Source organism: Adiantum capillus-veneris, chromosome 20 (assembly GCF_014529385.1).
Source record: "Adiantum capillus-veneris isolate H3 chromosome 20, ASM1452938v2, whole genome shotgun sequence".
NCBI classification, from domain to species: domain Eukaryota; kingdom Viridiplantae; phylum Streptophyta; class Polypodiopsida; order Polypodiales; family Pteridaceae; genus Adiantum; species Adiantum capillus-veneris.
Genome location: NC_140950.1, coordinates 128022315 through 128094403, shown reverse-complemented (window position 1 = coordinate 128094403; position 72089 = coordinate 128022315). Strand labels below are relative to the sequence as shown.

The 72089-nt window shown below is 40.2% G+C and overlaps 3 pseudogenes; 1 reads left to right on the top strand and 2 right to left on the bottom strand.

The window, feature by feature from the left end:
* Positions 1-44760: 44760 nt before the first annotated feature.
* On the bottom strand, positions 44761-46268 carry LOC147433218 (putative polygalacturonase pseudogene; annotated as a pseudogene).
* Positions 46269-50402: 4134 nt separating this feature from the next.
* On the top strand, positions 50403-51776 carry LOC147433217 (plasma membrane ATPase 2-like; annotated as a pseudogene).
* A 2260-nt stretch (positions 51777-54036) lies between these two features.
* LOC147433216 (flavonoid 3'-monooxygenase-like) lies at positions 54037-56098 on the bottom strand (annotated as a pseudogene).
* Positions 56099-72089: the final 15991 nt, after the last annotated feature.

The window sequence follows — 72089 nt, the reverse complement described above, 5'->3', positions numbered from 1 at the left end:
CAACCGCAGACTTCGACATCTGACGAGATAGTTGACTATCAAATAGTCTTGCCAGCGACACCAGGGAAAGACTTCGACACGACAAGTAAGTCATCTTCTTCTTCGCCTATTTCATCGTCATCGACGTCACAGTATATGGGTAGAAAGAAACGCTCAGAGAAGATGCAGGAGTCTCTTGAGGAAACCCAGGCTATAGTTGCTGAGGCAAAGGCAAGCCTTTTCATTTTTCCATACAGTAAAATCCAGCGTTATGTATTTATTGATCAAGCAATGACTCTCCTACAACTCTGGAATCTTCTAGTTGTGTTGCAAGCTACAAAGATTTCTTTTGATGCAGACATCATCAAGCAAGTTCTTGATTTCTTCGATGCTGAGAATAGCTGCCATGGTAAATGGAAGGAAGGTGTCAGTATCAGCAGAAGCCATAGCATTTGCATTCCGGATGTCCAATGAGCCTAAACCTTCTGTGGCGACTGTGCAGCAAATCAGTATAGCACTAAAGGAGGATGAAACGGCTAGACGGAAGCGCAAGGCAAGTGCTCAAGCAGTTCCTGTAGCCGTACTGGAAGCTTCCACTGCTTACAGGTTTGTAGCTGAAGCAGTAAGTCTTAAGAACAACCCAACGTATGTGTCAAAAAAATTGTTTGCTATGATGTTGGCCAAGATACTGGATCCACAAGTCCATATCAACCTTTGTTAAATTCTCTCACATAATGTACTCTAGCAGACTGCCAAGCTAAAATCTCAAATTGTTTTCAAGGCCTGGTATGTTTGGCAATTCCTGTATTGGGCTACTGCTGTAGATGTTAATGAGCAGGTAAAGCAGGCTTGGAGTGAAAATCCAATTTTTGAACCAAAGAAAATTGAATTGTCCTCATACGACAAGGAAACAGACAGTCAAACCATTTCAACCGACCTGAAAAGGAAAGCAACTGCAGAAGAAGCCAACAATTCAAAGAAGCCAAAAATTACATTGACAAAAAGCAGTGAATTTTTGAAGCAGATAGAAAGCCAGGTCAAGGCAGTCACCATTGAGAAAGCTGTAGTGAGTTAGAATGAGCAACAATCTGCTCAAAAGACTATGCTTGACCAGTCACTTGTAAAGAATACAGTTGCTACTGGGTCTGGGAAAGATCATGGCAAGCCAGTCACTGTGGAGAAGATAGCAGACCAGCCAGGGGACAAAGGCAAGAGTCAACTGGACAAAGGGAAAGGTCCAAAGTTCTCGACTTTTCCTGGTGGAGTTCTTACAAATATTGGAAACCTTCTTCAACTGGTAAAGCGGGATAAGCTGTAGCAAATGTAGACTCGGCCATTGAAAGGGCATCTTCTGCTCAGCAAAGCTGATTATGCAACTCTACCCTAGGTGTCTCCAATGGCAATATATGAGCCTATTGATTCTGATCCAACCACAGTCAAAGACAAATGTTCAGTCCTTATACAGTCTTCTTGGAATACCATTGTCAATTGTATGGGACAACTGATGGAGGCTACTGGATCAAAAGAAGAAGTCAAAAAGCTCAAAGATGACTTGGCAGATGCACAACATCAGATTGAAATGCTCCAGAAAGCCTAGGAAGTGCGGAACATACAGCACAGGGTATTGGAAGCTCAATCAGAAAGGACTAATGAGTTGTTAAAAAAGATAGCTAAGACTGAATCTGAAATCATGTTCATCAAGATTCAAAGGAATGAAGCACTGAGAGCTACCGAGCGAGCTGAAACAATACTCAAGATGAAGCAGGCGGAATTCAAAAAACTACTACTGCACCATACAGCTCTGAAGGCTTCTCTAACTGAAAGATACATCTACAATAGCTTGTCTGAAATTTTAAACCCATCAGGCAATGTTGTTTTCAATTTGAAGAATTTAAAGTCCTTAATGGAAAGTATGCAAAGCGATTTGCAGGACAAGGTGAGTGAGTTCAATAATGCTCTGATGAACCAAGCTAATGGATTATATTGAGCAGCAGACTTCCCCGGATGAGGAAGAAGAAGACAAAGAAGATGAAGTTGATCAGGAGGAGGATGATCAAGAAGCTGGGCATACAAAGGATGATGATGATGCCCCACCACCATCTCCACCTCCAGGACCTGGTACTGGTGGGACAGGGCCAAATGAAGGAGGCCAGTCTCACAGCCAGACCAATCGGACCAGAATGAGGGCCAACAGGAAGAACATGACAAAGAGCACCTGTCGGGTAATGAGCAGACTGAAGAGCAGCAACCCACTAACACTGGGAATCATCCAACCGATCAGTCCCATCTCAGCAGAGATCATCAGCATTCACTGCAGCTCATTACCTTGAATAGGCAACTGAGACATCAACAGGCCTCCATCACCAGACAGTATCTGGAGGATGACGATCTATGGACTGACTTAGAAAGATTTCATTAAAGACTATATGTGGGAGCCAGGGAAATGGTAGAACATTGTAAATCAAGAGCTTTCCATGATAAAGAAGCTTGTCGACTGCCTGCGCATCCCACTACAGTCCAGTTGTTGGAATGAGTTCCTGAATGGATACTCAATGCTGATGAGAGAGTGGTAAACCCGCACTGGCAAAGGCAGTCTACTGCAGATTTTTGCTCCCTAGCTCTGAAACTGGAACTTCTGTTGGGTAACAAATTAACTTACCGTTGTATGAAGGATGTTAGGGTACAACTCAAGGAAGTTTTGGTGCAAATGCAAATTGCCAGAGGTGTTTTGGATCAGAGATTCAAAGCCATTCTTGAGGACCAGACAGCCACTAGTAGAGGACCTCAGACACGAATGTCAGTCGGAGCACAGGCAACTGCTCTCCGGACACTGTTTCAGCTAGTGAGAATCACCAGAAAGATGATGCAGCAAGAGAACCAAGCTGTTGTCAGTTTGTTAGAATTTGTGTCTGATTCTCTAGTTCTCTTGTATGCTGTTCCATCAAGAGAAACCGAGCTGCCAAGATTCTTTCCAGCACTGTATCCTCAACATCAAGAACCAGTTGATCGTCTCACATACTTCAAAATTACTGATGAGATTCAGGATTGGTATGAGCGGTCAACTGTGGAATTGAAGACTTGGCTGACGTTGTTCAATGATGCTCTCCAAATCAATGACATTAGGGCACTAAAAGAGGAGATGCAATGGATCCAGTTGTGTATGGGCCAGTGGAAGATTCAAGTCAGCGGACTGACCAGGATTACTAATCAGTTGCTACAACTTACGGTCGAATCTTCCAAATTACCAGAAAAAGACATTGCAGCAAAGCCGGGTCTAGCACCACAGTACAGGGAGATGGCTGAGATTCTTTTCAAAGCTCGAGTCAAAACTAATCAGCCTCTTTCATAAGGATGGATCCATACTGCTTCGCATTGTCATAAGCTGGCCAGAACCAGACTGAGTAAGGACAGGCGTACACTCTATGATCCCGACACCAAAACCTATCATTCTCTCACGCCTTATGAAGAAGAGATGACCACCGCCCGACGGGATGAACTTGAGCAGGAGGCCATTTACCGACTGATTCAAAAGGAGAATGCTGGTACTGGGACTTCTCAGGCACCGTCCCGGTCAAAAGGCAAAGACAAACGGAAGACGGTCAAATGGAAGGATACTGGGTAGTTCCATCTCAGAAGTCAGTGGCGATTTTTCTTCTTAGCAGGCAGGGAGAGATGACAGCTCCACCTTGGCCTTTTCCGCTACCTCTCGCAATCCCTGGTCCTTCTTGAACTCCTACTCGTAATCTTTGAATGGCCAGTCTATCAGTGGTCAAGCCGGCATCCCAACACCAGAACTAGACGATGGATTTTTCAGTCTCACATCAGATTCAAACAAGGGAATTTTTTTTTCAAAAATTTTGGAATCTTGCCAAAATTCAAGAAAGAAAGGAAGGATGTAGACGGCCGGATAGTCACTATGTGGGAACGTCTTCTTAAAAGGGTAGCGAATTACTTAGTAAGTACTAGAGTAATTACTACAGTAAACCCGAAAGTGCATAAATAGGACCCATTACATTGTAATCGGGTTGGCAATTGTTATCACTTGGGTTAGCGCTTTGACAATAATTGTACTTGAGAATCATTGGCAGTATTGTCGGCTGTACTTTCTCTCTATAATCATATACGCTGTAATTTTGATCTGTAATCCCAATAATGGCATATATTTCAGTTATACTTACTTCTCGTCGAATCTTCTGAATCTGAACCTTATTCCAGTACCTAAGTCTGATTCTTATTTCAGTATCCACATTCCAGTTTAGTCTCTGATTCCTGTTCAGTCTGCAGTCTGAAATCTTCACATACTAGTAGCTGAAATCTTTCAACACTGGAATTAGCTGTCTCAAGAGATCAGCTCCAATTCCATTTTCTCAAGGCACATAAATTATCCTCACCAAGCCTTGAGGAATAGCGTTTGGATATGTAAGTTTGGAGGGCCAGGTGAGAGATATTGCCGGAACCCACTTGGCTTTTAGAATTGAGTTTCGAAATGCAAGTCTCTTGGGTCTGGTGAGAGATCTTATAGGGGGATGAGCAAATATAGGGGGTTTGGAAACGCTAGTTCGGAGTGGTAGGTGAGAGATCTTTCAAAGATCGTGTGATCAGGATGAAGGTCTCCCATGAATGGGTATCAGAGAGAGAGAGAGAGATGGGATATTGTTATGGTGTGAGAATCAAAGCCATGGACACTTGGGCCAGTTGAGTGCTTGCTTCACTCCTCTCGTGCAAGCAGCTTGCCACCAAGGCTGCCAGGAAGTAGGCCCTGCCATTGGCGGTGTCAAGAAGCCCCATCGCTTCAGGCCCAGCACCGTTGCAGAGAGCACCGTTGCTCTGCTTGAGATTCGCAAGTATCGGAAAAGCACAGAGCTCCTCATTTGCAAGCTTCCCTTCCAAAGGCTTGTGCTTGAAATCACCCAAGATTTCAAGAGCGACCTGCGCTTGCAAAGCTCTGTTGTTCTCGCTCTGGAAGAAGCAACTGAAACCTATCTTGTTGGGCTGTTTGAGGATACTAACCTTTGCGCTATTCACGCCTATAGATATTCAGCTTGCTCGTCATATCCGCGGTGAGCGAGCTTAGATACCCATCATCTCTCTTCAATGATGTATTTCTGCACCAACATACTCTCTGATTTTATCTTGCTCTTGATACTTCTGATTTGGCTCTCTTTCTTTGCGATCGTTTCTCTTACTCTCTCTCTCTCTCTCTCTCTCTCTCTCTCTCTCACACACCCACACACACGCTAAGGTAGTTTTGTGTGGCTTCATGTTGGATGCCACTTATAACATTGCGGCATCACTTCCGTTTTTCTGGCTATCGTGATTAGCGCTTCTCAGCTCAACAACGTCGTGGCCTTCAATTAGTAAGTGCTGCAGTTGTGGCCTGCATAGTGTGCATGCGCCTGTGACATGTAAGCTGCCCTCGTCGCAAGTAAATACTGCCCTCGACCTGCATGGTCTACGGAAACCAGCACACGACCCCAAGTAAGAGTGCTCTAACAAGAGATTCAATATTGGCGAGTATGACCGGCCATGAGGGAAGCCTAACTGATGCCTGTACTAACCAAGAATTCCTTATTCTTTTCAAGCCGTAAAAAATCAGAGGATGCAGACATCCATGCTGCTCAATTAGAGCAATACTGAACAGTGGCAAATCCTCGTAATGTAGCCATAAATCCAGATCTGTTGACTGAGACAAAAAGGGATGCTTTCATCAACAACTTATGTAAAAGATCCTCGAAATGGAACTGAAGGTATTCGCTGAGGCACAAAGATATGGATGTGGAGGCATGCGCAACAAAAATGCTAAGCATGAGACAGAGGACAAAAGAAACACTTCCACCCTCAGTAAGGCAGGTTTCTTAGTGGTTCATCCGGGGCCTCCACCCAGAGTCTCATGTAGCATCAAGCACCAAAAGGGTGGATAATCAAGAGCAATTCAAGGAACTCATTGAAGAGGAAAAGATTGCAGAACGAAGAGCCGTGGAAAGAACGAAAAGAAAAACAAGGAAAGCGTCTCCAGATAGCAAAGTAGACTCAAGCCCAAGAAGGAGGCACCTCAACAAGAGGAAGGGGAAAACAAAAGGGACATAGGTCTATTTGTGACCCTCTCATTGTCTCTCTTAATTTCATTGGCATCATCCACCATAGCAAGGATATTTTGAGATTATTCCTTTCAATGTGGTAAATTTTCTAAGAAAGACAAAGGAGTAAAGAAAGTGAGATTTTTCCTTTAGATGCTAACAAAGACAAAGAAATCTTTGTGAATGTAAAAGCAATGCATAAGGAACCCTTGAAACAATCTATTTTAGTTGTTTTATACCAAAATTGGGTTGTTACTATGACACCTAAAGTGCTACAACTTGGGCTATCAGCATGTGCTTTTTAAAGCATTTCTTTTTCATAATTTTATAGTCTTTGCAAGGGACAAAGACATATTAGAAAACCTTGCAAGAAAGTAAGAAGATGTCTCATGGGATTGAAATAGAGAAGTGAGGTAGTGGCATTTTAGTACATTAAGTAGCTTTTTTTATTTCTAAAGGCACTAAAGGATCATAAATATTTAGGATCATACTTGACTCTTACCCTTCGCTCGCTTTAAGTAGCTCGTTCTTTGCTCGTTAAATGATGGCACCCTATGAGACATAAGCGGAGATGTATGCGTGATGCAGATATAACTTTGACACATGTTAGAGAAGCAATTATAGTGGTGATCTATGCTAGTGACAGTGATGTCACGCTTGTCTCTAGTGTACCTCTTGTAGATTTGTCTATGGATAGAACGCTTTCTCCATAGTGGCTACTACATAGAGACGTTGTTTTCCATGTCACACCATGTCATGAGTGGTTTAGCACATTTGCTAGTGGGAGACTTGGATGTGTGCACTTGGCCGATGGTTCAATGTTTTAGAGGATGCAGGAGACTTTCTCCATAGTGGCTATTAGATAGCGATGTTGTTTTTCATGTCACACCATGTCATGAGTGGTTTAGCACATTTTCTAATGAGAGATTTGGATGTGTGCACTTGGCCGATGGTTCGATGTTTAGAGGGTGTAGGAGACGTTTGTTTGTCTTTGCCTAGTGATGTGTCATACACACTGAGACAGGGTGTACGTTCCTCATCTGAGATAGAGCTTGATCTCAGTGAGATAGTCAGTAGACTTTGGTTTCAGATACTACTTAGAGAGCAGTCTTTCGTGATGCATTGTGTTTCACTAGTGATTTTCAGAGGAGCTCGTAGTGGCTTGGTATATCCTATGCATGTGTCTAAGGTTTGAGATGACGTAGTCTTGGTTTTGTTGATGGCTTGCTTTGAGCAAGAGACAAGACGTGTCTCCTTCACGACTGAGCTCTACGATGCTCATGAGAGAAAGCATTTAGCTCTGTAGGACATGCCAATAGATTCTGTAGAGAGAGAGAGAGATAGAGCATCAGTGCTCTAGTGAGACACAACATGTGTTGTAATACTTTGTGTAGGTAGAGGTAGAGCAGGTATGCTCCCTAGAGACACATGCAAAGTTGACAGACATGGAGTTCTTTGATATGCTCATATTAGAGGCTGATGAGTTGGTGCCAAGACGCACATCTTTGCCTATGGGTGAGAGGGACATAGCTATCCCAGTGTCGGCGTTGACACATCCATACACGGTGGGTAGTCCTGATGATATAGTACATGTAGATAACACATGGGCGAGTACACCCATGTTTGGACAAATTTTGTCAATATTCGGACGCCTCATGTTAGACTTGTTAGTGTCGAGGCCCGACCTAAGACCTACAGTGGGAGCATTTGTAGTAGGGATTGTCAATCGTGTAGTGACTAACACTAGCATGACGCTTTGTGGAGCTTTGCAGACCATATAGAGTTGTTTGCAAGATTTACATGCAGGCTCTAGTATGGGTACACATGCTCGCCTACAACCAGAGCCAATACAACTGTGTGTAGATCGACAGAATGAGCCAGTGGACATAGGTTGAGAGAGTCTCTCACCTAATTTCTTGTATATACTAGTAGTTTAACTAGTCGGTCTCACTTATCGGCACATCGCCTTTAAGTGGAAGTTTTTTGGGATAAAGGCGGTGTGCCTCTTACCTCTGTTGGACACGTCAGAGACGTCCAATTGTCCATTACTTGTACACACCTTATTATTTACTAAATAGAAGAATAAGGGGATCTCTTACACACATAGTGTTGAGGTTGCTCCACCCACATCTTGTGCTCTTTCCCTTCCACGTGCGCACCGCACTGCGTACGCATGCACGCATCCATGAACACGTGTACTCACAACTTGTGGCATGCACTATATAGTGGACATATGGTGGATCTTGAGAACTATGAGTCCATAATACTAGAGATAATAGATTGACGATAGGATAGAATCTTGTGGCCATGAATGTGTCTACCTTTGTTTCATTGTAGCTTAGCTTGAGAAAGTAGTGTACTTTTCATCAATTCTCCATGCCTAGTTTGGACAAATGGTGGACCTTTAATCTTTCTATGTTTCATTGAAGCTTAGCCTCATACCTTTTTTATCTCTAGGCTTCAATAAAATTGAAATTCTGCATGTGGATGATATTGTGCATCTTGAAACCCTTAGCTTGGTACACTTCATTGATTCTTGCATGATCACCTTTTTGGCAATTTTCCTCCAAAAGGAATTCAAGGATTCTCCTCCAAGCTTTCAGAGCCAAGGGAACAATTAGAAGAACTTTGGACTCACTTTTGGTCTCTTTAGTTCTAAAGAGAGAGTGGCTCTCGACCAATGAGGAAGAGGCTAGTGTTACGTTGAAAATTGGTATTTTAGAGTGAAACTCGTTGAGAAAATAAGGGGGGAAAAAATTCTATTCAAATTATACAATGTCACACTTTCAAAGTGTAAATGCCGTGAACCGTACTAACTTTGTACCGAATAATTTCAGAACTTGCATTGAAGTCTCGATCCAGTATCTATGGTCCCGCCCAAATGCGACTTTGAGTAACTATACTTCGCTCTCAAAATTGTCTTCCCTTTTTCATATTTTTGTTAACTCTACTATCTGTTCTAGTGCACACCATGACTACCCTCAAAGACCTAGCACTACAATTGACTGTGTTACCATTTTTAATAGTTATACTACAGATGATCAGTCATGGATACCATCTAGAATAACTATCAAGAGTTGGGTACTATTGCAGACGAGGAGGAGGAAGAGGAGGCAATGCAATAATTTTGTGGAGGCTTTCAAAGGTCAAGTTAAAGAGTTTAAAGTGTGTGCACAAAGAAAGTGGGTGAAAGAGGTACTCATACAACATGCTCTCCAACATGCAGACTTAAGGCTGCAAACATCTCCTCTTACTTTTCCACGGAATCAACCCAACTATATGGTATTTTGAGCATATATCTCATTCAAAGCATGTTTATTTTTGAAGGATTATGGTTGATATCATGTTTGGTGCAGATTTTTATCCGTCAAATAGAATGGACTGGCAACCAATTGAGAGCATAGTTGGGATTTTTTATGCTTTCCATGCATTTTATTGGTGAGCAAATGTATCGAGGAAGATTACACGAGGAGATTGCAGATAATGGACTATTCTTAACACTAGGTTGGTAATGGGACACTTTTATGTCTTGGGACATTTTTATGTCCTGTTAAGTGACCATTTACCTTGAATTATGTCGAAAGTTTCAAAATGGATTTTGAGGTGCTATATATCTAGAAAGTTGTCTCATGAGCTGAAAAAAACTTGACATTTTTTTGAAATATCAATTCCATCTTTAACCTTGTCCTTGCACAACATTTCAGAACCTAAACTGTGTGAAAAAACGGGTCCTATTTTTCAACTTTTTGCAACTATACCACTCTAGAATTCATGTTTGTGAGGTTTATAATGCTAGAGAAGTATCTTTAGTAGTCCTCAACATGTCCTGATGCTTCTAGGGAGAAATAAATGTTAAAGTTGTAAGTTATGAGCAAATTACAAAAATTATCAAATCCTGTTTTTTGGCCAATTTTGGCTCTTCTATGATTTTTTTGGTGGCTTTTATGATATCCAAATGCACTTTTGATTTTCTATGTCGCATATTCTAACATAAACTAATATTCCTTGAGTTTTGGGGCATCTAATACCCTATTTTGCATAGTACACGACAATGGTTGATTTTTTCAGTTATAAAAGAAAACGAAACATTCTTGTCATGCCAAGGGTAGGACTAGACGGGCACGGCCCGGGCAATGTGCCGGACACACATGCAGTAAAGGGGTCTATATATGGAAGAGGGCCAGGGGCCTATATATAGGATGGTTGGGAGGTTATTCGGATGTTTGTCTACCCGCTGGTCCAACATTGGTATCAGAGCAAGGTGGAGAGGAGGAGGTAGGGTGGAGCCATGACAGGGAGGAAGCATGGTTTTCGTCTCTCTCTCTCTCTCTCTCTCTCTCTCTCTCTCTCTCTCTCTCTCTCTCTCTCTCTCTCTCTCTCTCTCGGCATGTCTTGAAAAATTATCGTGCTATGCCTAGGTCGGATGTTTTCAGTCAATCCGAATTTGCATATACCTTTCCCATGCTTCCCTGGTCAGCTTGAATCAAGCATGGCTTGAGTATGACATGGTTCTGATGTTTCTAACAGCAAGGCTGTGTATTGCTTAGGAAACTCGAATCAAGCACGGCTTGAATCCCAACCACTTGGCTCCGAAGCACGGCTTCTCAGTGGTTGACTTTGATGCAAAATCATAGCAAATTCGCGATGCTTTAGAATCTCAAGGAGATTGGCACATCCTACTGCTCGACTTGATGCGGGGGGGCATGTTGCTCGGCATGGCCGACTTCGTGTCACTGTTTCTCGAAGCAGACAGAGGATGTTTGCCACACAAGACTGGTTACTTTCAGTTGAAATCACTCGACAAGGTCGATGCTTTTTGTCATGATATTTGTGTCTCAACAGCCGACTTCGTCGTCTAGTATCACAACATTCTCTTTATGTGAAGCAAGGCTTCAAGCCAGGTATATTGCATGGAAAATTCCCACGTTCGGCTTATGCTATGAGCATACAAACTTGGGAAGGATTTGGAAAAATGCTTCCAGCTTATTTCATTACGTGACAGACGAGCGTATATGATACAAGCAATGTATATTTACATCCAACAACTCCCATCTGTGCAGCAGATATGGCTACGAGCCATTTTAAGCGAGTTTTGTTCCAGGGACTTTTGAGTCAACTGGTGACCGCAACGACTAGGTTAGCCAATTTTATGTTCTTATTATTTTTCCATGTTTACACTTTACTTCGCAATTACTGTCATTGTGAAAAGCAAAGTGCTTTGGCAATTTTACATGAATCACGGCTTCTCCCTTGTGCCAAGGAACTGCCCAATGACTTGTCATCAAGGGCCGTGGCACACAAGTTTGCAAAAATTGGCAAAATAGGGAATATCACCTCATAGAATTCCTACCAGTTTAGATTGTGCAAGGCACTTATGGTTTTGGTTCTCACGCTTGAGACCGTTATAGTAGCCAAGGGCTTACGTTTTTGCATGCAAGGCATGCTAAGCAGGTGGCATGGATTCCACCACTTTATGCATTATGCTTCCGCTATCACACTCACAACTCTGTCAAGGACAGACTAAGTGATGGATTGTTGAACCTGATGGTTGGTTGCTATTAACACCCAACAACACTAAAAGGAACCTAAATCTAGGACTTATTTCACAGGCAAAGTGCCAATGCTAAGTCATTTTCATAAAATCATGACCCTGCAAGGCAGGTAGATCAAGATGTGGTTGTGTTTTTCTATTACCTCTCTCAAAGAGAGAGTCATAGCAGAAACTTGCTGCATGCTTATAGAATATGCTGCACGTTAGGCATAAGATGCACACGAGCATGGAAATCAGCTATACACGTCATAGTCGTTCAAGGAAAGTTCCACAACCCAGCATGGTTAAGATGCTACTCAAATTAGTCTTTATCGGTTCGTCCATTGAACACTCATTTGCACAAGGGCTATGAGCCACACAGGCTACGAGCAATTGTCATGCCAAGGGTAAGACCCAACTATTGGCATTCTTTGGGTGATTGTTTTCAAGAGTAAACAGATCTACCCAAGGAAGTATACATCGACGTTAATGGACGAGCAAGGGTCTTGTCATTCAGGATGTTTACAGTGTCATTTTTGCACTACATAGTAGCTGATCTCTACAAGGAAGTATAGATGCAGCAATCAGTTGAGACAGCATGGCTGTCCACAAGAGCTAGACAGTTCACTTGTGTGGATTTCTTGCTCTCTCTATAGCACTACGGAGTGTCTATGGACAAACTGTTTTGGGGTAAGACCCGACAGGTGATTGCTACATCACCCAACAGTATTAAGGATCACAGTTTGATTTGCATTGAGGATCACAGTTGATCTCTCCCAGTTATACTTTCAAGGAAAGAATTCCACAATCTACCACACGGTAGCAAACGAATTCAACTTTTCGAGTTGATTCCAATCATTATTACACGGTTAACTATGTTGGTTACCGTTGCCTGCTAGTTGAGCAGTTTCTACAGACGGTCTTACCAAGGGGTTTGACTACGTAGATGTTAAACAAAGGAGTTGGATTGCGCAGGCAACACCCACGGTTTCCAGTGCAAGTTGTATAAATACGCTTGAATTTTTCAAAGCCATGCCAAGGGCATGTTGGAACATAGTATTTTGGACCGTAGCGTCTACTATACCTTATGCTGTTACGAACCTAGTTGTAGGGTTCGATTTGGCACATGTTGTCACATGGGATACAACATGGTTTAGGAACTCAAGGAGTTCAGTTTAGCCAGTGTGGAGCATGATAATGAGGGTCCCTCTCACTCTTGTCGCGGAGTGTTTGCAGTTACCTCCACACACAAGTACCAGCTCGTACTTTATGGATGTCGCTTTTCTTGATATCCTTGTTTGAGACATATTCCACATGTGGAGAATATGAGTCTCTTGGACTGACACTAGCGCCAACTTTTACCAATGTGTCGCGACGAAGTCCCTAGGTGCTGGTCGCATCCATTGGTTCGACCATTTTAAGCACACAGTATCAGGAGAAATTTCAGTTGGCCAAAAATTGGCGGGTACTAAGTACAAACTTGTTACGATTACAATTGCTGTGAAACCACCTTAACGGAGGGTCGTTTCTACATAAAGCTAAGTATGCTATATACATGAGAATGTCTCATAGTTGGTACCTAGGTGTGACTCAGTTGTCACATTCTGTTACGGTCCAACTTTTGTTGAAAAATATGCTATATTCATGAGAATGGCTCATGGTTGGTACGTAGGTGTGATCGGGTTGTCACATTCTATTATGGTTCAAATTTTTTTGCAAGACTTTTACGTACGTACCGTGGAAAGTCTCGTCATGGAATTGCGGTTCGGATATGTTTGTGTTAAATGCATGCACACTAGGTGTTATGGGCCCTAGTGTTTAACACAAATTTATTCGGAGCGGCATGCAAATTCATGGACATTATTGTTTCTGCAAATTTTTGCATTGAAACTCCAATCTGCTTTCAACCTAGTTGGTTGTCTCCATTCCATATCGCGTATATGGCTGGATAATCAATGATTGAGTCATAGTTTGTCGCCAGCGTGGGCGACTGTTTGTAAGTGGTTGGGGGAAAGCACCTCACTCTTACTGTTGCTATTCATCCCGCGTAGGATGGGTAGCTTACAAGCATTCTATTTAGTACTAAAGGATATGCAAAGTGCATACGTTAGTAAAGCACACTAAAGGATATGCTAAGTGCATACGTTAGCAAGAAGCGAAACAACTAGATCGGTTACCTTTCTGGTTTGGAGTTGCTTCATATGATGAAAGGCATGTTACGGCTAGTTCTAGTCTCTGCCTGTTATTCTCAAGTTATCAACCTTAAACATCAGTTTGGATGAGGCTGACTATTGGCAAGAAACCACCGCAAGTCAAGGACTTGGTTGCTGTTGATGAGTATGTCAGCATAGTACTTTCATGGAAAGATGTGCCGAGGTTATATTGCACATTCTTGTACCTTCAGAAAGTTTGAAACCTGGGTATACATTTAAACACCTCGACATTGTGATAACTCGTTTAGCATTCTCAAGTGAGTTCTAAATGGAGCCTTCACGCTCTTTTGATTATGAGTCGGTTAACCAAGACGGTTGCACAGGGACAACAATGTAGAAAATCAAGATGTTACTCTTGATTTCATTGAACCTCCCAATGAACCGGGTTCCGATTCAACTAACCGTTGGATCCATGAGGGATGCCACGGTGGAAAACATTAGTGTTTTTATGAAGATACCACCACTTGTGTTTTCGAGGACGAAAACGCTTCTCCAAAGGGGGGAGTAATGTCATGCCAAGGGTAGGACTAGATAGGCACGGCCCGGGCAATGTGCCGAACACAGATGCAAAAAAGGGGTCTATATATGGAAGAGGGCCAGGGGCCTATATATAGGATGGTTGGGAGGTTATTCGGATGTCTGTCTACCCGCTGGTCCAACAATTCTAGTATATCAAGTATAGCTTTTTCAATATTGCTAGTTTCTTGTGACAACTATATGCATTTTGTAGGTAGTAACGATATCTAGTCATAAGCATCAAATTTGGCTAGATATTGAATAATTTCTATGGGACTCTACAACTCATAATGTTGAACCCAGTTTTTTCATGTTTGGTGTATTTAGCACTTCATCTTTGTCCCCAAGATTCCCCTCGAAAAGAGATGTATTATTCTTTTGACATGCTCCTTGGCTCCTTATGAGCCTAAAGGACAACAGGGAACTAAGAAAACATGCACATATTATTTGTATTGAGCGTGTCTATACAAACTTTGATGATAGGTTTGCAGAATGGTAGAAATTCAACTTTTTGGTACCTATTTCTTTTGGCAAAACAAAAAATAGTGAGTGAGAAGCAATCATATGTTCTGATTACCAACCCATTGAAGTTAACCAGGGAGTTTATCTCAAGTCCTACAAAAATCCCTAATCTTATTTTCATGCAACAAAACGTAAGAAATGACTGTTTTGATGAAAATGTACTGGTCCATCAACTTTGGAGGCTTGGTGTGACCAAAAGATGAGAAATTTTACAAGTTTATTATTTTTTCCATGTGTAGTAGGCCTTGAACTATAACCTCATGAAAGGATTTTACAAAATGAGTGGATCTACTATGGTTTTGGAGGTTTTTTTCAAAACCCTGAAAGGACACTTTTATGTCCTGTTAGGTTACCAACCTAGTGTTAATAATATGTCATATTTGGAACCCCAAATATCGTTTTCCTTGAGTCGTCTGACTCATTTTCCACTTTCATCATTTGACATCAAGGATTGGTCTTTTCCAGCATCCCAAACTAGTGAAAGCTTCAAGAATAGGTTGTTTCAGAATATACAAAAGTCTCTCAAGTATTCAATTGCTACAAAGATTGTTAAGCTCACTCTATTTATGCCTATTGAAGTGTTTGTAGATTTTTTATTTGATGAGAAAATAAGAACTACCACAACAATGTTCATGTGCAAGTCTGAGAGCTGTTTGGATTTTTTAGATGATAATTGGGATAGGAAACAATTGGAGTCAAAATCTGTATTTTGCAAAAGAAGTCTATAATTTGCAAGTACATTATAAGCTCTCTAAATTTCATAGTGTCATTTTATTATTTTAAATACCATCTTCTTAGTGGGAAGCTTATTTCACTCGACCAAGATATAGAGTCTAACTCTGAGAACAAACCTTTAGCAATGGAGATCTACTTTCAAGAGAGCCTAGTTACTGTAATGGACACAATGTCAAGTACAACTCTTGCACAGCTAAGGGCAGAACTTACATATAAAGACCTGCCATTGCTGCCACAAGTGTATGCATTGAGTCTCAACAATAGAAAGGTACTAACTAAGTGGAACAAATTCACTTGTCTTCAATGCCTTAAGTTTATAGATACTAACACTTTTTTTTCCTCAGATTCCAAGACGCAAGGAGAAAACAAAATTGTGCAAGGAGTCCCTCTCAAATACACTTAATTGATTGCTTCAACCGGAGGCTAGGTCACAAACCCTATGCACGCAATGAGTGCACCAAAGATGTACACCTCAAAATGATTACTACAAAGACATTTTGTGTCGTTCATACATTGTCTCAAAATCACAAACTTCCTATTGTCTCAAGGCTTTATAGATTGTAATTTTTTATTCAAAATTTATACAAAGGGGTGATGATTATTGCCTCTTGCCCGTGTTGCTACCATTGCTCCCCTGCCCCCTGCCTTGGTTGCTACCACTGCTCGCGTGCCCCCTGCCTTTGTTGCTACTAGTGCTCCCCTGTCCTCTCCCTCGGTTGGTGCTCCTTCTCCCTCGGGGGACACTAGCCTTGAGTGGCCTTTTGTGTCTCTCAAATGCTTGGGCTTCAACCATGGCTTCCCATGAATCTTGAACCTGTGAATCTTCACTTAGTTCTCTCTCTTGACATTGATGTGTAACCCAATCCTCTACTTCTGTGGAGTCTGCAAATATTGATTGATTGCTTCTTGCATGTCTCAAACCACCTCTTCAGTCTGGTGGTACCTCTGCGTGATTTCTTCAATGCGGGCTTGTTCAAACTCCTCAGCTCGTGAACTTTCCTCTCTTGATTGACTATGCACCAAAAATATAATATGCTAATAAATAGCCATTACAAAAAAATTGTGCACATCATAGGGGTTGTAGTTATGTAATTCAAGGTCCTATAGATGCGTAATAGTAAGAAAGTAAGCAAAGAAGTTAATTGGCACTAGAAAATCAACATATGCGTCCATTAATTTGGTATCTGAAACCCTTGATACAAATCGGTTGCTTATGGTGTCGTCGTGCCTACTGATTTGCAAACCCATGTTCAAATAATCCAACCCTGGTAAAAACAATTCACAATTTCCAGGTAAAATTTCACCCAACGCAACACCAGAGGCCTATCAAATTTTAGAGAAAATAATTCCCTTCCACATGTGCTCGGTTGAGTTTGATCTTCCCTGTATTGATTTGCCCGTCTCTTCTCTCCTCAAGGTTGAGAGAGAGATCCTGCACCCTTCCTTTATTTTCTCGCTTATGCTTGTGCTTCTCCTCTCCAAGATTTTGAGAGAGAAAGTGCCCGATGTCAAGTTGGTGCGAGAGAAAGCGAGAGTGTATGACCTTCCTCTTTCCTCTGCCCCTCCCCCCCCCCCCCCCCCCCCCCCCCCCCCCTCCCCCAACCCCCTTCTCGCCCTTGTCCTTCTTCTTTTCAACTTACACCTCAAGCCACCTTTTGTGTGTTGCTTCCACCATCAAGGGATCTCAAAGCTCTTGCTCCTCTTTGGAGCTCTCTTATGTTGCCAATCCTTGGCTCCCCTTTCCCTTCGACTCTAAGCTCTTCAAAAGAGAGAGAAAGAGAACCTTCCTTTGCCGAAGTCAAGTCTGAGAGAGAGTGTGAGCTTTTCCCTCCCCTCTTGTTTCCCCTATATCCTCCGTCCATGCCCTCCCTTCTCCCTTCTCCCTTCAACTCCTTACTCTCTATTCCCTCCAGTACACCTCGTTTTCTTCCCCTTTCTTAGTTTTCCCTCGTTGCCCTTTTTATTTTTAGGTTACTATCTCTTTTGTTGTCACGCTATCGTGGCAAGGAGCGTGAATCCCATCTAGTGATGTGGAAGCCCAGCATGAGACCTGCTCGGATTCTAGCATTGCTAATGCTGAATAGGGTTGCCCCGCCCTACTCTTCCACTTTTGTTTCACGCCCGACGGCATCTGAGCCTCAGATCAGGTCCTGCGAGCCCCATTTTCCCTCTCAGTGCTCTCTACTCACTGTCAACCGCCTTCTCCTTCCTATTTTCCCTTCCCATTCACCCATACATTGGGTGTTTTGTTTCCTAAATGGTCGGTCATAAACCCCTTTCACTTGGGAGGCCTATGCCCTCATTTCCAAACCCTTATGGGCAACATCCTGGGGTAGTCAACCCCGAGGCCACTTGCCTTCAAGTTGTAAGCATAGGTGAATACATTGGGTGGGATCAATTTGAAGCTTCCCCAACACAACTTTTCCATGCAATATTGCAATCAAAATACTCTCAAGCACCTTTTTTTTTTTTGCTCTCTTCTCTGGATAGAATCACATTCAGCATGTGTATCGGCCAAGGCATTGCCCAATACAGAATTTAGCATGCACATCGAACAAAGCATTGCCTAGCATCACATTCAAGACACAAAACTCGTCAAGAACTTGAGGTGCTTTCATAAATGAGCCACTTTTGCCATATATATTTCCCAAAGCATTTCCGAGCAGAACGTATTCCTCCAATAACCATATTGATCAACCATTAGTTAGCAAAACATTTTTTTCACAAACACTATCAACCAAGAACTGCAAAATCACCACATCAGATATATATCACGACCTCGGTAGTGCCGAGGCACAGGTCCACCAGCATACCCTGCTATCAACGCATTGCAAGAGATAACATTCCAAACAAGATGCTCCTCACGCACTTATTGCACCATATTCCAGAACCTTGTTGAAGCTCAAAAACTCACAAATGATGACCTATCCAAGACAACCAAAGTGGTACGTAACTCACCCTCGATGGAACCAGCCCCATGCATTCCTATCAACTTTGACCCTTCATCAGCAACTGCCCAATCCATCTCAGATCTGCAAACCATCTCAATTTCAAACTACCATAACTTCCTTATCGTAGCTCCAATTGACGACTTGTAAAGGCAAGCATCAAGAGCACGTCAAAACTACAAATTTGGCTTATAAAATCACATTTTGGGAGTATCACTACAACTCGTCTTGCAGGCAGCAACTCCATTTCTAGGCACGAAAACCCACATTTAGCATACATCTCAATCCTCTTGCTGACATAATAGCTACTGTAAAACCTCAAATATGTATGCAGATTTGCATCTTTCACCCCATGCTCGGAAAGCGGCACGACAATGCCCATGGAATCCCCTGCTTTGCCTAGATTTTTTGTAGTAGACGACCTTCGCTCCAATGTCAAATAAAACCAGACTCCAATGTTCACTACACAAAAAGAAAACATTAATACTATCAACGATGAGAAATATTAAGACCCTAAATCCAACATAGCTTTGCATACCGACACAAATTAACTCACCTTTGATTGTAGGCAATGACCAAAAAGAACGCTAGATCTCAGTTTACTCTGCTGAACCAACCCAACAACGTCAAAAATGACATTCCATTGTTTTGAAGAATAGGCGATATAAGGGGATCTATTACATAAGTTTTGTCTTGCACATTCGCAAGCAGAAGCAAGATAGCGTGCCTGACATGAAAAAAAACTAGCCTTTAGAATGGTTATTGGATATATAGATATAGGTCAGAACAAAGCGAATATAGATCTTGAAATGGTCATATAAGTCCCTAATTTCTTGGTTCAGAGCTGGGCCTTAAAGATTTCCAAGTGTCTCTATTCGCTTGGTACTAACCTCAAACTAAAGTCAATACTGAGCGAATAGCAACCTTGTAAATTTTTAAGGATCCCTATTCGCTTGGTATTGACCTCGATAGAATCACATAATCAACCTTATCTTTACCGCATAGCAGCATGGACCATTGTATCTGCTACATTGGTATTGGAGAAATTGTGCATGCAGAGAAAATCTTGTCGATCAAGGTTGATAACGGAGGCCACCTCTGATCATCCAAGAAGAGGAATATGTGCTTGAAGAGGTGTTCAATTGACAAGTATTTGTAGTTCCTCTTTATTTTCTTCGTTGATCTGATCTACAATACGCCAGTCTTCTTGCACATGTTCTTGTTGTTCACTAGCTTGTTGTTGCTCTACATAGTCTGGCCCTTGTGAAGAGGTACTTGCTTGTTGCTTCTCTTGAGCAGACTTGGGCCCTACCTCATCAGGATCTTCTCTTACCGGCTCAGGGTCTAAATTGGTGGGCTTCTCCCTGGTGGACTCTGGCTAAAGGGTTGTGGGATCCTCTCTTTTTTCCTTGTTGGGCTCTACTTCTACCTCTGTGGGTTCCTCTCTCATTGGCTCAGGCTCTAAACCGGGTTTCTCCTTCTTGGTGGTCTCTATCTCTTCCTGTGTGGGCTCGGGCTCTATCTCTACCTATGCAGGCTCCTTCGTGGCGTCTTCAGGATCCTCCCTCTTGATCTGTGATCTTGTGCGTCTGTTGCTCTCAACCCTTGAAGGCTCTGCATGTCGTGCACGAGGATGGAGGCGGGGGGCTTAAGAATATCCATTGTCCTGTTGTCTTGTATTGGCATTACCTAAAGCAACCCATCATAGAAAAAATGCAACTTGCGGAGGGTGTCAAAATCCTTGGGCATAATCGTGACACAATTCGCATGGGCCACCAGGATGTAGCCATCACTGAAAAATTCAACGAGGTAATCCTCTGCAATATCTTGCAGGTAGAGAAGAGAATTGCTGGCCCCTCGCATGCGCACTCTCTAATTCTAGCATATCTCTCACACCACTAATTGAAAGGGAAGCCTTGGAATGGCCGGTCGCATGTGCCTTTTGATCCTATGCAGCTCCTATAGGACACATATGTACGCCTTGTATCAGCGTCTTCTTGCTTGAGCATGCATGGACTCACCTATCGCCCTTCTAGGTGTGGCCATTCCACAAGCCATCTCTACAAACAGCATAACAAAGAAACAACCACATTATGTGAGTAAATGTTACTTTCACATAAGGGGATCCACATGTCAAACACATCTACAAATATTATGGTCAGTATCAAGCGAACCAAATCGTCAAATACAGTAATGATGCCCCTATTTTCTTGGCGCTGACCTTGCAAATTTGAACTGCAGAAAAGAATAAAAGATCTACAAATAGCACAACAAAAACACAACTACAAGGAATTAATATGGACAGTACCAAGCAAATCAAAGCCCAAAACACAGTTCTACCATCCGTATTTGCTTGGTATTGACCTTTCAAATTTGAACTGCAAAAAATCATGATAGGATACATGAGCATTGTGTAGAGATAGGTCTGCATCGACAAATCAAGGCAGAAGAGGATGTGGCAAATGGGCGGGAATACTTGTCCTTTCACTATTTGCACACTGTGCACGAAGGCTCAACTGGGACGGGGATAGAGTTATAGGGACGGGGATAGAGCTATAATGCAAGCTGAGAGCAGGCTGACACTCCAAGGCAGGGTTACCTACCTCTAAATTTTGGACCTTGCGCCTCCTTGATGAGCATCATTTCTATTTTCATGACGTTTGGTGGACCGTAATGCATGAGAATATGAGTCTATTTATTGTGTTTACACTAGTTGCCTTGTGTAATGGCCAACTCACGTGTCCTTTTTGAGTTAGGGGTCGTCATTACCATCTCCAAATAGGAGAAACAGATCGGCCTTGCCTTTTTTGCGAACTTGCTCTCAACCACCTCTCTTGATCTTTCTCTCAGTGACATCCAAAGTTTTGAGTCTGTTACTGCCACATCACCATCACCCTTGCCTTTGCCTTTTCAGGATCTTGCTCTCAGCAACCTCTCGCAATCGTGCTCTCCGCGACCTCCAAAGCTTTGCATATGTTACCTGTTGCATCCCCATCCATCTCGGTGCCATTGGAACAAATGGCTAAACAATGGCTCCTACAACAACAACAACACGGGAGACCATTGCGGATCAATGATATTTCCATAAATGAATTCGAAGAAGATAGGATGGATCCCGTGATCAAGGTCAGGATCAACAAAAATCAAGTAGAAACCACCGCTCTACTCGACACAAGAGCCCAAGGAAATGTCCCATCCCTCAACCTATATACACAGCTTTGTCAAGGAGCAAAGCTTAACGATAGAACAAGAAATGCAAAGCTATACTGACCACCGGATCAAAGCACTAGGGTAGGTAACCTTATTTGTTCAAATCAATCAATATGTCTACCCACATAGATTTTATGTGGTAGAAGATCAGCAAGATTAACACCAGTTATTGATGGGACAGCCATGGCAAAGGGAGTACAATGTTGAGATAGATTGGAAGTCTGATTTGGTGCAGATTCAAAATGAAAACCAGAGTCAAATGGTTCCATTAGCTAAAGTAACAGGAACAGAGCCAACAATAAAAAACATAACTGACAAGGGTTTCCAGAGAGGACGAGGTCTGAAAAAAGCAAGTATGGGTCAAGAAAGACGTAGCAGGTGCACAAAAATTACAACAAGTCCACAAGCTGCTACAGACTCAGGTACCGAAAAATACACCAATTATGGCCTAAATATTTTGTATATAGCAGAAAGCTTATTTTCTTGATGAGGAATCAGTTACCTAAGTTGTGGGTAATTTTGGAGTAATTTATGGCTTTGTTTTGCTAAATTTTGGATTCATCACGATTTTTTAAGTACCTTTTTGGGATTTTCTTTCTTAAAATCTAATAAACAATCCAGAGAAGCAATGCAAAATCTGAATCCAAATGACAAAACACCATACCATGAAGAACCCCCACAAAAAGATTGGAAGCAATTTGAAGATGTCAAATTTTGACCTAAATATGTTAGTGGCCCAAAAGGTAAACCTGATGTATCGGGGGCATACGAAGTCCAAACGCAGAAATTGAAGATCCAACGGAACTATAAAGGTTCAAGCACTCCCAAGAAGATGAGGCATCAGAGCATATACAAACTAGAAGAGAAAGACAATTACCAAGTGGATATGGAGAACATCTTTGGTTTGAGTGCATGTTTTGTGGACGAATCCATCCAACAGCAACATGGACTCAGAGTGTTCAACTGTGTCCAAAAGGATGAATAAGGAAGAAGATGGGAGGCACCTCAGATTCCTAAATACTTTAACACCATTAGGTACGCACCATAAAATGCAGACAAGGCTATCACAAGAATAGAAGTCGAGGACTTCCTTGCAAAGCCCATTGACCAAGCAAACTACATCCCATCAGTTAATTACAACACTGCAAAAGGTAGATGAAGATAAAGTGATATCTATGCTAACAAATACCAAGGAAGAAAAGATGGCATTAGAAATAACCCCGGAGACATTGGCTGGGATCACCAAGTTACCAAGAGGGAGCCGATTAAACCTCAAGGATATGCAGATGAATATATCAGCACAGTGAAACTCCCGACCTTTAGCAACATCAAAGAAAAGAGGACCGTACATCTCATGAGAGTCCTACATCAGCACCATGCACTTTGACTGACAAACCAGGTATACAAGGCCTGAAAGAAATCTAGCCGACACTACACAAGCTAGTACCCCATCACACAAATATGCCAATTGATCTAGCTAAGTGGGGATTCGATCAACTGGTAGCAGTGGCGGAGAAGAAACGGTGGGCAAAACAGTTAGGCGTCAAACGCTTGGGAGGCACATAGTTCTTGACTAAGATAACAGCTTGGGATTCGATCAACTAATAGTAGCGGTTGGGAAGAAACAGTCGGCAAAACAGTCAGGCATCCCACACTTGCAAGGCATAGAGTTCTTGACTAAGATAGCAGCTTGCCTTTTAAAAGAAGAGACCCATTAAAGGATCCCCCCAAATCAAACAAGTGGACGAAAATGATTAGGCAACCCAAGGGAAGAAAAGAGACCAGATCTTCTACACCAACAAGGCCCACCAAGGCAAAAAAGACGACACAGTCTGAATATGTTAGAGATGAAGTGGCCACTAGCTCTAAATCTATTGGATCATAGATGGATGAAGAAGAAGTGGAATTCCATCAGGTGGACCCAACCATTCAAGATAGGAATCCAGCATCTGTCTATGCCCAAAGAATAGAACAAAGGGACATGAGGATTAAGGAAGAGTAGGACACGAAACAACAGACCAAGGAAAAACAAAAGCAGAAGCAAAGGGAGACAACCCAAGAAAGAAGGAAGATGTAATGAGTTAGGAAAGAAGAAAAAGCCCAAAGCTTGTTAGAGATGATGAGGGAAAAAAACAAAGAACAGATTGGTCAGACATCAAAGAGACCAAGTGAAGAGGAAGCATAGAGAGAGGAATCTAAACGGGCTAAGATCTAAGAACAACATGAAGAGAGTGCCTCCTCCAATGAATTAAGGACCAAAAGGAGACTTGATCATCATCAACAAACAACCACTACTACGGGGGAGGAATCTTTTGACAAGTCCCAGGAAGACAACGTGATCGAGATGATAGAGAGGATCTATCAACAAGAGGAGCAGGCAAGGCAAGCAAAAGGACAGCAACAAGAATTACGTATTGAAGAAATTAAAATACCAAGTCCAGTACATATCTCCTTGATCCACATGAAATACCAAGCCTCTGAAGTTGAAATGCATCTCGAGCAGACAAGCCAGCACATGGAGGAAATTAAAAGGGACGAGATCCCAACCTCACAATTCACACCTAAGGAGACGGCTAAGGAGTTAATCAAAGATTTGATTGCCGCCGGATGTAGTCTGGAGGAGGCCATGCTACGAGGGAATTGATATTGTCATTCATAAAATAGCCCAACCAGGAGCCTAAAACATAGGGACATTCAACAAGTCCAGATGATCAGAGAGAGGGCTTGCCAAAAACATAAGAAAACCCCATGACATCTGACCGAGAGAAGTAGACCAGCTTGAAGGCTAGCTAAAAGTGCAAGAAAACCTTAGGATGATTGGTGTATCTCTCTCATCATAATCACCAGATCAACAAATCTTATTAGCAGTGTCAAAAATACAAGAAGGTAGGATGAAAACCCTTTCCCAGAAACTCTTAAAAAGATGCTCCACACAAGGAAGAATCAGAACAAAGAGCTACAATACCTTCTAAACCAGCTATCACACTCACAAAAAGAGAGGATATCAAAGAACCAAGGAATCAACTCAAGAAACTACAGAAAAGGCTACAACAGAAGCAACCCAAGGACCAACCATTCAGAAACCAATGTCAAATTTGGTCAGGCCAGCTATGATATCAAGATTAGTTGAGGAGATGAATAGAGATATTATGCAGATAACACTCAAGTACGAACAAGAGAAACAGAACAACGCAGAACTAAGTCTGGAAATGCTAAGTATTAAGCAAGAGATGGACAAGAGAGAGGCTGAGAACAAAGAATTGATCACGACCAACACCAGCCTAGTGGAGGATCTACAACGGAGAGATTCTCAAATAGAGCACATTAGTGGAGATCTTAAAAAGTACAGACAACTCTATGAGAAGGAAGTAATGGCCACACAGGTGCAAGAAAGCATAGTCCAAAGTAACAAGTTGGCCTTAGAAAAAAAAGAAAACAAGTATCAACAGGATCATCAAAGCATCAAAGAGTCATCCACACTAGCCCCAAAGCAACAAAGGGTGTCTATTGAGGTACTAAAAGACCGGATAGCTTATCAAAATTGATAGCTGGAGGCATTCACTGAGGACCCCATGCTTATTCTTGCAAGCATCTCTAAGCAGAATGATGCCTGCAAGAAGCATATCGTTGACTTGCAGAAGGTCGTCGAAGTTTCACAGACAACAAGGATAACTTTAGAAGAGGTGCTTCACAATAAAAGCAAAGCCAGCACAGATGAAGAGCAAAATAAACATGAGACCATCAAGATGCTCATGAAGGAGGGAGAGGAGTTGAGAAATCAGCTCTCAAGGACCGAGAAAATTCAGAACCTCCCTCCTAGAGAGTAAGGACCCTTGGAGCACAAGGCAAGATTTTGACAATATAGAATAAGAGATTGAATAGGAGCTGAAATAGCTGAAGGCCTCGGTAGATGTGGGTACTTCAGCTGAACCACACAAAATGCCCCAAAATCTCTCCCATCTACCAGAGGAACACAGAAAAGTAACAAGGGAAGTTGTGGCTAGGAACCTCCTCTACGAACACCATTTATTCAATTCAGATCTATTGAAATACATCAGTCTAGAACAGTTACAAGAGGAGGTTCTTCAACAAGAATTCCCCTACCAATTACTCAAATGGCTGACAACAAAGAAGAAAAAGGAACTATTGCCGAGAATTTTACCAAATGTTGAGGGTAGATACAAGGAAGTAGATGTTTTTGAAAGGACCCCTGAACAGATCACAGAAGCAAGGCCAAAATGGAAAAACAAAATGTGTGAGAACAAGTAGGCAATTACACGGTAAGTTCTTTTTCTCCATCTCACATCGACCCAACATATTTTCCAATCATCAAGAGAAGAAGGTGGGATGACTTTGAGAAGCTCCCCCCACCTGGCTCAACTACCCGGTCTTCCTCAAACCTGGAGTGGCACCTCCACTCGCATATATGAAAAAGGCCATCAAACAAATAGTCAGCCTAGTTCGAGGGAAACCAGACATCACCTGCAAGATGATGCTAAAGATCTCATATATGCTCTCTGTCTGTATCAATACATTCAGGAATACAAAGGCCACAAAAGTTAAATGGACTTTGTTCTTAGAGGGATACAAGGATCTCATTTTCAATCTCAATGATACCCTCATTTTCAATCTCAATGAAACCAGACATCGCCTGCAAGATGATGCTAAAGATCTGATATATGCTCTCTGCCTGTATCAGTACATTCAAGAATACAAAGGCCACAAAAGTTGAATGGACTTTTTTCTTGGAGGGATACAAGGGCCTCATTTTCAATCTCAATGATACCCCCAAGGTGAAGGCATCTACGGCCTATTCTACCCAACAGACACTTAGTCAAGAGATCAAAATGATACAAGCTTGGTCCTCACCAAACTATCAAAAACAGAGTACGTCACAACAAGAAATTAATTGTATAAAATCAACAAAGCCGAACAAGATTTGAAAATCAACTAGAGGAGTTCATCTTGTCACACCAAGAAGAAATTCAGGAACCAATAATTGATGACAACAATCTTTCACCATTAAAATGAGTCTCCATTTCTACAATCGTGAATGCAGAATTTTAAAATTTCCTCAATGACATGCTGGATACAGAAGCCAATTTGACAATACTAAATAAAAGGTTCATTTATAAACAATTTTGGAAAAATCTAGATGAACCTATCATCATCAAGTGTGCTAACAAAATAGAACATCTGATAAAGTATCGCGCTAAAGTGTGGCTACTACTTGGAACAACCATAATACCTATCTTTGCCTACTACTGTCTCCAACCGAATCATGATTTGATCATTGGCAATGATATTCTGGATAGATTGTAGTCTATCTCATTTGACAATGGATAATATGGAAGGAAATGAAGTGTTTCATCTTTCTCGTACATGAGATATTGTATACCATTTATTCACATAAATTGACAAATGTATATGTACAAGAGTTCAAAACCTAACCAATGTGCCATCCAAGATGAATCTATAAACGAAAGATAAGCAGATCCCTACTTGGCTAACAGAAGCATATTTTTCAAAAGAGAAAAATATAAAAATATAAAGGAGAAACCGTCGAACCTATGCCAACGGAGAACTCAATTACCGATGTCCCCACGGACCAAGCCGACTCATTCCAAAGGTCGGGTGGATACCATCATTGCTTAGATAAGCACTTAGATAAGCAAGAATGATCTTAAAAGTGACATAATCAATTATGGCATAGGCCACACCATTGTGCTATCACTCAGTGATTAGAAGAAAGCGTGTGCGATAAGATTTTCAAACTACCACCACCTTTTGACTTGTCCACTTTTGTAAAGCCATAAACCACCTTAAAACAACACCCAACTAGTGTAAAGTGATACCCACTATTGTGAAGTGGCATTCACTACCTTGCCCACCAAGGAGTTAGCTTGCTTCTTAACCCACCGTGCCCCTTCTATATAAAGGAGGTCATGCCTCATTGTAAATCATCTTCGATTCAAGCTTGCATCTCATGATCATAGAAGAACTCTCCTCTCAAGCTTAGTCTATCCCTTGTACAAAGCTTCACTCTCAAGTTAAGCCTAACCTCTTTTGTACAACTCTATAGCGATCCACTACACACTCTTTGTATTGCATGTTCGCTTTCCATTTAGCATCTTAATACATACCTTCTACTTACCTTTACCGACGTGTGTGTATTTTGTCAGGAACTAGACTCTACTACCAAAATACACACATGAGGGCAAAGGCAAGCGGAAGGTATGTATTATGATGTTAAATGGAAAGAAAACATGTAATACAAAGAGTGTGCAATGGATGGCTATAGAGTTGTACACAAAAGGTTAGGCGTAACCTAAGAGTGAAGCTTTGTACAAGGGGTAGGCTAGTCTTGAGAGGAGAATTTTGTTATCATCATGAGATGCAAGCTCAGACTAAAGACGATTTAGTCCTCACCTACATTCATCCAAAAAAGACAATAGATTCGATAGCCTTGGATGTGCATTACAGGTGTTGAAGCGGTCCGGGCGGGCAACAAGAAGAGCAACCTCTAGACACCCTTCAAGGCTCCCGTGCTGCTCAATGGGGCTGGGGCACAACACAACACAAACCAAAACAACAAACCCACAGCCAAATCCCAAATACACAAGGGGCACCACCTAGTTTAAGAGCGAACTAGGACGCAAAAGAGGAGAATCGTTAGAGCAACCCACAAACAAGCAAGGAATTTACACTAACCCTAACACCAATGGAACACTCTCACACACTAAAACATGAGAGAGAGAGAGAGAGAGAGAGAGAGAGAGAGATGGTGCTCGGGCTGCTTTGAAGTGTATCGTTAATGATCAAGCAAACATAAATATATATATGTAAGAAAGAGAGAGAAGGGGGAAGGGGGTGCTTGTTGCACTAATACCTTCTTACAAATCTGTCATGACCAATCAAAGTGAGATTAGTATTTGTTCAACATAGCCTGAGTAAATTACACCACAACACATCACAAGAAAAAAGCCACCCCAATCACTGTCTTAAGGCCAGGGGAGTCCTCTCCACCCTGTCGCCCTCTTACATCATGTGGGATTTATGGCTAAATTGATAACAATACCCAGAGACAAGCTATCAAGAACTTAAATAAAACACGAAGACACTTACACATCATTATTGTCGATGACTTCACGTTGGAAGGGAGACAAGGTATCCATGCTTAGTCCAAATTCACCCTCCTTGATTCAGCAAATGTTGGGCTTACACTAGTAGGAGAAATGATAGATTTCCTACTCTCAATTGAATGATCACTCTCTCTTACAATGCCATAGAGTTCCCTTGCTAATCACCCCTAATACAACACATACATATGCCTAATGCCAATGAGATTCCACTCAAGAGCTCCTTCTCAAGAGGCTGGGCTTGGCTTCTCAAGCTATAGCATAGTGCTCTTTCTTCTCCCTTTTTTATGCTAGCTACACCCTCCTTTTATAGAAATTTTGAAGGCTAGGGTTAGTCCTCTAACCATGGTTGGGTTAGATTTTCAGAAATTTACCTAATTTCTTTTGCTTGGAATTATCAGGAAGTTGGTGGGGAAAGAGAGAGGAGAGAAATGGAGGTGATAGGACTTTTCATAGTGGGTTAGTGTTAGTAGAGTTAGTATTAATTTACAAATGGAATTGGATATTTACAATGGGAGTATCCATGTAGGATACAAATAAGGAAGAAAAAATCTTAAGAGGTAAGAAAAGGTGGAATTCTTACAAGGTTGATGCTCCAAGTGTCTTGAGTAGGGCCAATTTTGACGCTTGTTGACGGTCCACTAGCTTTGACGGTACATTTTGTCTCCACTCTTGACCTTCCTTGAGAGACAAGGTAATTGAAGCTGAGTAATCAACCACCATGATGCTGTCTTTTAAGAGAAGAGGCTGAGTTTTGTGGTTTTTTGATAGATACGGGTAATTTGGAGGAGGAAAAATGAGACTCGGTGGTCAATTTTGGAATGGAATTGTGTGTGGGAGGTATGAGTTCACCATGAATTCTCTTATTCTTCAAGGTTGAGGAGAAGGTGAGTAGGGTGCAGAGAGGAGTGGTGAGAGAGGTGGGTATGATGAGTGGAGAAGTGTGTGTGAAAGAGGAAAATGATAAAGTGGAAAACTGGGGCTGCATAGCATTGGAAAACTGGGGTCCACTAATAAAATCATAGCTCACAGCTCGTAGCTCAAAAAAATATGAAAAAATTTGAGGCAAAAGTTCAGCCCAGGAGCTACAACTTTTGTTTGTATCACCTTTTCAAATTCGGAGAGCAAGTGAACTTTAAAAATTCAGCAAAACCGACTATTTTTTTCCACTGTACAAAGTCCTTGTGGGGTCCTTCTTTGGATGATTCTTTTGAATACCTCCAAGAGTGAGCCCTCCATAGTGCATGTATGCATGCCACCTACCCTTGACCTTATTTGGTAGGTCTATAATTGAAGATATTGTTGAGATCATGATATAAGTAAATAGTACAACTAAGAAAATTAAATATTGAGGGGTCTAAAAAATATGTACATGTCAAATATAAATAATATAAGTGGAAAAAATATAGAAGGGTCAAAAGAAATCTCTCTCATTATGAGGCTACCATAAAAAGATAAATATTTTTGGTGTTCTAATTTTTTAGAAAAAAAAAAAAATAGATGTAGGAAGGAAAAAATCATAATAGTGAAAAAATATACACATAAATAAAACTAGTTTTTTTGGATTTTTGTTCGGGTGGAGTTACACCAAATATAAGAGAAGCTTACATGAAAATTTTTCTATATGGAATAAAGAGTATGAAAAATGATAAGAGAAATTGTGGTAATGGTGAGGCAATGTACAGAGCATAAATAACACACACCTAGGTAGAAATATTTAAATAAATACCAAAATAATTATGAAAAAATCTTTTATTTAGGCCCTATATACAAAGAAATATTTACATACGCATGGGCCATAATATACTTATATTTTTAATTTTTTTGGCTCAACTAGCCCAATGACTAGCTAATTGAGGGTTTTTTATTTCAGTAAGGAGATATGGGAAAAGTCCCCTAACTCACACGCACCTATATACAGTGAAAGGGTGAGGGTAACCATAGTGTTTGAGTGATTTGATAGGGTGAGATAACTCACTATGACAATTACAGAGAGCCCAAAAATGGCTATCATTAGCCCTCCCCCAGGATGATGGTATATTCTTGTACCATCATAAAGAATCTTTTCCAAAGAGAGTGCTTCTGAGTCTTTTACAAGATCTTCATTGTTTGGCCCCTTGGAATTTTGGTTTGTGTTACACTCATGCTTCATGGAACAATACTTACATGAGATAGTTTCCTTTTGCTCTGGTAGATCCTTTGGTAGAAGGCGACTCAAGTAAGGCTTCAAGCGATAGCCGTTTACCTTCCTGGAGTGCTCTTTCCCATTCAAGTCCATAAGTTGATAGTAACTTGAATTGAAAGCCTTCTTGACTATGTATGGCCCCTGCCATCTTGTTTCAAATTTGGCATCAAAACGATTATCGAGTCGATTGTCATACCTTAGCACAAGATCTCCTTCATTGATGCCTTTGTCCTTCAGTTTCTTGTCAAGCTTCTCCTTTGTCTGTGTGGCTTTCCTCTTATAGCACTCGTATGCTGCTTCTCTTTTCCACTCAAGCTCAGCTAAGGTAAGAAGTTGATCCATCCATGCTTCTTGATCATCTTGTGTTGATTTGCCATGAAGTCGCATTGTTGGAATGTTTAGCTCAATTGGCTGTAAAGCCTCTTGACCATAGACCAAGTGAAATGGTGTGAACTCCGTGGCTTCCCTATATGTGGTTCCATACGCCCACAAGGCACCATCCAAGAAGTCATCCCACAACTTTGTCTTGTTTTTCACCATCTTTCTAATGATGCCTGCAATGACACCATTAGCTTTTTCTACCAAACCATTTGATTGGGGATAGTAGGGTGTACTATGACGATGTAGAATGTGAAGTTCTTCACAGACTTCTGTGAGCAATCCCTTTCTAAACCATGGACCATTATCAGAAACAATCTCCAAAGGTGTGCCAAATATACAACAAATGTGAGTGTAGACGAATTTGCTCACTGTCCTCTCATTTACCTTTGCCACACTTTGTGCTTCCACCCACCTAGTCATATAGTCTACAACCACTAGAATGTAGAGTTTACCATTTTTTGTCATAGGCAGAGGACCCATAGCATCAATGCCCCACTTTTCAAAGGGTCCATTTGCAAGCACGATTTGCCTTGGACCATAAATCAATATTCTATTCCCATTTACCTGACAATTGTGACAACTTTTACACCAATGTTGGACATCCACATGCAGACTTGGCCAAACATACCCCACAAGCAAAATCTTCTTCACAGTTAATTCTTGGGAAAAATGACCACCACATGCCTCTTTATGCAAACCTTTTAGAATGGCTGGAATTTCCAGGATAGTTGATACTCTTCTGCACACTTTATCCTTCCCTCTTTGATAGAGGGAGCCTTCTAGGAAGAGATACATGCTTGCCTTCTTCATGAGTCTCCTCTTCTGAGCTTTTGTGAAGTCTGGTGGAAACTCACCCTCCAAAATGTAGCCAATGATGGGTGCCAATGACTCCAATCCCTGGTACCTCGGTTGCTTCACAGCAGCCGCCACCATGATGACCTGGACTTCTTTCTTTACACATGCAATGGCTTGTTGTGCAAGTAAATCAGAATATTCATTTTGTTTCCTAGGAATATGATATAATTGCACCTCCTCAAATTGATTAAATAGCCTACAGATGGTATGAACTTTGGCCCTTAGTCTTTCATTTTTGCATGCCCAAATGCCTAAAATCTTCTTCACAATGAGAAGTGCATCCCCTTTTACCATGAGACGTTGTATACCATGGCCAATGCATATTTTTAAACCATGAAGTAGTGTGTCATATTCTGCTTCATTGTTGCTAGCTGAACTTGGTAGATTGAACTTCTCTTTCATGACCACCTCTCCACTTGGGTTGAGCAACACTAGCCCTCCCCCTGCTTTTCCTATGGCTCGACAAAAAGCTCCATCAAAGAAAAAGGTAAAAGCATTAGGAATACTTTTTGGTGGTGGCAATGGTAGGGTCTTTACTTCAGGCACCTTAATCTCCTTTTCATGCACCCTATAAGTGAGAATCCCTGCCAATTATGCACGCACACTATCTTCTACCTTGAAAGAGTATTGAAACTCTTGCAACTCCATAATCCACTTTGAGATCCTAGTACTAAGATTCATTTGAGATGACACCCAAGGGAACAAATTCTCTGCGGTGAGGATTACAAAAGGTTTTGGGAGCAAGTAGGATCTAAACTTCATTATCGCAAACATGAGAGAAAGCATCATGAGTTCTGCCTCCGTGTAGCCTCTCTCTAAAGCATTCATGACCCTACTAGCAAAGTAGATGGGCCGCATCCTGGCACTATAGGGATCTTGTTGTAACAAAACTGCACCAATTGTTTCTTTCCCAGCATTAGAGCTAACAAAGAATGTGTACTCCCAACAAGGAGGCATGAGTGTTGGTAGCTCTGACAAAATGGCTTTAATGTTACAAAAGTACTCTTCAAGCTCATCAGAACATGCAAATTCTACTTGTTGTGTCAACTTTTGCAAAGGGTGAAGTAACTCCGAGGCTAAGTGAATGAAGCGTGACATATACTTCACCTTTTGAATGAATGAGATGACCTCCTTAAGACTCTTGGGTGATGGTAGCTCAATAAGAGCCTTTGCCTTTGAAGGATCCACTTCAATGCCTTTGTAAGAAAATTTATGACCAAGCAAGATTACTTCATCCTCACCTATATGGCACTTGTCGGGGTTGAGTTGACCTCCCATGTCGTAGAGCTTCTTTAAATCTTCTTCTACCCTTTGTAGATGCAATGATTTTGAGCTATAAATACAGAAATCATCAATGAACACCCTAATTGACTTTCCAAAGAATGCTTGAAACACCATATTCATGAAACGTTGGAATGCTGCAGGAGCATTTGTCAGACCAAATGGCATGACTCTAAAAGCATAACAACCCCAAGGAGTGATAAAGGTTGTTTTCAATTGATCCTCCAATGCAATCCCTATTTGAAAGTAACCTGAGTAACCATCGCACACAGTGTACTTCTCATGACCAGCTACCTCATTTAGTATCTCATCCTGGAATGGGAGGAAAAAGTGATCTCTTTTTGTTGCCTCATTGAGGGGACGGTAATCCACACACACCCTCCACTTGCCATTTTTCTTAGGAGTGACAACAACAGGAGAGACCCACTCTGAATTATCCACTGGATAAATGAAACCTGCTGCTAGAAGCTTTCTTACCTCGTTAAGTAGAGCCTGCTCCTTTATAACTCCTAGCCTTCATAGCTTCTGAGCTTTAGGTGTGGCCTCAGGCTTTAACTCAATCTTGTGTTGAACAAAATCTACCCCACGCACGTCGGTGTAGTCTTTAGCAAAAAGCCTAGGAAACTTCCTTAGCACACATTTGAACTCCTCTCTTTCATCCTTTGTAAGTGCTGTTGATAGCATACCTTCCAGCATCCCTTCATATTGAACACCTTCGTTCTCTTGAGGACCTACCTCCTCCAAGCCTTGACAAGAGGTCTCTTGGTTGCTTGGCTTAAACCTTACCCCCATGACTTTGATGGAAGACTCCTCTTCAGTAATGCTGCCGCTACTTTCTTCTTCTGAAGTGTTATCGGTCCAACCTTCTTCCGTCTCACTTTGAGATGATTCTTCATGGAGCTCCTCTTGGCGTTGCTCCTTCATGTCAAAGACAACCTTCTTATGATTGTCGTTCCTGCAAATTAGCTTTCCACTCTCCCAATCCTGCAAAGCTCGCATTTTCATTAGCCATGGTCTCCCTAGGATAAATGGGTAACCATTTCCTTTGGTAGACATGACATAGAAATCCACTGCCTTCTTAATGCCAAAGGCCTCCACAAAAACATTTTTACAAATGCCTACGTACCTAGCCTTGCTATTGTTTGCCATCTTGACCTTAATTTCAGGTGTCTCATGGATGTGCATGCCTAGTTTTTGCATGAGTCTCTCTGTCATGATGCAAATTTGTGCACCCCCATCCACTAGACCTTTCCTAACCAATCTCCCTTTTATGTAACAATCTAGCACAGGTGTAATGTCCTCATTCATTTCAGCTTGTGCAATTTTTACAACAGGCACACTCTCTTTCACCTTTCTCCTAGTGCTAATTGCCCTTGTTAAATCCCTCCTAACTTGTGGACATAATGCAAGAAATTGAGGCCATGAGATATCAGGACCCTTACCTCTCATGTCTTCCAACAGGTTGTACGGAGCCATTCCATGTCCAAGAGGGAAGTCTTGGAGGTTGGCGTCGAGTCCTCTTAGCCTCTTTGGTCTCCTTTGCCTTCTTTTCTCGTCCATGGTCACTTTGTGATGTAACTCCTTCTTTCTCCTTACCTTTCTCTCAGCCACGCTTAATGCCATTTGCTTCCATGTCAACCTCTCTTGAATTTGTCACCTCTACCACATGCACGTTTGGGTCTGGCAAAGGTGGAACTCCTTCCACTCCTTGTGGAGGTGGTCTTGCTCCATTTGTCCTTTGTATAAGCTGTGGTTGTTGACTAGTTCCTTCACCTGCATTCATCACTGGGTAATTCAAGTTAGGTCTCCCTGGCTCCCCACGGGGCCAAGGACAATTATACATCCCATGTCCAGACTCACCGCAATTCCAACATTGCAGGACTCTCCTAGTTCGTGGCTCTCTCTCTTCTGACTTCTTTGCTTATCCCTTTGGACCTACATCTTGTGCAAGGTGAATTGACAGGCTAGTTAAAGATTCATTTAACTTCTCAATCACTTCAGCCGTTACCTCAGGAAGCTCCCTAGATGTTGATGCTTGTGACTTATCTTTGGGTCTAAGACCTTCTATTGGAACCTCTCCCCTTAAGCACTCGAGTTTTCTATACTTCTCAGCAGCCCTAGTTTTCGCTGCATCAAAAGTAGCAGGTGCACCCACCTCAACTTTTACCTTAAGGTCAGGAAAGAGTCCGGCTATGAACCTCTCCTTCTTTAAAAATTCTGCACCATCACTAGGGTTAGCAACATTTCGTATCCATAGAGCCCAAAGACGTAGAAACTCTTGCTTGTACAAGTAGTAGTCATCTAAGTCTTTTTGCTTATGAGAAACAATGTCTTGCCATATTTTTTGAGTGTTTTGGGGATCAAAGAAGTATCTCTTAAAACGATTCAAAACTTATGTGTAATTCCCCTTAATTTCCTCAGGCACAGAGTCAAACCAAGTACTAGCATCTTTCCTAAGGACCACCTCAAACATTTCTACACGTTCTTGATCGGTTACTATCCTCTTGATACGGCAAGACATCTTGAAATTTGCTAAAAATAATTCTGCATCCTCTCCAGGCTCTCCAAAGAAAAGAGGATATCCAGACATTTCGCGTTGGCTCTCCATTACTATAAAATATTACAACAAGAGTTACAATAAGGGATACAATAGAGATTTAGAACCACTCGCCTGCAAATGAAGAAGTAAGAAAATAACACTCTAGGTTTTCTTCTTCAGCTATCCAAGCTTCAATGAGGTCTCGATTTGTTTGATCAAAACAAAAAGGTAGACTATTGATGAGCTCTAAGAAGGGTTGAAATTCTTCAAAGCTAAGGCGATAAACAGAAATCTCTAGAACTTCATTTTCTGGATCCAAAAGAGCAACCACGTCCCAAGTGATAAATTGCACTTGCTCTACAATTCCCAACGCACAAGCGGTTTGTATAAAAACTAGATCTTCATGCTCGTCGAAGGCCGTGAGAAAGTAGTAATTGACTAGGAGATCCTTTCCTTCGAGTTTCACACAGTCGGAGTGAGGCAACCTTCTCACAATTTCATAAAGAACATTCTCATCAAGTCCAATCAAGTTTGCAAGGTTTAAAGACTCCACTTGTGCTACAAAATTCTTGGACAAAAACTCCTTAGGATTATGGTTAAATCATTCAAAAGCATAAAGAGATTTACAATGTCTCTATGAACAAAGTGTCATAGAAAGTAGAGAAGGATGAGAATTTATACAAATTTGCAATCTTCTCTATGCTCTCTTTATTAAGACAAGCTCTGAATAGCTCCCTATCTCCTTTGTTGAAAGCGAAAGGAAGACTATTAATAAGACGCAAATGAGGGAAAAATTCACCAAATGTGAGTCTATGAAGCATGAACTTTGGCCGCAAGTTTCTTGAAGAGTCTTCCTCAATGGTGAAATGCACTCGCCAAACGCCAAATTTCACTCTATTTACCAATCTTAGGGCACACACTAGTTGGATGAATGCGCGGTCTTCCTTAGTGCCCAACAATAAGAGGAAAATGGAATCCACGCGTAGGACCTTTCGTCTTAACTTCACCACCCTCTTGTTATGAGGGAGACGCCTTACTACTTGCTCCTGCAACTCAATTGGTAATAGAGCTAGATCTCTAAGGATTGAACTTTCACTGCACACACATTCCCTGTTAGAACAAATGATCGTTTTTTGTTTCTTGTAACAACTTGGACAAAGAAAAAACAAACATACACACTATTTTGCCGGGCTGCACTTCATTTTAAAAGAAAATGAACACATGTACATCAAAAGAAGTGTGGTAGTTGATGAGAGGTAGAATGACAGGGTTTGGTGATGCAAGAATTTCTCCTACTCTTTGGGCACCAAACATGAAAACACCATATTAGTGAATTTGGGAATTTTCCAATTCCTACTTTCAAAATGAGCTTAATATTTGACCACATGGCCAAATCTTAACCAAAGTTTTGAGAGCATGGCTCGAAAGAACTTTTCAAGTACTACCTTTGTGGAATGAATTGGCCTGAAAAGATATTTTGAGATTTGTCCATATGGCCAAATCTTTAAGACTTTGGTGATTCCTAAATTGACTCTAAAGTCTCAAAATCTCTAATATGGTGTTTGAACACCATTCGTTGTTGAAAATGGATCTTTCTACTAATTGCAACGTTTATTCTAATGTGTGGAGTAAAATGAAAGGGAAAAACCTCTATTCCCGGACCATTATCCATGGCCTATGCATGTCCTAATGCTTAAAATAACACAAAAATATAGACGTCCAAGCTAATATCGTACCTAATGAGAGGCAAAATAAAAGGATTTACCGAAGTATTTATCTCGTCTAACCTAAGAGGACCTAAAATCCTACGAATTACCCGTTGAAATTGCAACTTAGTACTAAAAATTATGTGTATCTTTTGTCTTGCAATGGGAATGAAAGGATCATACAAACTCTCGTGATTCATACAAACTACTTGACTATGCTAAAAGTTGATCCTACACAAAAACATACACGAGTTGTTTTCCTCAGTGGGGACACCAATTTGAAGCGGTCCGGGGCGGGCAACAAGAAGAGCAACCTCTAGACACCCTTCAAGGCTCCCGTGCTGCTCAATGGGGCTGGGGCACAACACAACACAAACCAAAACAACAAACCCACAGCCAAATCCCAACTACACAAGGGGCACCACCTAGTTTAAGAGCGAACTAGGATGCAAAAGAGGAGAATCATTAGAGCAACCCACAAACAAGCAAGGAATTTACACTAACCCTAACACCAATGGAACACTCTCACACACTAAAACACGAGAGAGAGAGAGATAGAGATAGAGAGAGAGAGAGAGAGAGAGAGAGAGATGGTGCTCGGGCTGCTTTAAAGTATCGTTAATGATCAAGCAAACATAAATATATACATGTAAGAAAGAGAGAGAAGGGGGAAGGGGGTGCTTGTTGCACTAATACCTTCTTACAAATCTGTCATGACCAATCAAAGTGAGATTAGTATTTGTTCAACATAGCCTGAGTAAATTACACCACAACACATCACAAGAAAAAAGCCACCCCAATCACTGTCTTAAGGCCAGGGGAGTCCTCTCCACCCTGTCGCCCTCTTACAGCATGTGGGATTCATGGCTAAATTGATAACAATACCAGGAGACAAGCTATCAAGAACTTAAATAAAACACCAAGACACTTACACATCATTATTGTCCATGACTTCACGTTGGAAGGGAGACAAGGTATCCATGCTTAGTCCAAATTCACCCTCCTTGATTCAGCAAATGTTGGGCTTACACTAGTAGGAGAAATGATAGATTTCCTACTCTCAATTGAATGATCACTCTCTCTTACAATGGTATAGAGCTCCCTTGCTAATCACCCCTAACACAACACATACATATGCCTAATGCCAATGAGATTCCACTCAAGAGCTCCTTCTCAAGAGGTTGAGCTTGGCTTCTCAAGCTATAGCATAGTGCTCTTTCTTCTCCCTTTTTTGTGCTAGCTACACCGTCCTTTTATAGCAATTTTAAAGGCTAGGGTTACTCCTCTAACCGTGGTTGGGTTAGATTTTCAGCAATTTACCTAATTTCTTTTGCTTGGAATTATCAAGAAGTTGGTGGGGAAAGAGAGAGGAGAGAAATGGAGGTGATAGGACTTTTCATAGTGGGTTAGTGTTAGTAGAGTTAGTATTAATTTACAAATGGAATTGGATATTTATAATGGGAGTATCCATGTAGGATACAAATAAGGAAGAAAAACTCTTAAGAGGTAAGAAAAGGTGGAATTCTTACAAGGTTGATGCTCCAAGTGTCTTGAGTAGGGCCAATTTTGACGCTTGTTGACGGTCCACTAGCTTTGACGGTACATTTTTTCTCCACTCTTGACCTTCTTTGAGAGACAAGGTAATTGAAGCTGAGTAATCAACCACCATGATGCTGTCTTTAAAGAGAAGAGGCTGAATTTTGTGGTTTTTTGATAGATATGGGTAATTTGGAGGAGGAAAAATGAGATTAGGTGGTCAATTTTGGAATGGAATTGTGTGTGGGAGGTATGAGTTCACCATGGTTTCTTTTATTCTTCAAGGTTGAGGAGAAGGTGAGTAGGGTGCAGAGAGGAGTGGTGAGAGAGGTGGGGATGATGAGTGGAGAAGTGTGTGTGAAAGAGGAAAATGATAAAGTGGAAGAGAGAGTGTGGCTGCATTGCATTGGAAAATTGGGGTCCACTAATAAAATCATAGCTCACAGCTCGTAGCTCAAAAAAATATGAAAAAATTTGAGGCAAAATTTCAGCCCACGAGCTACAACTTTTGTTTGTATTACCTTTTCAAATTCGGAGAGCAAGTGAACTCTTAAAATTCAGCAAAATGGACAGTTTTTTTCCGCTGCACAAAGTCCTTATGGGGTCCTTTTTTGGATGATTCTTTTGAATACCTCCAAGAGTGAGCCCTCCATAGTGCATGTATGCATGCCACCTACCCTTGACCTTATTTGGTAGGTCTATAATTGAAGATATTGTTGAGATCATGATATAAGTAAATAGTACAACTAAGAAAATCAAATATTGAGGGGTCTAAAAAATATGTACATGTCAAATATAAATAATATAAGTGGAAAAAATATAAAGGGGTCAAAAGAAATCTCTCTCATTATGAGGATACCATAAAAAGATAAATATTTTTGGTGTTCTAATTTTTTAGAAAAAAAACAAAATAGATGTAGGAAGGGAAAAATCACAATAGTGAAAAAATATACACATAAATAAAACTAGTTTTTTTGGATTTTTGTTGGGGTGGAGTTACACCAAATATAAGAGAAGCTTACATGAAAATTTTTCTATATGGAATAAAGAGTATGAAAAATGGTAAGAAAAATTGTGGTAATGGTGAGGCAATGTACAGAGCATAAATAACACACACCTAGGTAGAAATATTTAAATAAAGACCAAAATAATTATAAAAAAATCTTTTATTTAGGCCCTATATACAAAGAAATATTTACATACGCATGGGCCATAATATACTTATATTTTTAATTTTTTTGGCTCAACTAGCCTAATGACTAGCTAATTGAGGGTTTTTTATTTCAGTAAGGAGATATGGGAAAAGTCCCCTAACTCACACGCACCTATATACAGTGAAAGGGTGAGGGTAACCACAGTGTTTGAGTGATTTGATAGGGTGAGATAACTCACTATGGCAATTACAGAGAGCCGAAAAACGGCTATCAGTGTCAATGGACTATATCAATTATTATCCATGTCCAACTTACAACTCTTTTTAACTTAAAAACACTGTCAAAAACTTTGTTCATGTCTTTTAGTTCTTTTCACAAAAAACTATTTATTTATCTCATTAAATGTCAGTAATTGTGTGCTTTCTTTATAGCCCAATGTTTTAAAAGACCTTTAAATAGATATTTAACATATATATTAAAGGCCATTACCCCTTTTGATCCAAGAGTCCTATTTTAACCCATAGGTTAATTTTTTTTTAGAAAAATGTTATGCCAATTTGTTTAGGCCCAAATTCTCAAGTATCTTAAAGCATAAAGTAACCTAATTGTCAGCTTGAGATATGTATAATATTAGAACATCTTTGCCAATTTTTTCAGGCTCAGATTTCACTAGCTTAACTAATTATCATGAAGCCATAAAGTGTTTCTCAATACAACCTCTAGATACCTTCCCAAAAAACCTCTCGGCTTTTGTCAAGCTGACTCAATAATCTCATATTCATTTACAACTGTCATCCTATCAGATTTTGTATGAAAAGAACCCCACTAAAAGAGCTCAAGTTAATGAAGATTAGTAAGGAGAAAAAACCCATATAGGTTACCAGTACTCTCAACTTCATGCGATATAACTTACTACGTGGGATCCTTTGTAAGTGTAGCCCAAGTTAAAAAGATTAGTAAAGAGAAAAAACCCATATAAGTTACCAGTGTTGTCAACTTTATGCGATTTAACTTACTAGATGGGATCCTTTGTAAGTTTAGCAATCCCAAATGTGGCACGAGAGAGGAAAAACACCTTTACACTATGTGGTAGTATGCAGAAATTTCCATGCATGTGATACAGAGTCTCAACAACCCTCACTCTAGGTTAGAAAAATGACAGTATCAAGTATAAGGTCCCCCATTTTTCCATATCCAAGTATTGCCACATTAAAGCACCACTATACTGGTTGTGCATTGGTTATCATACCGTCTAAAATGAGTTACAGGTGTTGTCCAATCTATAAAAAAACCAACCTTTTGCTCAAAAGAAACAAAGCCCCTTCACACTACGCAGTAATATGCAAAAATTTCCATGTATCTAATAAAGTAAATAATAGCTCCGACACTATGCCAAACAAACGACAATATCTCATATAAGATCCCCCATTTTTTTGTCTAAATATTGCCACATTAAGGACCACTTATATGGTTTATAAAAAATACCTTTATCAAAAAATGATTTAGAGACTTTGTACTAGCTAAAACAGGTAGAAATTAATTCCCCTACAATGGCCAAAAAACCAAATAATATGCAATATGATCATCAATGTATTTCAAGCCATCTTTAATTACCTAGTTATGCAATCGTAGAAAAAGTCAAAGGAAAAAAAAACAAGGTACCGTTAGTTGGTAACTACTCGTTTTAGCAAAAAAACCATTAACGTATCTCATCCAGGTATCAAGGTGAGTACCAACCTGAGATGATAGCTCAACAACTTTCATAGCTGCTTAGTATCAAAAAATCCCTCACCTCTCCTTGAAAAACACACACAGAGGAAAATAAACCCATCGACTAAGTGAGGGGCCAGACCACCCTCACCTTATATAGCACTTTTGGACAAGTTCAAGGTGAAGACACACACGATCAAGTACTCAATAGCTATTGCTTTCCAAGCTGCCTCTATGGACACTCCTGCTTACATACAAGGAGTTGAGAGGGAGAGAGACCCCGTGTAGGGGGTATCATACGCGTTGCAGTGTAGTTAAGTGAGACAGACAAAGCCAGCGGACATGAGGTTTAAGGTAATGAAAGTAGCTACCTCAAAAGATCCCCCAAAGGGTGGGTTCCCATGTGGTGTTTGGGAGGAAGAAGGTTAATCCCCCATTTTTCAACTAATTCCTTTTCCAAAAAGTATTGCCACAAGGGATTTGTGTAAAAAAATACATGCTTTTTTTTGTTTCTATATATATAATCAAACTATTGTAAAGGAAAACATGTATGTGTGTGTGTGTGTGTGTGTGTGGTGATGTGGGGAGGGGGGGGCGGAGAGAGAGAGAGAGAGAGAGGACATGAATGGGATAGCTTTGACATTAGATTGATTGAAAGAGCAAGTAGTGCCATCTTGCCAAGGTTTTTAGGCAACTTGATCTCTTGATTAAACAAGGTGAAATCTCGTGTGTATGTGTGTGTGTGTGTGTGTGTGTGTGTGCGCGCGCGCGTGTGTGTGTGTGTGTGTGTGTGTGAGAGAGAGAGAGAGAGTTATAACCAAAAGGTTTCATACATTTTAAAAACTTCAAAAATAAAGCTTGAAAAAGTAATGTGGGACAACTATTTTCACAAGATTAGAAAGATATTGAAGACCCACACATTGTAAACACAAAATAAAATCAATATAGCCCCACAGTTGGGAAATGTTCCACCTTAAAGAAAATTATAGATGGGCGAGGACAAAAGAATATCAAAGAAATTGTGGGTCATCACCCTCCAAACGTCCTTCAAGTGACCCTTTGCAAGGGATAGTAAGGCTTGTTTTAGCAAACCAAAAAATATGCCTATTTAGACCACTCCCATCCATGTGTATTGCTCACAACAAAGCATACCCATGTCATGCTTCCTCTAAGGCTTGTTTTAATAATAATCTTGATTGGTATAGGTATGCCCTCACAAGTCACCTCCCCTCTTCATGGTTGTTCACACTACTAGGAAAGTCTACTACAATTTCTCTCTCGTCTTCTTTTTACACTTTTAGACTAAAGCCTCAACATCATTGTAGGTACAGGTAAGTAGCTACTGACGGCAATATTGACATCAATGTCTACAATATACCAACCCACATACCGATCCAAATGAAGCATACTAAAGGTATTTTCATAATCAGTTACAAAATGGATGGACTAGTGCAAATGTTTTGTCATGAAGCAATACCACGTGCATAAATCTCATCTTTATCGTACAATTGTACTAGAGCCTTCTTTTAAGACATCATCAAATGCAAATAGAACCTACCATGGGTCACTACGCAACACCAAAAGTGAGAGCCATACATACCTCAATTGTATAGAAACCTTTAAGAGATAAAATGATGCTACAGATGAGTCAAAACACGGACATTTTTCATGAAATTCTCGATAGTAGGTGCAATTGTTGCCTTCTTGCAACAGACAAATAGAAGTAGCCACACTATTTAAACTTGAACAAATGTAGATAGTAGAATGTAGTGGACAATAAAAAATCCAAGGCTATTAGAAAAGTCTTCTTTGCAATAGTTGGAAGACCTTGTCCAAGCAAAGCTCACTTTATAGACAATTAGAATGCACTATAAAAACTCAAAAACAAAAGAGTTCTTACAGTATTTATGGGGCATCGAACAAGGGGCGTCCATCCCCCTGTCAGTAATTGACTTGACTGCGGGGACGAGGGTTGATTTTTGACATGCACCCTTGCCCTTCAAATTTCCAAGATTTTATGCTTTTTCTGGTACTCTTAGTGTATATTTTGAAGGGTTGCTAACATTTTCACCCATAAGAAATAGGGGAAAATATCCCAAAACGGGCAAAATACCCAACAAAACACAACCCCGGTGTAGACCCAAGAAAGATTGAAGTCCGAAGCTACCGGAAAGTCAAGTCTCTTCACCAACTGTATAAAAAAGGTTTCTAGACTTGACATAATTATACACAATGTATTCAAGTCATTGAGATTGGATCATTCTCTTACTATACACTTTTCTTTGGTGATATGCTTTCTCCATACATATAATAATGATTCTATTTTTGAAGAACCATTAGCCAAAGGAGGAAATACAAGTATAAAGCATGAAGCTTGGAAGCTAAATGGTGAACTTGCAAACGTCATGCTATCATCTTCAATCATAGCTTAGGCTTGACAAAAGGTGTTCATGTAGGTTGTCTCTTTTGACAACATTGTAAGAGCATTCCCATCTGTGGAATGCCCAGGTCTGCTACTTGAATGTTTTAATTAATGGTTTCTTCTCAGAGATTGCATTTAACATCGATACAAGAAGGCCCAAGCTCCTTGATGCTTTCTTTCTGTAAAAGATCAGCACATGGTGCTGGAAACACCGAGTCGGAGCACCCCTCCACGAATGAACAATTCGAGATGTTACGTGTCGATGTCACATTTAGAGTGATGTTTCTCAAGTAGATATCCTTATACGAGTATGGAGATAGCCCTTGAAAATTTCCAGCCATTGTGATATTATCCCCCACCACATTCTCTATATATACATTGTGCACATGAGGAATGGCATTAGGGTCGTACATATCATCTGGGTGCTCCCCATAGAGTCCTGTGAAACCAATTGCGGTCTTCACATTCCTTAAAACAACGTTCGATATATATACATCCTTGACATAGCCACCCCTCCCTTCAGCAGATTTTATACGTATCCCAGTGGCAACATGTTGCACTTCCATATCATAGACATATACATCTAATACTCCTCCAAATATTTTCGCTGCCAATTGCAATTCCTGCGCTCGACCGTGTACTCCCTACAAGCCGTTGGATGATGATCTGAGCTGGGCCGCCCATAATTGATACCATGCTCATCCCAGCCACTCTTGATTGAAACAAGATCATCACCATTTTCTATGTAGCAGTCTTCAATGCAAACATGTGAGCTCGAGTCTGAAAAAAGTGACTTCAAACTATTACATACTACCCTTCATACATTCTTGTCATGTCTCACAAATAAAATACAAGAAGATTTAGACTTTTGTTCCATACTTTTGTTTGTAGGTCCTACGTGGATCAATTCTATCTGTGTTGGATGACTGAATTGGAGCTAGAATTGTGACATGCTAGATGAGCACATTCTTGCACAATTAGACAATACAATGATATTCCAGCATTGCTCTAACATCCTATGCAGATGAGAAAAAAGGGGGCCGAGGTTGCAAGACACATGTTCAATATAGAAAAAGTCCAAACTCACCTAACAAGGGAAGTAAACTCATGGGAGTGACAACCAGGTTAATAACACGGGAGCTTTGGACGTGTTTCTAGATAGAAAGTTAGAGTACATGCTCAATAATTCCTAGTTACAAGTAGGAGTTTTCACATTTAATCTAGCAAGTAAGCTAGCAATTTTCTAATTCATCTAGAAAATCACAAACTCCTATATAGTAACTTGCTCTTGGACGTGTTGATCTAGTAAGTTCATATAGTAAGTCATAAACTCCTATATAGAAACCTATTCTTGGACGTCTTTATCTAGTAAGTTCATCTAGTAAGTTATGAACTCCTATATAGTAGCTAGCTCTTTGGCATCCTCATCCGGTAGTTTATAAAATCCTATATAGCAAAGGGTGTTTCATCTAGTAATTCACTATGAGAGATCGTGGTGTTTACCGCGGGCCATTACCGCAAAACAAGAGAGAGGAATTCAAAATGAGGAGAGAGAAACCCTTTTGTTGATCAAGCGGCATTTTACCGTCAGTATTACCGCATGCATTTCCGTGATTATTGCAACGCCCATTATCGCTACGGACATAGACCCCCTTCCCCCTCCCTCTCCCGCGGGTTTTCATTTAAAGCCAATACAACTCAAAATGTATTTACACACTACAACTCCTACACTCTCCAGAATGCTTGCTCACTTCACTTAATCTCTCTTTCACTCTAAAAATTCTATATATAAATCACTGAACTCACAAAAAAACCATTACAAATACTATTCAAAAGCACATAACGAAACATTTGCAAATTAATCATATACTACACCAAGTGAAAGAATGGAGAGTTTTATTAATTCTCATCTTGTATAAGATCTCTACAAGCACTAGGATCCATATTTAGACCCATAGTATTCAAATCAATAAACAAGTTTAGAGATTCTTCCTCCTCTCCATCACCTCCTATAGAATCATCATCGCTTTCTCCCACTTCCTCCTCCTCAAGATGACTATTTGCAAGGCTTGGCTTACCTTCTTCAACTTCTACTACATCTTCCTGTGCATCTTGTGGTGATGGTATGATGGGATCAATTACTGGCTCAATGTTCGTCTCTGCAAAGATAGATCTACCCCGCGGCGTGGCTGGAATGACGTACCAAAGTCTTCTTTGATATATACATGGAACATAAAAGACCTGTACGTCACACACAAAGAATAAGCTGATATACATATATTAAATTTTTAATTTAAGTTAATTGCACATAGCCTAAATTATCTGCTCGCAACTACTAGGATACACCAAGTTGTCAGTTTTCCCCCGATGGAATTGGGTGGAATCCACCATAATGAGCCCATTTTCATGTCTTTTGACCTCACCCGCAAACCATCGGCACTCAAAGAGGAATTTGTGAAAAGATCTGAAATCCACTTTGATTATTCTCTCTATAGTACCACAATATCTGACCTCATCTGTTGTTATGTCAAAGTTTCCCATCACGCCACAATCATTAGTGGTCCGACACTCATCTATCTTGCGGGTGCGAAAATGTCGGCCTTCGGACCAAATGGAGTTGAAAATGAGACCCTACAATCACAATGCATAAGAGGTTACATCGCGTTTCATTAAGTGATTTGCATACATGCATACATAACATATACACACTCACCTTGCGCAAGCATCCTCGTGCATACTCCCATTCTTTAGGGCTTATTTGTTCTCCTTGTGCTTTGGCATTGGCCATGGAATTATGGATCCACTCTACTTGAATCAAATCAGGATATTTTGCAAGCTATTTAGGAAAAGGAGGTGCACGTCTACCTCCATGGGACCTCTTCTATGCATCACTATCCCTTTCTCTAGCTGCGCGGGCTTCCAAGTACATATTGACCCATTTGGTCATGATAGTGGCATTGAGTAAATAGTAGTTGTTGACTATGGCATGAAAATCTCTATCCATGACCAAGAGTGATCCTTTTCCACTCCGAATGGTTGAGTGCTTCCTAGGATCCTCTTCTTCACTCCACAGACGAGGCAATGATGGATCCACTGTGATGAGATACTGTGAGACATACACAAATGCCTCTTGCACCACCCAACCTTCTGCCATGCTCACTTGAAAACATTAAAACCACATATTTTTATTAGTAACTCCATAGCGTATAAATTCTATCTATATTGTATTGATTTTGCATACCTCTAGTTGTGACCTCAATCTAGCAAAATCCTTTAAAGTCTTCAAGAATCTCTCCAAGAAGAACATCCATCTAGAGTGAACCACCCCACAAATGGAAATATCCTCAACAAGGTGAAGCAATAGGTGTATTTGGCTAACAAGGATTGTACGTGGGAATGCATCCTAATTAGCACACACTGCCTCTACTGCTAGCTGATGGGCTACTGGTATGGCTTCTACTTCTATCTCCTTGGAGCTCACAAATCTACAGGGCACAAATAATATAGTAGATGAAGAAAAATTCCATTGTTCATGCATGCACAACATGATATAGTACTTGAAAAAAACCGATTACCTCACAATCTCACCCACTTTGAATATTGCAGCCTTCACCTTAGTGTCCCCATAACCACTAATAGTTATGGGAAGTACAAACTACAAACAATAAAACATCTAAGTGAATGTCAACCTATATATAAGGACACATAGACACCACAAATTGTTCTACTCTTACCTGAAGGATTTTATGCCAATCATGGGATTTCAATCCATACAATTGAGTGGAGCCACCCTTTTTGGTTTTTGTGAAAGCACTTTTGACTGACCGCATATATCCCGTTGGAGTTCTGATGGATGCAATAACTTGCTTTGTCCGCTCTTGTTTTGCCTTTGACATTATCCACGGTGCTTTTGGGAGAATCATCTTTCCCCGCTCCCCCATGCGGGGCGTGGCTAAAGGGGTGAGACGTCTGATGGCTCTTAAATCTTCCCTAGTACCCAATGAATCCTTCTTGCCAATTATGTGATCTCATATAGCTTTCCCAACATTTTTGAATATATGTATAGGGTCCAATAAGTGCTGAATTTTCAATGAAGCCCAATAGGGGAGCGACAAGAAGATTGAGTACCTCGACATACCCTTTGGAAACCCATTGGGAGGCGGTGAGGTACCATGATGCTCCTCCCAATGCTTCACCCAATCAGCCATGTTCCAATGGAACGGCTGCACTCCATTGATAGGGGGAGCATATCTACGATGTGAAGGAGGTAGGAAGCGATGATTGTTGGGATAGATCACCTTCCCAAGAAGAGGAGGTCTCTCTGTCACAAGGGAAGGGCCACAAGTGGGACACGCACTATGTCCAGATGTTGTCAATCCTGCCCAGAGGTAAACAAACGTTACACATGAGATGATAAACCAAAAGCAAAGAGTACAATTAACATGTGCATACTTACCAGATACCTCTCCAAATCCTGGGTAATCATGCATGGTCCACATGAGGATGCACTTGATGACGACTTTGCGTTCTCGTGGTGGCCGTGAAATGTCAATGACATCTATGCCTCTCCATAGTTCTTGAAGCTCATTAATAAGAGGCTACAGATACACATCCATGTTTTTTACCTTGTGCTTTCCTGGAATGAGAAGTGATAGTAAAATGTTTCCCTTTTTTGTTGCCTCCCAAGGAGGAATATTGTAGTTTACAACCACCACCGGCAGGCAGATCGCCCTCGTCCTTCAGAGGTCAGGACCCTCGCCCTTGCCCTTGGCAGGCAACTCGTCCTCACCCTTGGTAGGCTCCTCGCCCTCGACCCAGGAGCTCGCCCTCTTGACACAGGACCAGCAGCTTACCCAGGCTTAGCAGCTCACCCTTGACCAGGTCCAGCAGCTCGCCCCTCGCCTTTCGACCAACAGCTCTCCCCTTGCCCAGTCAAGCTCGTCTCTCGTCCAAGATCAGCAGCTCGCCCTCGCCCAAGACCCTCCTCCAACAGAGAGAGAGCTCGCCCCTCGTCCCTCATCCAGCAGGTTGGCAATGCAACAGCTCGCCCTTGCCTCAGCCTGCTCGCCCTCGTCTCAGATTCTTGCTCGCCCTCGCCTCAGCCAGCTCGCCATCGCCTCGGATTCCTGCTCGCCCTCGCCCTCAGATTTCTGCTCGCCCTGAGAGAGAGAGAGAGAGAGAGAGAGAGAGAGAGAGAGAGAGAGAGAGAGAGAGAGAGAGAGAGAGAGAGAGAGAGAGAGAGAGAGAGAGAGATCTGACGCGCGATTTAGGGTTTTGAGCAAGTGTCTGCTGTGCGTTTAGGGTTTGATGACCACAAGGCGTTGACATACAAACCTATGTTTAGGGTTTTTAAACCTTGCGAGCTCTCTATGGAGGCTCCTTTTGCGATATATTGCTGCTTTTGCTACACGCACTGGTTGTGCTAACCCTAACTGCGCTGCACTACTACTGTCCTGAGTGCACCTACCCTTGATTCCACCTGTAGAACACAACCTACAGCACTTGTGCGCGAGTGACGGGGGCATCTGCAAAGGGAATGTTCCATAGTCAGGAGGACATTTGGAACTGTGTTAGAATTGAGCACAAGAATGAGCAAGCACTTGAATGAAGTTGGGTTCAGAGGAAACTTTGAGGAAAAACAAATGATTTCTGAGAAAGCGGGTTGCTTTTCTAGAAAGCAGATGCTTTTTCGCAAAGAGGTCTATGCTAACATTGCATATGTTCATGAGACCAAGCTTCCCATTTGTCAAGACTTGGAAAAATCATGTTCTGGTTATCAGGTGACCAACTGGCAATTGCAAAGGAGACTGGTAGAAGATTAGGCATGGGCACGACGAACATGTACCCATACTCTTCATTATTGGGACAAAACAAGTAGGAAGCCATTGCGTCTGTACCCATAGATGAGCTCATTGAAAGAGCTGATGGGTTTGCTGCAGTTTTTCCTTGTAAGTGACACAATTTATTTGGTTGTGAATGGTTATTACATTTTAGTTTTCTTGATTTTGCCACTTGACCTAAATATGTCCAACATCAATCAACAGAACACAAGTATGAGATTGTCAAAAGACTGCAAGAGAAGAAACATATCTGTGGAATGACTGGTGACGGTGATAACGATGCTCCTGCATTGAAGAAGGCAGATATAGGGATTGCTGTTGCAGATGCAACAAATGCGGCAAGGAGTGCATCAGACATTGTTCTGACAAAGCCAGGGTTGAGTGTCATCATCAATGCGGTTCTCACAAGCCGTGCAATATTTCAAAGAATGAAAAATTATACAGTAAGCCATTTTAAGAGTTAGTCCTCATGAATGTTTGTACATTATTTTCTAACCAATTGCATTAATTTTTTACTTGGATTTCAGATTTATGATGTCTCCATTACTATCCGCATAGTGGTATGGTTTCATCAACTCAATATGCATTTAACATGCAAATCTTTATCAAGACATCTGTGTCCATAAACAGTGCTTAAACATTTTCTATGTGACTTTTAGTTCAGCTTGGCTTTCTGCTTCTGGCCTTGATCTGGAAATATGATTTTTCACCTTTGATGGTTCTTATCATTGCAGTTTTAAATGACGGTGAGAGTTTGATGTTGTCGCTTGTGAAGGGATCAGGGTTCTCTTAAAGAGTCCTTTTGTAATAATTGTTTGGCCCTGCACTCGAGTGAATAGGTACTATCTTGACCATCGCCAAGGATCGAGTGAAACCCTCTCCACTACTTGATAGCTGGAAGTTGCGAGAAATTTTCATGACTGGTATTGCCCTGGGGGCATATCTAGTTGTACAGACTTTCATTTTTTTCTAGCTTATCAAAGAGACAAGCTTCTTTACAATAAGTGATAGATTCCTCTCAGCTTGTCAATTTGAGTGAGTAAGTTGATTCTGGTTTTGATGCTTTCCTTCTGTTTCAGGATCACTTTCATGTGAGACCGATTGGTGGTGACGACAGGCATCTTACTTTTGCCGTACAGTTGCAAGTCAGCATTATATTCAGCCACGCTCTGATCTTTGTCACCAGATCACGAAGTTGGTCTTTTCGAGAGAAGCTTGGATTATACTTTGTGATAGCTTTTGTAATAGCCCAAGTGGTACAGCTACGTGAGCTTGCACAATTCTGCCACCTTATATGATCTGTTAAATTGATTATTCATGTGAATTATTATAATACAACTACATAGATAGCATTTTGTGGCCACAACCATGTAGGAGAAAGAAGAATTTCTTACTACATGGTTAGTTAAAACTCCCATATAGCTATAATATTATGGCTATAGCCATCTAGGAGTCCGAGACAAACTAGTAAGAAATTCTTGCTATATGGTTACTTAAAACACCCATGTAGCTATAATATTATGGTTCCAACCATATAGGAGTATTCTCATTATTACATGCTTGCACTCTTACTAGATATGTGTATTCAATCTAGTAATTTGCCTAGTAATTATATTTTTTTTGCTATATAGAAATGCATCCTAAGCTCCTTGTGTAACATTTGAGAAGCTCTCACATAAGACTTGCCTACCTCTCCATGCGTGTGTGTGTGTGTGTGTGTGTGTGTGTGTGTGGTGTGTGGAGTCTAGTCTGCACCCAGAGGAGATCGTGTATGCGCGGGCAAATTTCTACACTCTGTCGCGAGCCTTTCTGCGCACTCCTCCAGTCCACTGCGCTTGCGTCAGCAACATGTGTGTGTGAGTGTGTGTGTGTGTGTGCGTGTGTGTGTGCCTTGCGCAAAAGCCTGCTCGCACGCCACTCTGCTCAGCCTGTGGGGGCATGTGTGTGTTCACATGTGTGTGGGTGTGACAGTATGTGTGTGTGTGCGTGTTGCAGTCAGCGGCAGCACGAGTAACAAAGATGCACCATTGTAACCCTGGCAGCGAACTGGTTCTGTGCACGAATCTGTATCCTGCGTGCAGACAATAAGTGGAGATAGCCTGCTATCTAATTGCGTTCTGTAGATTTGGCCTACCTGTATCTGCTCGCTACTGTCAGAACTGTTGCATTATCAGTGTTACACAGTTACAATTAGGCACAAATTATAGTATTACAAGCAAAGTTTTTAGTAGATGTATGAGTTCTGTGGGAGATGTACATATCTCTGAGGTCTCTGTAAATAGATAAAGTGTCAAATTACCAAAAAAAAGGAAAAAACTGTCTTTTCTTTAGTTCTCAGCCGTGGTCCGGTTGATGCACTCAGAGTTCCCGTGCGTCTTCAAGCGTCGTAGAGCCATGGAGAGTTTTCAAGGAACAAAAAACATATGGTCTAGAAATGCTAAATTAGTTTCCATGGAACAGAAAACATATGGTCTAGCACCAAGATGGTGGATATATGTCCACTTATAGAGGAAGGTATCACGATGGCTTAATGGATTGTGTTGTACTATTAAGTTGCAACATGGGACATCATGATATTTTTGGATTTTCTACATCCCAAGCAGCTTATTCAAACCTTTTGAATACTCATTGCACCCAATTTGAAAAAGAACAGAATCAAATACTCTGATTTAGTTTTAATTTCCACAAAAAAACTTCTCCCTAAAATGGACATAACCTTTTCATAGAGACTTGGCTTGCAATATTTTCTTTTTACTTTAAATAGAGAGCAAGAGTATATCTACTTAGATCATTTGGTGTTTATTCTCTGATTATTTCATTCTATTGATTGTCTTTTTGTTGATAGGGTGACGTAAAGACATTTTTTGTGGAACATTTTTGCTACTATTTTGACTTCACCTAGCTCAATCACCCCAGAGTCACTTGTGCAAGGTACAAAGACATGTCCAAAATCATTTGGACTCAAAGAAAATCAACAAACTTAATCATAGAAATTTTCTAGCTTAGAGTAGAAAAAAGCCATAATCTGAGTTAATGCAAGTCGAGTGATGAAACATAACAAAATTAGGTTGAGATTAGTGAAGAAAGATATTCAAAAAATAAATTCAACCTTAAAACTCAAAAATAATGCTGAGTCAGAATCTATGCACTAGATCACGTGCATCCAATCTTCAAAGAACAACTAATAAGGAGTTACCACCAGTTATATACCGCAACAACAAGTTAGTGGTCAGATTTATAGCATTTGGATATATCACGATACTCAAGAGTGGCAATGTGGATCAACTAAAACACAAATAGGTCACCCTACACCTCCTCTCATGTAGGGTGTGTCTTACTAACAATACAATAGTCATCATAGTCATCAAAATACAATACAAAGTCCAAAGATTAGTTCAAGTCTATTATGAATCAAGATCCTAACAAAGAAAATTTGTCCAAAAAAAAGGTGTCAACCATAAAACTTATCGTGTAATAAAAACTTTATAGGTGTCGCTACATGAATGCTAATTCATAATAAGGAGTATCTTAGCAATCATCTTCTATGCATGTAGTTATTCAATAAAGATGTAGAGCCAATCTAGGAGTGGCAACAGCTTGAAAGTGTTTGGCCATGTAAACAACCAATCCAAAATTCTCGGACATATCGAGGATGGCTTCACTTGTGTCGCTTGCACAATGCCATGTGAAACCTTGAACCAATGTTGCAAGCATGAGATGAACATTACAGATGCCCAAATCCCACCCAGGGCATCTTCTACGTCCCATTCCAAAAGGCAAGAAATCAAAATGTTGGCCCCTTAAATCAATATTCTTCTTTGCAAACCTCTCTGGGAGAAATTCAAGAGGTTCTTCCCATGCAGAAGAATCCCTACCTATGGCCCAAGTATTGACATATATCCAAGTACCGGGGATAATCTTGAATTCTCCAATGGTACATTCTTGTTTAGCCTCTCATGGAACTAGAAAGGGTACAATCGGATGCAAGCGCATACTCTCTTTGATCACATATTGAAGATATGTTAGATTTGGAATGTCATTCTCTTCAACAAGTCTTTCCTTTCCAACCATATTTTCCAACTGCTTGTTAAGTTTTTCCATTTCCTTTGGGTGGTTTATAAGGTCAGCCAGTGCCCATTCTACTATCGTAGCCGATGTGTCAGAGCCTCCAGTAAACACATCCTAACGGAAAACAAAACGATGAGAAAATTAGCAGAGAATAAATTAGAAACTAGTATTTATCAATTGAGAAAGCTCAAACAACAAGCACAAGCTAATGCTAACTATTAAGTCAAACATGAATAAAGGATAAAATTTTAGAGCATTGCTATTCATTCACATCACATTTGAAGAGGCTCATCGGCTATAAAAATCTCTTAATTCATTTCAAAACAAACACTAAACAAATCCGAATTTTAACTTTGTAAAATCTTTGTTTGAAAAAGCACAAACATGTATTGAGCTGTTCTAAATGGGTGTGAATCCCTTTGAAAATTATGACAATAGCTAATCATCAATCCAACACTGCTTTAAGAAAAATAAATCTTCATAAAATCTTAGTAGGCTGAGGAAGCAAGTATGTGGAGAGTCTAGAATGTACCACCTTCCTCAAGTATGTGGAGAGTCTAGAATGTACCAGGGTTGCAGCCATGATGTGTTTTTCAGTCATGGGAACGTCCTTGCTATTTACGTTGGTGCGAGAGGTAGCCAATAGAACATCCAGCAAGTCACGAGGCTCCTTAATTTCCTCACCATTGGCAATATCATTATCATGCTGTTGACGTCTCTCGTCTATCACGCCCTGAAGCAAAGTTTGCGTCCGCCTTGCGTTGGCCGTCATGCGCTTTAGGTAGCCGTGGGGGTCCAGCCAAGCAAGCCAAGGAACGTAGTCACCCAGATAGAAAACGCACAACAAACGAAGGATATCCTCTATAAGGCTATGCAAGCTGCCCGCCTCATTCCCTTCGCCTACACACACATCCTCAAGATTCTTCCCCATCGCCATCCTGCAGTTTATGTTATTCGACGCCGTCACCAGGCTCCTCCGCACCTCTACCAGGCCGCTTCGCTCCCTGCTACAACGCAAGATCGCCCTCACGAGCCCCCGCGCCTCCCCCTCCATCACATGCCTGAAGGATTCCATCTTCTTGGGGCTGAAAAGCTCGGTCGCATACACTTGCCGCAGAAACTTCCAATAGGGACCAAGCGGTGCATACGCCACATCGGTGCTGTCGAAGCACACATGCACGGCTGCAGCAGTGCGAGGGTGATAGGCCAAGGTGACATCGTGTGTCTGCAAGATCTCTTTGGCCATTTGAGGCGAGGATGCCACAATGACAGGAACGCCCCCTAGGCGGAGGCCCATCAAGGGCCCATAGGTTTGGGCGAGCTTGCCGAGAGACTAGTGGGGAAGCGGATCGAGAAGGTGCAGGTGACCGATGATGGGCAAGGCGGGAGGTCCGGGCGGCCATTCTGCTGGAGCTGCCCGCCTACAACTGAGAGACTTTCCGAGCAGTACAAGAGAGGTGACAGAGATGGCAATGAGAAGAAGCCATTGAGAATAGTGCAGCTCTGCTAAGGTGCGGAGTGTAACGTCGACTAATGGGAGATTGGGCTCCATAGAGACAAGATAGAATGAGATTTGTTGTGGCTCATTTATAAGGTGTAGCTTCACCTGGCATTCTAGATTCTAGAACAATAAAACGCCCAAAGTAATTAGGCAGGGTTTTTTTTTGCTCTGATGGTGAAAATTACTCGCTACCCTCCAAAAATACACTAAAATGCCAAAGAGTTTCATAATCTGAGAAGCTTGAAGAGCAAAGGCTTGCAATGAAAGGAGCCGTATAGAACCAAACGAAGTTTTTCAATGCTTCCTTTGAAAATATTATCGTCGGTCCAAAAGTTTGGAAACCCAATCACAGTTGGAAACCACGTGAAGGATCAGATTGGCATCTGAAACCAAAGGCTCATATGAGGCTCTTATGTGAAGGGATGTATTTCCAACTATAAACAAAGTGATCACTATAAAGCTACTTGTAAATCACTATAAGACACGAGCATGGTCAAATGGGATCAAGGGCGAAGGGTGAAAATTGTGATGTGGGTGCATTGTAAGCCGTATGATCGGTTTCGAATTTACAAATCAACCCACACTTACAATGTACTGCATTGAATTGCCATGCATGCGAGCATGGTGGTTAGAGAACATTCCTTGCATGGGGGAGGTTCTCAATTGGAGATGGAAGTCAACCTGTATGGGACTGAATTTACTTGTTGGCTCGAATTTACTTTTTCATCTTGATTTTATCAGACAACCCAAGTTTGCAAAAATACATCCGACGGGCCAAATGATCCAAACCATTGATCCCATTTGAACATGCCGATGTACTATAGTACAATGGAAAGCTTCTTGCCCTTTACATGTGTCAGTCAACGGGGCGTTGGGAGAGAGAGAGAGAGAGAGAGAGAGAGAGAGAGAGAGAGAGAGAGAAGCAGTTTTACAAAGCAAGCTTCACTGCAAGACTTTTGGGAGGATAGAGAGAGAGTGGTGGGGGATTGTTAGGGTGTGCACATGAGGGAGCTCAGTCTCAAAACGATTGAAAATTTGTGCCACTAAGCTACCACTACTTGGCCATAAAGTAGTGCCCGAATGTATTTGGCACAAATGCATCAATGTCATCATCCTCCACAGTTGGCATGAGACACTGCAAAATAGGTGATCCCGTCCCCCCACCACCATTAAAATTGGCCCTACTATAGGAGCCCCTATTGCTCTGCCTATCACGATGCTTGCTACCCTGAGACGAACGTCGTCATACACTACTAGAAGACGTTGATTGACCACCCGTGGACTGTCGATGAGACTCACAAGCATAGCCTACATACATTCATATATACACGCATTCACATAGATATGTATATACATGCATACATATTTACACACTCACACATGGACACGTGATATACAAGGTTGTATATATATACTTCTAATTAAATACACTTTTTTCACTCTCTCTCTTTTTCTCCCTCTAATCAACTAAAAAATCCCACTTTTTTTCCAATCTTTCTTTAAACTCTCTTTTTTATTTATTTTTAAATGTTTATGTATTATAATGTTTACACTTTTGGTCTATTTTTTCTACTCATTTTGTTATTTTCAAACTTAATGTATACATTTTTTGAGTAATTTTTCACTCAATGAAAAATTAATCTATATGAATTAAGCAATTGTTAAACATTAATTTACAAAACAATTTTTTCCTCCCTCTCTTTTCCTCTCTCACTTACACTAATCACACACGGATCGCAAGCAAGCAAACCACAAGCAAAGCAAGCAAACAAACCACGATTCCATTAAGGATGCATTTCGTAGATCTGTTCTTGTTAGTCAAATCCACATCTTGGAGATCACGGGGGGTCCACCTTTCAAAATACATATAGCACCTACGTTGAAGAGGTATTTAAAGAACCCCTCTACACACACACACTTCACCGTGAATTAAAGCACCCTTCTTCCTTCATAATCTTGTGACTTTTTGTCAATTTTCTATTTTTAAACACCTCTTGTACATGTGATTATGTAACTCTTTGGTATAAAAGAAACCCTTCCGGGTGAACTCACATACTATACCTACTTTGACACAAATAATGATGAGGCTAGGTATTGTGGTACTAATGAAAGGATACTAAAGGTTGATTTTAGAACCTTTTATACCTTCATATTTGAGTACAAGTGGTTTGAAAATGTATCTAGATGGAATGAGAATGGAATCTACATGGTAGACTCTAGTGTGCATCACACAGGGACGTATGACAACCTAGTTCTTCCACGCAATTGTGAGTAGCTGAGTGCTTACTAAATTTACCTTTATTTGTTTGTATCATAATAACAATGTGACTCTCTCACTTTGACCTTTTGTTCTATAGGTCATGTATATCCCTTCAATCCATCAATCAAAACTTTGGCACATAGTTCCTATAACACCTCAAAGAAGAGCCATTTTTGCCACTAAAACATCTTTAACACTCTCCCAAATTTTTCTTTGCATAAGGAGAAGATCGAGGTGAGATAGATTGATGAAACAATTCCCAATGCCAATTTTAGCGAAGAGAATGATTTCCATGATGATGGTGATGAGATGGAAGATGATGAAGCCAACACATCTATAAATGAAAATTCCATTTATCTCTTTGTTGATCTAGGAGCCATGGACTTAGATTTAGATGATGCCACTTGTAGAGATATTTTCAAGATGATTCATAAACATTTTGTATATTTTATTCTATGAGAAGTTTTTGTCGTGTTGCCCCTTCCTCGTTGTCTCTCACTCTCTTTCTTTCTCTCTCTAATTTTATCAAGCATGCTTATTCATGTTAATCAAATTTGTGCGATAAAATTTAAATGATTAATATCTACCATTTTGTATATTCTGTTCTATGAATTTTTTTTGCCATGTCACCCTTTCCTTTTCGTCTCTTACCCCTCCCTCCCTCTCTCTCTCTCTCTCTCTCTCGATCAAGCATGCTAATTTATGTTAATAAAATGTGTACGATCAATATAATAATCAAATATCTATCATTTTTTGTCCAATTTTTATGAGAAATATCAAAATCTTTTTAATGTTTTTTTAGTAAAATTGAAAGAATTTCAAATTTGAATATTTCTAGCCCAAAGCGCTGCACGATAATGCTAGAGGTAGATAATGATGGTTATAATCTCTCTTTCTCTCTCTCTCTCTCTCATGCACACACACATACACATCCAGATTCACACATTTTTGTTTGTGGTTGCTTGAAGAGTAATGGATACAAGTGGAGTCAATGTCTTGTGTTGTGCACAGTTCATGACGAGTGCGTCTTGTGTTGTGCACAATTCACGAGTGCTCTCGTTGCGCTAAAGTGCTTTAATTGAACAAGAATTTATTTATTGTGCTCCTTTCTCAACATGTCTTCACAACAATTGGGTTTGGCGCCACCATTGTGTAAAGCCTTTCAGAATATACGATGAATGTAAGGATGTAGATGCTCGAGCGAAATTCTTGTGGTGTGGAAGATTCGGAGAAGAGTGCGAGCCTCTTTTTTTTTATGCATAGTTTTCTACATCGGGCCACAAATGATTGTCCAACTTCCTAGGCCACGTTGGTGACACAGTGGCTAGATGCCTTATGCAAACTAATCTATTCGAATAACCATTCTTGCATGGTTCAATACCATTTTTTTGCTCATTATTGATGAAAAAATATCATGTTCTTTATTTTTTTAAAAATTAGAAAGAAGTATCCAAATTTGTATATTTGTGGGGGGCAATAGTGACGGAGATAATCATAGCAATAGTGTACATGGTAATAATAGTAGTGGAGAGAGTGGAAAAATACGTGGCAGTAATTTTTAACTTATGAAAACACTCCTTCCCACCCCTCTCTCTCCTCTGTGGCCACCCCATTTTGGACTCTTTCACTACCAAGCACGATAATCTTTTTGAAACTTTTATAGTGGCACACTTATATCGGACTCCCCACCAAAGCTCCATAGCCAACAACGATGCTCAAGAAAAAAACATTGCTAACAATGATGCTTGAGATAATTTTTGCTATTTTTAAACGATTTCTCCTTAAAATCCATTTTCTCTCAAGCATTTGCAAAGAGAAGGTTTTAGGAAATAAAATTTACAAAAAGGCCTAAGAAATTTGTGGAAATTCCCAAAATACCCTTTAAAGCTCAAAAAAATCCAAAAATACCATAGTATATATTCCACAAATTTAGCCAAAAATCCCCAAAATACTTGTTAATTTTTCAAATTCCCCGATATACGCCTTTTTAAGTTCATAAACTTCCATTAAACCCTAGCACTATAAGTATAATCAATATTCTTCACAAAGATAGAATTGTGTTTCTTAAAGTTGTCGTATAAGTTAAACATATCAACAAAACGGGGCACCTATTTCAAGTGAGTGGTTGCAAAAATCTCTCATAACTAGGTTTTAGGTGTCATGAAATTTCATTATGCCATTGTACTATCAAACTTGTAAAATAATTTTATAACAAACTAGAAAAATAATATAAATAGAGCATGTGGTGCATGTTCCATTTAATAACTACAACAATGAACAACTAGTCTGTGACTCGCGTGTTGCTGCGGTTAAGAAAGCATGGCCATTGGGTCACACACATACACATGTTTGTAGGTGTGTGTGTGTGTGTGTGTGTGTGTGTGTGTGAGTGTGTGTGTGTGTGTGTTCTATACACACACACACACACACATAAGCATTCAAGTTGTTCGTTACCCTTTCTATCTGCCTCCATCAATCTTTATCTCCCTATGGACAATTGTAGGCTCATAGGGAGAAGCAATTATTTGTGTGCATGTGTGTGTGTGTGAACGCGCAAGTGAGGAGAGTGGATTGTAATCCCTATACTCACTCCACAAAGAAGAAAATCCTCTCCCTCTCTCTCTCTCTCTCTCTCTCTCTCTAATCTAGACCTCGAAAGTTGAGATCAAGACTCATTGAGTAGATCTTTTTTATCTATTTGGATTATTCTTATGACACCTTCCTTCCCTCTCTCTCTATGTCTTTGTCCCTATTTGTCTTTCTCGCTCTCTCTCTCTAACACACACAGAGAGATGCATGTTCACACACACACACACACACACACACACACACAGTTTTGAGTTCTAGACTTGTTAGCTAGATGTTTGGAATCTCTCTTAGTGAATAAGCATATGAAAAGATTGGTTATCACAATTCCCTCTTGAGTACCATATCTCAAGTTCAAGAGATTTGAAGTCTCTTGATGTGTTCCTTTGGCGTTAAAACCTCTCTCTCTCTCTCTCTCTCTCTCTCTCTCTCTCTCTCTCTCTCTCTATATATATATATATATATATATATATATATATATATATTGCATGATTCATAGAAGCATGGAGCGCTAAGATTGCGTTAAGCTCTTTAAGGTGAAATATCAAAGTGGAGTCACCCATCAAATTTGAGGGCTAGAATTTCTTTATGGCCTTCAATAGGAAAAGTAGAGACACACTTTAAATCACACATGGATGCCTCTAGGGCTCATTTCTCTCTTTCTCTCTCTCTCTCTCTCTCTCTCACACACACACACACACCCACACACATAACAGCTCCCCATGGAAGGTTGTAGTAGATTTTCAATAGGTGTGCCCATCCTTTCTTTGCATATCATGTCCTTGAGGTGGTGAGAGAGGGATCGTGGATATACTAGGTATTCAACTTTTTTATATCTATTATGCTCTTCCATTTTGGGGCTATTTGAGATTCCCAATGTTTGCAATAAGCCAATGTTTAGTGTATTTTATCACTAAAATAGTAAACTTTTTGCTAGATTTCAAGCTTGCCTTGAAGAAAATCAATAAAATTTTGTAAGTTTTAGTGTAAATATCCTCAATTCTTTAAATTTCAACTTAAAATTCAAAAGATTTTGACTGTGCAATTTTGTATTTTAAGATTTTCTCAAGTAAAAATTTATGTTTTGGTAGGTCCTATTTGAGACCTCTCTGTCTCTCTCTCTCTCTCTCTCTCACACACACACACACACACACACACACACACACCAATTTAACTCCGAGACCATTCAACTATGTTCCTTTGCACAAAGCTACAATGTGCAATGTGCACATTCTTTGAGCTAGAAGGACAATTATACATGGAGGTGCCAAGTGCGAGATTTTAACTCAACATTATACAATGCGTGGAATCTTTGAAAGTTCTACATTTTCCGAAGCTTAAGTAAAAATTTCAAGGCTAGGTGTGCATTTGTATAGGAAAAAAAATGGAGTTCTTTATCCTTTGCACTATCTAGCACGGGCACATTCAAATGGGATGGATGGTGGGGGTCATTCGGATCATGAGATTCGAATTGTTGAGTAAATTTAGTGAGAAAAAGTAAATTCAAGCCAATCAAGATTGTCTCACACCTTGCACGTCAAACCCACAACTTGGTCCATTCAAGGTATGGACTCTAACCACCACGCCCGCATGCTTTTATTGAAGTTCATGGTACTCCAATGCATTACATTGTAAGTGCGGGCTGATTTACAAATTTGCGTGTCAGTCGCATGGTCTACAATGCATGCATGTCATGATCCATCACCTCCACCCTTGATCAAAATGGCCTTCAAAATGCAAAGTAGAGAAACCCTTTACAAAAACATAAGTAATCACCCTTTAATTTTGAAGGTTGGAGTCGATGTTTGAAAAAAGGGTATCTTAGATTCGTAGTCTTGAGCGAGGTGAAAACTCAAAACAATTGGTTGAAGAGATGGGGAGAAGAAAAAAATTCGCTTGAAAAATTTAAGAAAATAGAGGTGCATTATAAAAAATACCGATTATTTTGGAAAATTTTCTCTTTGAATCGACTCTAAATAATTTTTTGTATGTTAGTGAAATTGACTTTTTCCAAACGCTTGATGAAGTGAAACTCCATGGCCTTGCCACGGACTATAAATATTATAAATATAGATGAAGTACTAATCTTTTTGTCTTTCTAACAAAACACAGAACTCAAAAGTATATCTTTTCATTTTCTACCATCGTAGTTATTACTACTTACCACTTACCCTTGGCTTTTGTATTTCAAGCTTTCTTTGAAATGAACTAGAGTGTGACATGTGAATGCCTTCTCCTTCCTAGAAAATTTTAAGCTACATTATATAAAGTATAGATTACAGAAAGACATTAAGGAAGCATGACTAGAAAGACATTAAGGAAGCATGACTAATAACCATAGAGACTTCAATCACATCTTGTGCCATATTTTGTTTAGATCCTTTCAAATAGGCATACCGTTTTGATCCTTGCTTAGTTTGCCCTCAAAAGTGTAGATTGAAGGAAATCTTTTTCGAGCCTTGTCAGTCTCACAGTATGGTCGCAAGGCTCACAAATCAATGTAGCTTAAATCTCATTGTCCATGGTAAAATTGTGGTGGAGATTAAATTTTTTGAAGTTAAACCCAGCCTAACTTCAACTCCTTGAGTCTTAGGTACCCCACATGGGAGGGGGTAATTTGTAAGATCAAAGAATTTAACCATACCATGTGGTGGTCACATGTGAAAAGTGAGGTAATTGTTCTTTGGTCACATGTGAAAAGTGAGGTAATTGTTCTTTGGAACCTCAAGTAGTTGGCTCACCCCACTTGAGACATCAACGGTTCCATAATTGATTGACTAAGTCCTTGAAGTATTCAATTCAGCCAAATGACTTAATAAGCATAAAAAACACATGTTCAAATTATCCTCCACATGTGGCCCTCATGATGTGTTTGAATGCTATTGGATAGGTTTGAAAGGGGTCCAATGAGAATTCAGATACATAAAAATAAATAATTAAGCTCTTTCTCTCAAAGAGGAAAAGAGGACACATGTCCAACTGAAATAATAAAACAATACGAGAGAGAGAGAGAGAGAGAGAGAGAGAGAGAGAGAGAGAAAGAGGTGAACCAAGTATGAGAGGGGGGGTATACTCTCCCATACACCACATTCTCTCATTGTGTGGAGTGAAAAATGCAAGAGCTCCATCTCCTTCTCCAAGCTTGCTAAGAAGTGGAGAGCCTACACCGACACTCTTGGCTATGGAATACAAATCCAATCAAGAGCATGCTTCAATGCTTAAGTTTGCCATCTTCTTCATCTTCATTACTATGCTATTATACTATACTAAGCAAAAAGAGTTATGATAAGTGAGGAACTATTTCTTTCTCCTATGGATGATTCTTCTTCCTCTTCCCTAACTTCATTCCGTGCTAGCTCTCTCCACCTTCGAAGGTGTTTGAGACCTTGGGACTGGGATAATTAAAACTTTTTGCAAAGTTTATGTTAATCTCGTGATGCATGAATATTTCCATCTTCATAGCATCACCAAGGTCACAAGGAACACAAAGATTATATTGTAACAAGCCTCTCTTGATGAGAGAATCTATAATACAAACGCCTTTTGGAGGGGGGACAGGCTCCAAGTAAATTCTGCCCTCAAATATTGTCATGTTCTCTAATACTCTCTCTCTCTCTCTCTCTTGCAAAAGTATTGTTCATGCCAAGTTAATTAAATACTATGTTTATGTTGCTACTATCAATTAAGTTCACCCTCCATGTTCTCAAAGTAATCTCACAAAATGCTCACTCTAATTCTCTTAATTTCGCTATTCTCAAAGTTCATAGGCCATTTCCGTTACACTTTATATGCTTGCAAGAGGTTAAAGTCACAAAAGTGTAACCTAGTTTTAAATCTTCAAAGACTAGTATTTGGATATAAATGGTACTATACTAACCATACACATGGGAGAGGTGGTGCAACTTTGGCCATTTTAGAAAAGCACAGTGACCTTGTCTCTAAGATCCATAACTCAAAGAATGAAAGTTGGATATCAATTTCTCGTAGCAGCCCATTCAATTGCACTATTGTATTTTTTTGACATTTTTTTGGGAGGATGTTCATTGAGTTTATCTTATAAGTTTTATTTGGCAATGCATTTGCAAGGATTCCAATTAATGGTGATCATACTCGGGCTTTTTGTTTGAGAAGATATGTTAGGCAAGGATACCCTATATCTCCTTTATTTTATACCATCTATTCAAATGCTTTATGTGGCTTGTACACGATGAAATTGAGAAAGGTCACATAAAAGGAATCAAAATTCCAAGTGTAGATAAATACCTTGTACGACAACACTTTATTGATGACATCAATTCTCTTTTATCAAATGATGTGCAGTCCATAGAAACTTTTGGGTAATTCTTGAATGTATTTTGTATGGCCAGTAAATCTATTATCAACCACTCCAAAATAGGTTATAAAGTGTTAATTCCAAAGTAGTATTTTCTTATTTTCCATTAGGGAAATTTTGGAATCTCAAACGGGCCCTATAAGGAGAACCTACTTTCTAAGATCTTTCCAATGATATGTTTGTTGGTTGGTAGGGTTTTGACAAAGCGTTTATGTACTTCACCATGTTTCCCACTTTGGACAAGAGAGGCAAAGTCAAACCTCCTTATAGGGCCCCTTTGAGAGACCAAATTTTCACTAAAGAATCAGGTGTTTATAGCTCTTACGAGCAATAGTCAATAATATTTTGTAATGGTAAAAGGTTGAAAACCTCTTTAGATTAGGAAACAGGCTTTATCTGGAATGGATGTAATGTTTTGAGCACTGAATGAATAAGAAGAAGAGGACTGTGACTTTGTGCCATGATTATTCTTTGTGTTCCTATGTTTAAAGTTTTTAATCTACAAGCTATTAAGTGTTAATCTCCTCAACTTTGTGTACATACTTAAAGTAGTCTATTTCCAAGTTTTGTTTATGAAATGGCTATAAGATATGTTTGTTTATATTTTTGGCTAATTACCATAAGCCCCAAAAACACTTGGTAATCCCGTTGATTGTGAAGCACATTCAATAGGGACAACTGGGCAATGGGATTGATTGGGACTAATGACTATTGAGCCTAATGAGTTCCTGAGGGAATTTTGTAATTGGACATATAAGGAAGAAGAAAGCAAGGAATGCTACAAATTATTTTTTGAAGACCTATTTGAATCACTCCCTTGATTATCTGAGACTAAATATAACTCTAAGGAATACATCAGTACCATGGTCAACTATGTGCCCGTTAGGACCTTCAATGCTCTTGAGTACTTGCCTTTTTATCATGGAAAGGAGGTTATTGAATATTTGATATCTCACAAAAGAAGAAGAGAAAAAATGCATGAGTGGTTCATGGGACCAACCACCAATTTCCACCTATGGCACCTGATTTTTGAAGAGAAGATGGGATGCTTGGCTTGAAGCCCACATTCAGAGATCAAGTGGGTATTTAGTGCATGTTATCCTTGAATTATCAATTATTAAAAGTTTTCCATCAATTATTGAGGGGACAAAGTCATAGGATCCAATCACATAAGGAGGGACAAGGCACAAGAAGTAGGGGAGAATTCTTCACCCAATACAAAAGATCAGGGAACAACCCCACAAGCTCTTGAAAGGGTTATCCACCAATTGGTTAGAGTTTAGGAAGTCCATCAATTTTTGAGAGCAAGGAGACAATCAAATTTTCATCCACCTCCATGCCAATTACCCCCACTACCTACATTGACATTTAACCCATTGGGATTTCAACCACCCCCTCAATAACCACTAATGGCTCAACTACCACTCAAACCTAAAGTAGAGGTAGCAAAATTGAGTGGGAAAGAATCCCAATATGTTGAGATCCATGTGGGATAGTTTAAGACTAGGAGTTTTGCAACTGGGTATGATGTGCTATACAACGATACAATTAAGAAGGAGCTTTACAATATTAATAGTTTTCTAGACTATGATAATTTGAAAACTAATTTTTTTAGATTCAGGGTATAAAAGACCCATGAGGATGTCTTGAAGAAGATCAAGAATATCATTGTCAAGCAAAAGGATTTATTGGTATAAGACTATGCACAACAGGTCAAGAACTTGATGAACAGACTACAAGCAAATCATAGATCATCCATGGAGCAAAAAGGAGATTATTTTTTAAGGAAATTGAGGAAGCATATCAAGAATACAGTTGCACAGCATGCACCCCTTTCTCAACAACATGATTTTGATAATTTTGTGGATGTAGGAATGAGGGTTGAAAGGAGGTATGGACAAGGGAGCAGAAGAAAACTAAAAAGAAGAAATCTAGTCTAGATTTAATTTCACAAGAGGAAGAGTCAGATGAGGATGAAGATAAAGGCTCAAGAACTGATTCATATGAAGAGTTATAAGACACTGATGAAGATGGAGCAAATACATGGAGTGCAAATAAGAAACAGAGGTCAAAAAGGAAGAAAGATGTCAAGCCAAAGAAGTAGAAGAGTGAAGAAAAGAAGAAAAATGATAAATCAAATTCTAAAGATGCCTCCATCATCAATAAATTGATTTTGGGAAAGCTTAATGACATTCAACCTTCATCTTTTGAAAATCCTTCTAAAACACCATTTTGCCAGGTTTGTACAAGACTTGGGCATGATTATGATAATTTCTATTATAATCCTAATTTTAGGGAAAGAAGACTAGCACAAATTCTTGGCAAGATGGAATTAGGGCCAAATGTGGTGGCACCACAACCCTTTAGGATTAGATTTCAGAATACAAGAACATGAAGGATGTTTCAGTAAGAAAATTGGTTAGAATGTGAAAAGATACTAGGAGCAAAACAATCCATTATAACCTTGCACCTAGTGTGGATCTTTGGGACATAGATAGGGACTTGCATGTGAACTATGGTGCAAGCACAAGAAGATAGGGACATCCCAATTGTGAACTATACACCTGCAAATGAAGGAGCTAGTTCCTCTAATGATGGGATAATGAAGGTATGTGCTCAAGTGAATGTATTACTCTTGGAGGAGAAGATCTCCCATAGCGTTGAGCAACAAAAAAGTCAAGCAAAAAGAGAATAGTTAGAAACAACAGCCTGAAATGGGCCGAATAGAATTGACCAAAAGGAGAAGATGACACCTTACATTGCTTTTTATGTGATTTTCTTGCATGCCTTAAGATTAAGGAGGTTTTGGAGAAACTTCTAGAGGTGGATAGCCTAGCCATTACTAGGTCAAAGTGGAAACTAAAGGAAAAATAAGAAGAGGAAAGGAATATTCTTGAAGGACCCATCAATTGGGAAGACCAAGATCATATTAGAATGGAAGTATTGATTGAAGTAAATTCAATTAAACTAGCACACTTAAGACTCTGCGGTCCATGGCCAACAAGGACAATGCGTGCAATGTGGGATAATCTAGGTAAGAGACCTTCAAAAATTGGGGATTCCTTAGTGAAAACAAATAGTTTTGAAGAGTTAGCTAATGAAGGAATATCATATGATCTCTTTGAAGCTTTGTTGGAAGCACCCATTTCAATAAAAATGGGTCAACTACTATTGAAGTTAGTCCTTCATATTTGGTTAAAAAAAGGCAAAAAACTAACAAGACAAATAAAAGATAGAGAAAGAAAGTAGAAGGTGGAAGTAGTACAATTTATTTGGCTCAGATTGATTTTGGAGATGCAGCTCCAATGGATGTGGACTACAAAGTACTTGTAATCAATATTTGATTAGGCAAGTCTACCTTTCAAACGTGCTGGTGGATGGAGGTTCAGGAGTTAACATTCTTCGTGAATTAGTCTATAAGAAGTGGAATCTCATGAAATGGGATCCAACACCCTTTCAAGTTAAAATCAATGATCAAAGGAGAGTGCAACCTTTGGGAATTCTTAGAAATCAAATAATCACTCTAGTATGATTGGTTTTGAGGCTAGAAGAGTCAACATGTTCTTACCCAATGATTTTGGGTAGACCATGGTGGTGAAAAAATTATGTAGAGTAAATAAAATTATGATCAAACAAAGGAAGAAGAAGGTAAGGATGCACATGGTTTCATAGAAGAGTATCCCACTTGGATTGAAACCTTTGTATTCAAAAGGGATTAATATGGTAGAATCTATTAAGTAGGATGAAAAGGAAGGATTGCTTCAGAGAAATGAAACAATGGTCCCAATCTTTGAGGTAGATGTGCAAAAGATTGCAAAAACAATAGAAAATCATAAAAAATCCCCTGAATTGAACCTTAAGGGAAATAGGAAGAAAGCAATAAAAATAGACAAGGAGTAGAGATTGAAAGAGGAGCAAGAAGCATTTGAGTCCATTAGGCATGCAGAAAATATGTTTTAAGAGCAAATGTCGAAGGGTTATAGAGTGACAGAAGATGAACTGAAAGGTATGAATTTAGAAGATGAAGATGATGGTATCAGATGAACTGGAAGGTATGAATTTAGAAGGTGAATATGATCACTGAAAGTATCTATGGAATTAGATACTGAGTTTAAAAAGGCATTGACATTTTTATTATTAGAATTCAAGGATGTGTTTTGTTGGTCATGTATTGATATGAAAGGAGCATATCTAGTTGTATGCCAACATACCATTAATTTGAAAAAAGATGAAGTACCAGTGAAGCAGCAGCGATACAAGATTAATTTCAATTATGCCAAACAAGTGATAGAAGAGATTGACAAATTGTAATTAATACTATTTACCTAGTGGATGAAGTAACTTGGCTATCAGAATTTGTGTTTGTCCCCAAAGAACAATGGGAAAATCAAGGCATGTGTAGGTCATAGGAAACTGAATGCTACAACAATTACTGATGCATTTCCTTTACCATACTATGACACAATGTTGGATACAATAGCTAGTGAGGAGAATCTGATGTATAGTATTCTAGATGGATTGAGTCGATATAATCATACCAAAATGGCCCTGACGGATAGGGAAAAAACAACTTTCATAATTGAATGGAGTGTGTATGCCTTCACAATGATGAATTTTGGATTGAAGAGTGCACCACCTACTTTTTAGATGTGGGTCATGAAGGTGTTTGGTCCTTACCTGACAACCTTCATGAAGGTATTTTTGGATGACTTCAGTGTTTAATGAAAGAAGAAGGATCACTTGAAGCATTTGAGATTGTTCTTTGAGAGACACAGAGAATCCAATTGTCATTGAACCCTTCAAAATGTGCCTCTTCTATGAAAAGGGGCATTTTATTGGGACATATCATTAGTCAGTAGGCAATAGCAATTGACCAAAGAAAAGTGGAAGAAATCCTAAAGGCTTCACCACCAAAGATAGTGAAACAACTGATGAGGTTTGTTGGTCAAGTGGAGTGGCCTTGGCACATGTATGTTTACCACTCACACATTTGACAAAAAATGATATTTACAGCAATTATGGGTGTTCTCCAAAAGAGGAGATGGACTAGATTTTGAGAAGGTGTGTTAAAATTTTTGAACAAAAAGTAATATTGGCTAAATCACATGTAGGTGATGCTGCAGGGGATCTTTTTCGGGGGATATTACTACAAAGAAAACTTTTCAGGCTACTTTGTGGTTGCCATCAGTTTTTAGGGATGCTCATGAGTATGTAAAGACTTTTTTGACTTGCCAAAGACATGATCAACTCACTAGATGCAATTTGGTTTCATGCATAAGCACATTTATTTAGATGTGGTTGATGATGACCTTATGCAATTGTTGGATGATGCTCTATATGGTTTTGGGCATATACAAACTAGGGGAATGTTTTTTGATCCATCTCGAGAGTCCGATGAAGAGAATTTTTCCAGAGACTTGATGTATCCAGATATGCATGATCAGAATATCAATACTGCAGGGGGTGAAGATGTCTTGCCAATGCTCCTACCTGTGATAGATGATCAATAATTAGATGAGCCAGCTCCATAGGGAATATGACATTATCTAATGATGCATGCTGTTTTATTGGATTTGATGTTATCATATGATGAAGGGTATTTTCTGCTAGCTTTTGATCGACGAGGAGATGGTTTTATGCATGGTCCACAACAATTGATTGATATTCCATTTGATGGGTGGAGATGGATATGTGCATGGTTTGGGGCGATTGACTTATATATCATATGATCCAAGTGGGGTTCATGATGGTTTACAAGTAAATTTATGCTTATGTTCTATTGCTAGGAAATTCTTGTGTTTTCCCAATAATCCTACAGGAGGGTATATTCTAATAATGGCATATGTTGCAAAAATTTTCAAAGCATGCTCACAATGGGGTAGTAGATATGCAATTATAGTTTTTGATTGCATCTTGGAATAATGGTTGGCACATACCGGAGGATGTGCATGTTTAGAGGGGGTGAATATCGTGTCGCTTTGCGGGCATGGGGTGAAAGATGTGAATCTCGATGCATTTTGAGGTTTTGCCAAACTTATGATTTATGCCAAAAGATGCTATGACATCAAGATGATGGAGTGTAAACTAAATGTGATTTTGTTGCCTAGAAATGGAGTTTCTTCCTGCAAGCGGAGTTGCAATGATTTTGCCTAAATATGATTTTAAAAACAAAATTTTTAGTGTTTCACATGCTCTCCATGCTTGTCTTTACGGCTAGTCAATTGGAAGTTATGGCAGTTTGAAGCTGGGAGAGTTTGCAAATCCGGATTGGGCATTTGTAGAAGAAGGGTTAGGGACGGTATGATTGCATATGTTTGAGGTTCTCATCATATGGAGCGCTTGGCGTTTTGGATTGCTAATCAGAGCTCAAACGGCAAAGATATGAGCAATTTAAGTTTTTTTGGGGGTCAGTCTTGTTGGTGTTAGTCCTACCGTAGGATCTGTGCTGATGAAGAAAAATCAAGTTTAACAGGGGTCGGTTGCTAGTTCCTGACATGGGCTACAACATGTGTTTTACAGGGCTCGAAATGGGTGTTAGATTCTTAACTTGTGACTGGATCAGTGGGAGACTCATGAAAAAGAAAAAAAATTGTGCTTGATACTACCTTGGTCGACATGCGATTCACTTGAGGAGATTCCACTCTGAGATGTTAGCTCTTAAATATTATGAATATCATCTCTTCTAATACATTGATTGCATATAAGTCCAATAAGGCCTAGGCTTGGGGGTTCTTTTGGTGACAGATGTTGTGGGTGACGATGATTTGGTGGATATGTAAGTCAAATGTGGTGCCTGTATCAAAGCAGTCCCTCATGTTGTGCGGGGTTCGTGGGAAAATGCTAGGAAATACCTTGGTCAGGGT